The 72,089-nt window shown below is 39.5% G+C and overlaps 1 protein-coding gene across 3 annotated transcripts; it reads left to right on the top strand.

Annotated features, from left to right (window-relative positions):
• Nucleotides 1–15,720: 15,720 nt before the first annotated feature.
• C1H21orf91 (chromosome 1 C21orf91 homolog) lies at nucleotides 15,721–49,359 on the top strand. 3 transcript variants are annotated; one of them, XM_019961604.2, is made up of 5 exons: nucleotides 15,721–15,835; nucleotides 17,078–17,211; nucleotides 41,309–41,845; nucleotides 43,052–43,114; nucleotides 44,540–49,359. In XM_019961604.2, the coding sequence occupies exons 2-5, from the start codon at nucleotides 17,085–17,087 to the stop codon at nucleotides 44,704–44,706; spliced, it is 894 nt and encodes a 297-aa protein (XP_019817163.2). In that variant the 5' UTR covers nucleotides 15,721–15,835; nucleotides 17,078–17,084; the 3' UTR covers nucleotides 44,707–49,359. The 3 variants fall into 3 exon arrangements, with proteins under 3 accessions (XP_019817163.2, XP_019817087.2, XP_070642398.1); XM_019961528.2 differs by lacking the exon at nucleotides 15,721–15,835 and adding an exon at nucleotides 15,991–16,139; XM_070786297.1 differs by lacking the exons at nucleotides 15,721–15,835; nucleotides 43,052–43,114 and adding an exon at nucleotides 16,657–16,675 and having other exon boundaries at nucleotides 44,540–44,677.
• The last annotated feature ends 22,730 nt before the right edge of the window (nucleotides 49,360–72,089 follow it).

Genomic DNA, 72,089 nt, shown 5'->3' on the forward strand with positions numbered 1-72,089 from the left:
GAATGGAATGAAAATCCCCAAACCATTCTAAAGCAGAAAGAAAAAAATAAGGATATTTAGACTTAAAAGTACTTGATACAAACTTTAATAAACTAAGACTAGCTCCTGAACAGTTTCCCATGACCATTTGAATTACTCTACCTATTAAGTCTATCAGAAATCAGTATACTACCATCAGTCACTAACTTTTCTTGAGCTTGCTATATAAACTTTTTTCCTATATAAACTTTTAATGAATCCAACATAAAAGGTAAGTCAGTGAACTTAAAAGTATGATCTACCATAGGGAGATTAAGACTCATTCTGAGTACACATGAATTTGTCATTTGAACTTTAATTATGAAAACAGCACCTTCTCTTACTGAGTTCTAGGTAGAAAGCCTACACCCTCATTTGGTAGCTAACATTACCATTTGCACATACTGAATGACTCTGTAAAAAAATTTTTTTTAAAGTTCAATATATCAATGACTAGATGATATAGCTGCAGGGCTTTTATTTTGCTTTGTTTTTAAAGACAAAAACACTATGGCTTTCCAGATGATTAAACTGAAATGTTCAATAATCTGCAATTCTAATTTATTTTCTAGGCATACATGCAAATTTTACCAATAGCCTATAGCAACATACCTAAGCTGCCACAAGTTGATCAACACATTCTAGCCTGGGTGTTTAAAAGGATCTCGGATAGAGATGGAGGAAAAACAAGCAAACTAACTCACCCAATTCCTTAACCCTATAATCTTCAACAGGGAGTTTATGTCTGAGTAGACAAACAATAAACAATATGACCAAATTGCCTACATTGGTGTCACTCCTTTATGGAAACAGAAAAAAGCCTCTCTCAAATCACGCCTGAGAGTAGACCCCATGTGGGCCCACTGCAGAAATGACAGGATTGACTACCTCTATCCAATTAAAGTGCCTAAAAGACTAACAGATTCCACTAGTTATAGTGAATTTGAAACCTAAGAAGCACCTGCTCTGTGGTAACAGTGTGCTAGATAGATGACTCAGTGATTATTTGTTTGCACCTTTACTGTCAATTCCTCAAGGATATGCATGAGCTGTCTCTTAATCTCTTTACTCTAAGTTTTGCCTGGTATATAATAAAACTTAATAAATGAGTAAACAGACAAATGGTTGAATGAGTAACAGAATGGTGGCCAATTAGTCTCAACAAACACTGAAGATACCGCTACTCTATCAGTTAGGATGTTTTCAGCTGCAATCAACAAATAACAGAATCAGTCAGTTCAGTTCAGTCGCTCAGCCGTGTCCGACTCTCTGCGACCCCATGAATTGCAGCACGCCAGGCCTCCCTGTCCATGACCAACTCCCAGAGTTCACTAAAACTCATGTCCATCCAGTCATCTCATCCTCTGTCATCCCCTTCTCCTCCTGCCCCCAATCCCTCCCAGCATCAGAGTCTTTTCCAATGAGTCAACTCTTCGCATGAGGTGGCCAAAGAACTGGAGTTTCAGCTTCAACATCAGTCCTTCCAATGACCACCCAGGACTGATCTCCTTTAGGATGGACTGGTTGGATCTCCTTGCAATCCAAGGGACTCTCAAGAGTCTTCTCCAACACCACAGTTCAAAAGCATCAATTCTTCAGCACTCAGCTTTCTTCACAGTCCAACTCTCACATCCACACATGACCACTGGACAACTTCCATACATGACCACTGAACAACTTCCAGATGTTCAAGCTGGTTTTAGAAAAGGCAGAGGAACCAGAGACCAAATTGCCAACATCCACTGGATCATCAAAAAAGCAAGAGAGTTCCAGAAAAACATCTATTTCTGCTTTACTGACTATGCCAAAGCCTTTGACTGCACGGATCACAATAAACTGTGGAAAATTCTGAAAGAGATGGGAATATCAGACCACCTGACCTGCCTCTTGAGAAACCTATATGCAGGTCAGGAAGCAACAGTTAGAACTGGACATGGAACAACAGACTGGTTCCAAATAGGAAAAGGAGTATGTCAAGGCTGTATATTGTCACCCTGTTTATTTAACTTATATGCAGAGTACATCATGAGAAACGCTGGGCTGGAAGAAGCACAAGCTGGAATCAAGATTGCCAGGAGAAATATCAATAACCTCAGATATGCAGATGACACCACCCTTATGGCAAAAAGTGAAGAGGAACTAAAAAGCTTCTTGATGAAAGTGAAAGAGGAGAGTGAAAAAGTTGGCTTAAAGCTCAACATTCAGAAAACGAAGATCATGGCATCTGGTCCCATCACTTCATGGCAAATAACAGAATAGCAGACCAAAAATAGATTAAATAAAGTAGACATTATCTCATTTAAAAAAGAAAGTGAATCCAAGGTTGGTGCAATGATTCAATTATGTCAGGTGGGTTCTTTCTATCCTTCCACCCTTCCCACCTCAATTTGTTAGTGAAGTTTGTCTTCGTGGTCACAAGATGGTGGCTAAAGCTTCAAGATCACACCAACACAAGGGTAAACAATAGCCAAAGCAGGAAGTGGGTAAGCACATTTTTGTTTATTTCCACAGGTTTTTTCCATTCTACTACATTTTTGCTTACCTCTCACTTGCCAAGATTGATATTGCTTGTTGTTGTTCAGTTGCTAAGTTGTGCCCCTCTTTTTGCGACCCCGTTGACTGCAGCATGCCAGGCCTCCCTGTCCTTCACCATCTCCTGGAGTTTGCTCAAACTCATGTCCACTGAGTCAGTGATGCCATCCAACCATCTCATCCTCTGTCATCCTCTTCTCCTCTTGCCCTCAATCTTTACCAGCATCAGGGTCTTTTATAATGAGTCAGCTCTTTTCATTAGGTTGCCAAAGGGTTGGAGCTTCAGGTTCAGCATCAGTCCTTCCGTGAATATTCAGGGTTAATTTCCTTTAGGATTGACTATAGTTTAATCTCCTTGCTGTCCAAGGGACTCTCAAGAGTTTTCCCCAGCACCACAGTTCAAAATCATCAATTCTTCAGCGTTCAGCCTTCTTTATGGCCCAGTTCTCACATTCATATGTGACTATTGGAAAAACCATAGCTTTGACTATACAGATCTTTCTTGGCAAAATGATGTCTCTGCTTTTTAATACACTGTTTAGATTTGTCATAAGACAATATGAAGAAGAATGGAATTTCCATAACTGGCATAGAAGAGTTCTCTATGGCTAAAGAGCAGAGAACAAAGATGTATCCTCCCTGCTCTCCTCTACCAAATGAACAAATTGAGAATTCTGTTTACGTGGAAGAAGAGAAAATAGCTATAATCCACAGTATTTGCACAGCTCATTAACAGCATAATATACCTAAAAGTCACCATACTTTCAAATCACTCATTCATTTATTCATTCAACAAATATTTGGCAGGCACTATTCTCTGTCCCAGGACTTCCCTGGTGGCTCAGTGGTAAAGAACCCACCTGTCAAAGCAAGAGATGCAGGTTAGATCCCTGGGTCAGGAAGATCCCCGGGAGAAGGGATTTCTTCTTGTATCTTTGCCTGGAAAATCCCATGGACAGAGGAGCCTGGTGGGCTACAGTCCATGGGGTCACAAAAGGGTCGGACACAACTGAGTGATTAAACAACAACATTCTCTGTCCCTAAGATACATGAGAGAACAAACTATGACTTCCAAATCTCATGAAATTTACATGCTAGAGGATGAAGACCGACAATACACAAGTATTATAAATAAGATAAATGCATCACATGTATACATATTTTGTAAATATACTAAAGTGATGCATTTTTGTTCTTTTTTTTCAAGATTGGGGTAAGGTGGGACTGAGATGGGGCTCTAAATAGGCTAATCATAGAAGACCTCCTGAGGGAGTGATAGTGATTAAATAGCGGGTCAGATTGTTGCCTTTCTGGCCCACCCAAACTTTTCAGATGGCCTTAAGACAGCTGCCACTAAAATAAAAGAACATGTCACAAGAAGAACAAGAAAGCAAAAACTGAAGTACTGTGTAGAATATATTCAGAAAAAAATTGGGGTTGTGCTTACAGACATATTGAAAGCAAGCAAACTGAAGGCTTACTAAGACTGAGGAAACTATGTTGGTAAAGAATCCATGAGCCTGAGAACCAAAGAGCTGTGTGTCTCTCTGAGTCTTTAACAACCTATAGGTCTACAAACAGCCACAAAATACATATAGCCCCTAAGCAGAACACATTCCCACAACCCACTTCAGATGTGGCCAAGAAGATTAATAGACAAGGAAGATTTTTCCAGAGAGTAGGGTAGGGGACCACAGAAAGCAATGAGTAAGAATTCCCTCCCAAAGAGCAAACAGGATCCAATCAAGGAACTTCCTCCACTGCCAGAGCAGAGGGCTTTGAGACCCCTGTCCAGCTGGTCTCCATCAGTGCTGTGGACCAATGACTGCTGTGTCTCTCATTCTTCTCCTATTTGAACAGGGGTTTTAATTTCCTGGCCCACTCTGATCTTATATACCTGAGTTATATTTGGACCTGAGTGGAAAGACTGAATGTCACTCAGAAATCTTTGGATTTAAGCTGGATACAGTAACTGGATGGAACTTAGAGTCATCTGCCTTGGGACAGAGGTGAGTGTGCTCTATGTTCCTTGCATGGAAAAGGGATGAATGTGAGAAGGATACATGCAAAAACTGGGCAGTCAGAGTTGCAGGCTATGAGAAAGAGAGCTGCCCACCAATATTCATCCACCCCTTATTCCTGCCACATAATTAGGTGACATTCTCAGTTTCCCTTGAAGACTGATGTAACCACGTGACTAAAATCTCAGCTATGATACATGTTATTGCTGTTGAGTCACTAAGTCATGTCCGACTCTTTTGTGACCCCATGGACTATAGCCCATTAGGCTCCTCTATCCATGGGATTTCCCAAGCAACAATACTGGAGTGGGTTGCCAATCCCTTCTCCAGCGAATCTTCCTGACCAGGATCAAATCCGAGTCTCCTGCATTGGCAAGTGGGTACCTCTGAGCCACCAGAGAAGCCCTACAATACATGAGCAGCTGTGGTATGTGCCTAACTCTTCAAAACTTCAGCCTTTAAGAGACGTGTGCCTTGTCCACGTGTTGCTCTCTCCATTGGTTGAAACCTGAACAAGCCTTGACCTGATGACAAGGTTCTAGAGGATAAAAGCATCACAGGATGACAAGATGGCAGAATCTGGATCCCTGAATTGCCATGTGGAACAGAGTTACTACCAACCAGGTGTGTGTTAGTCACTCAGTCATGTCCAACTCTTTTTCAACCCCATGGATTGCAGCTCTCCAGGCTCCTCTGTCCATGGTATTTTCCAGGCAAGAACACTGGAATGGGTTGCCATTTCCTTCTCCAAGGGATCTTCCTGAATAAGGGATCAAACCTGGGTCTCTAGCATTGCAGGCAGATTCTTTGGCATCTGAGCCACCAGGAAAGGCCAACCTGGTATACCCTGTTATTCTATTATGAAGAAATAACCTTCTTGTTCACGAGGTCACTGATTTTCTAAGTCTATTTTCACAGCAACTGAGTCTAAAACAGAAACATAACACCCTAGCTAGTGTAGCAATTATCTTATATAAATATATATATATATATGTATATATACATATATATATATATATTCTACATAGCCAAAAAGCACATAATACATTGTAGAAAACTTTTGTCTTAATCTGTTTCGCTGCTATTACAGAATGCCTTAGACTAAGGGGCTTATAAACAGCATAAATTTATTTCTCATAGTTATGGAGGCTGGAAGTCCAAGACTGAGGTAATGCTGGCAGATTCAGTGTCCAGGTGAGATGCTACTTCCTGGTTCATAGCCAGCCACCTTGTCACTGAGTTCTCATGACCAGGAGAGGAAGGGAGCTCAGGAAGGCCTCTTTTATTTATAAGAATACTAATCCTATTCATGAGGGTTCCACCCTCCAAATCCCATCACATTGGTGGTTAGGATTTCAACATAAGAATGTGGGGAGAACATTCAGTCTATTTCAACTTTCTTTCAAAACAGCTAAAAATTTTTAAAGCTTTAAAAACTATTATTTTCCAGTTATTAAAAAAAAAACTGTGGTGGAACCACTAATTTCCTACAGATTACAGATAAGTGAATCATTACTATACTTAGCATGTAAAATTTAGCAGAATAATGCAGGAAAAAAGCACAGAAAAATATAGGCCAATGTGGTACTTAGACATTTTTATAGTGCTACAGCAATTAAAATGAAAATATATTCCAATGCGTTAAAAACTCCATTCCAAAAGCAATTACTTAATGCCTTTCTTTTACATCAGGTGGGAAATTTCTCAAGAGTAGGGACTCTGTTGCTTCCTGCTATATAACTAATACCCAGAACAGTTTCAAAAAATATAATGAACATTTAATAATAAGAAATTGTTAAATGAATGAATGAATGAATGAATGAAAAAAAGTATTTTAAATATTAAATCAGTTTTAACTTTTGTGGAAAGGTACCGTGTTTAGTAGAAACTCAAAAACCAAAAATGTTGTATTCTTTTTCACCATTAATGCTATCATCTCCCATCAACAAATCTCTCTGAATTAAAGAAAATCCTAAAAATTTAAAATTCTGAAATTTAAAATACCCTGTCTAGCTTGACAGGCACACTAATAGTTAACTCAGAAATATGTCAGGATTTCAATTTCTAGCTTGAGTATTCCACACTCAGACATCTGATACTTATAAAATGAAACATAAAAATAAACCTTTGGTAAAATATTATGAAATAGACTTCTAACTTTGACATCAACTCTAAACTTTCCTTTTACCACTCTGAATTTAACAGCAGGAATTGTGCATATTACTAAAAACTGGATTTGACCCACAGTGGAAAAAAAAAAAAATCAATAGCTTAGTAGTTAACTCCCAATCTCCTCCCAGCAATGTCAACGTTGAATTTATCCACAGACAGGAAATAGGTTTGGTTTGTCTGCTTGCACAATAGGACAATGGATCAGCAGACAGCTTACCCATAATGTCAGCATTACTGAAACTATAGGTGGTAAATCCATTTAATCCAGGTATTTGTAGCCCAAACTTTCAAAGGGATGCTGGTCTAAGCTTAAGAGGACCCATAATTTTAAGAGAGACATTTTCTTCAGAGTTAAGAATTCCAATGGAGAAGCACTAAACTCTGTCGAGAATCCTATAAAAATTAGACTTTTAGAAAATGGATCAACAATACTGAAATAAGCCTACCACACTATTCAATCTGAGTGTAAAGCAAAAAGAATTCTAAAGCAAATAGTCATTTTTTTCTTTTTTTGCTTACTAAAAATGAGAAATAGTTTAAATAGGTATTTTATCTCAAATAGATTATTTAAGCCGGCATTGAATTTAAGACTGAAAACTTAGTTCACTAACCAAATTTAATTTTTAATACATGATTCATTCAATCAACATATTTATTCAAGAAATATGTATTGAGTACTAGGACAGAGATTGTTTATTGCCTAGTGTAATATCCATTGTACCTATTTGAAAAAAGATAAAGTGTTAGTCTTTCAGTTGTGTCCAACTATTTGCGACCCCATGGACCATAGCCCGCCAGGCTCCTCTGTCCATGGGATCTTCCAGGCCAAAATACTAGCCATTCCCTTCTCCAGGGGATCTTCCCAACCCAGGGACCAGACCTGGGTCTCCTGCATTAGCCGGCAGATTCTTTACCACCTGAGCCACCAGGGAAGTCCACTGTCCCTACCTAGAAGTCCTGATTTTTAGCTGGGTTCCTGGATGTTAGAATAAAGATCTGATCCCAAGTCTCCCTTTCATTCTGGCTCTTAGACTGGAAGGGTGAGAGGTAACCAGAAATGTTATGTAGCAGCTTCTGAGAAATATCCTTAAAAAGCAGCCAGTATATATTCTTTGCTCTGTCTTCTCATCTTTCTCCACCTTGCTGTTTAAAATGTGTCTCTAATGAAAGAGGCTCTCTCTTGCACAAAACAATGAGCACACATTCTAGGGATGACAGACTAGAAAGCCAGAACCCGCATTCATTCCTGAGGACTTTGTAGGTCAGAGCTACCACATCTGTCCTAGACTGTCCATCTTCAGACTTTAACGCAAGAGAAAAAAATAGTCCTATATTTTAAAGTCACTTGTATTGGGGGGTTTTATATTACTGCAGTGAACCTAATCCTAACTGACACAAGCACAAGCTGAAGGTAAGTACTAAAATACAATGACTGAAGCAGATTTCCTTGCACACAGCCAGAGTAAGTTCTAGCAATCAGTACTGAGGTATAAAGAACACCGAAGTGAATTATGACTGTTTTTGCCTGTTTGTTCTATTTTCAAACCAACTCCCTTCTTCTGGTAACAACAACCACTTTTCTTCAGAGAAGTTTCTCTCCCACATTATGATATCAGATTTTCATCCCTGTAGCCCCATTCTTCAGCCAATCTATTTTGGGGGGAGAGGTGAAGGGGAGAGGTGGGAATGTAATCCAAGACTGGCCAATTAAAGTACCAGTCAGTAAAACTGATTCAGAAATGAGCCAATTAAACTTGGCCATTTAGAATCCTGCTGTGTTAACCACCATCACTACAAGATGTCGCATAACAAAACAACTCAGGACTCGGTGCTTACAACAACAAGCATTCAAGCATTCATCACAAATCTGTAGGTCTTCTGGGCCTCCCTAGCTTTAGGCTGCTGACTGGACGAAGGTCTGCTCCATATCTCTCATCCTCCTTGGACTGGCAACAACCTGAGTGAAATTCTCTTAGTGATATATGGCTGAGGCACAAGTCAAGCTAAATCACACAAACAATTTAAGGTCTCTACTCATGTCATTCAGATTAATATTCCATTGGGGTGGGGAAACATATTCTGCCCACTATAGTGAACTATGAGGTCACATAGACGGAGGATATGAAGAAGTGGAATTAATAATGCACACAATCGATGTGTCAATTATGCACACATCTGGAGTTGCTGACACCTCTAGGGTCATGGTGGTCTTAAAAGGCTCTAAGCCTTGGGATGCATGTGCCAATCTTCCAGGCTAAAAGAATGAAGCATGTCCCCAATGGCAGAGAATGACTTAACACATGGAGAGAAACAAAGATAGCCAAAGTAAGAGATGGGTGGATAGATACACAAAGCATACTGAATCCTTTACTTTAAAAGAGGAACATGCCAGAAAAAATACCAAGAATAGCAATAACATGAACAAGTGTTATAAGGATTCAGAACAGTGAGAAGATCAGAGAAATTTTTGTAGCAGACATTCATTGGAATGACAAGTAAGGGTCATCTTCACCAGAGTAGACATAAAAATGATTTTCAGAAAAGCAAATTATGCATTCTCTAGCAATCATTGTTGGCTATACACCTAATTTCCTTGCCTTGCCTTCTGTTACAGAGGTTGATAAAACTACGTACTTCCCTAGAATCCATTGTTGCAACATAAGTTCTGCTGGGATCTCTCAGGAAAACTGTTTCTTCTTTACAAAAATGAAAAGGCAGCTTTCCCTCCCACTACTCCCTGCTACTGCTACTGCTAAGTCACTTCAGTGGTGTCCGACTCAGGCTCCCGCGTCCCTGGGACTCTCCAGGCAAGAACACTGGAGTGGGTTGCCATTTCCTTCTCCAATGCATGGGTTCTCCCTACATCTTCCATTTCTATCTTCTTGCCTGGAAGACAATATGTTGCTTAACTGCAGGGCAGTCATTCTGCTCTTAAGAGGGAAAGCCAGAATAGACTTCTGAGGGGCTGGTCCTGGGATAATGAGCGAGCAGTTGGTTCTTTTGATCTTGTTTGGCTAAACAGATAAAACCTTACCCTGATTCAGATACTGTTAATCAGGTTTTCTGTTACTTGCATCTGAAAGGATTCCTAAACTGATTTAAGCCTAAAATCAAGGTAATACGTTTTAGGTCAAGAACCAGTTATACAACTGATCTTTGTATTGATATGTCCCCTTACAGTTTATAACACATTTTTGTACTTTTTACTCAGTTACTAAATTATTAAGGATTGCAGTTAAAGATGAAATCCTTGACTATTCAAGTAAATAAGTTAGATCTTATTAAATGAGACAATAAACTGGAAAGCCTGATGTAACTGTCTAAACACTAAATAGATTTATGTATTACTGTTATAAGAAAGGCAAGAAGCCATAACAAGTTTTTGAGAATGGGAATTCATCTGTGTTTATTTAATAATGGACTGTGAAAGATGGGTTGGAAAAACTAGACTGGAAGCAAAGAGACCTGGGAAGAAGCTCTGATAAATGAAGGATCCACTGACAAAATAACAAGGGATTCTAGCCAGGATGGAGTAAGGAGTACCAGAATAGCTCTGCAAAGTTAGAAAACAGGACAAAATATATGAAATACCTATTTTCAGATGCTGAAACACAGGCAGAGCAAAATGTGATCTCAGGAAAAAAGGCCACAACTGAGGTAAGCCTTACAATTGCCCTGGTTTTATGCCTGGAGATACTTTCAGACCAAAGTGCACATAAGGATATCCTAGCAAAGCTGGTGTGAAGAGACAAAAATTGAGTTTGAGGAGTATGAGATGTCTGGAATTTGCAATTAGGAGTGCAGAAAGGAAGAACTACTTGGAAAAGAGTTTCAGAATATGCTTTAAGACTTCACTTGAATACACTGTGCATGTACAAAGTAGAAGCTCTGAAAGGCTGGGCAAAAGTTAATCACCAGGGAGAAAAGAACTACCGGGGAACTACAATCTGAACAAATAGATTGAAGAGAAACAGATTCAAGGGCTTAGATCTGACAGAGTGCCTGATGAACTATGGACAGAGGTTCCTGGCATTCTACAGGAGGCAGGGATCAAGACCATCCCCAATAAAAAGAAATGCAAAAAAGCACAATGGCTGTCTGAGAAGGCCTTATAAATAGCTGTGAAAAGAAGAGAAGTGAAAGCAAAGGAGAAAAGGAAAGATAGACCCATTTGAATGCAGAGTTCCAAAGAACAGCAAAAGAGATAAGAACGTCTTCCTCATGGATCAGTGCAAAGAAATAGAGGAAAACAATAGAATGGGACAGACTAGAGATCTCTTCAAGAAAACTAGAGCTACCGAGGGAATATTTCATACAAAGATGGGCTCAATAAAGGACAGAAATGGTATGGACCTAACAGAAGCAGAAGATATTAAGAAGAGGTGGAAAGAATACACAGAAGAACTATACAAAAAAGATCTTCATGACTCAGATCACTCACCTAGAGCCAAGACATCCTGGAATTCGAAGCCAAGTGGGCCTTAGGAAGCATCACCATGAACAAAGCTAGTGGATGGAGGTGATGGAATTCTAGTTGAGCTATTTCAAAATCCTAAAGGATGATGCTGTGAAAATGCTGCATTCAATATTCCAGTAACTTTGGAAAATTCAGCACTGACCACAGGACTGGAAAAGGTCAGTTTTCATTCCAATCCCAAAGAAAGGCAATGACAAAGAATGCTCAAACTACCGCACAATTGCTTATCTCATGCACTAGTAAAGTAATGCTCAAAATTCTCCAAGCCAGGCTTCAACAATACGTGAATTGAGAACTTCCAGATGTTCAAGCTGGTTTTAGGAAAGGCAGAGGAACCAGAGATCAAATTGCCAACATCCGCTGGATTATCGAAAAAGCAAGAGAGTTCCAGAAAAACATCTACTTCTGCTTTACTGACTATGCCAAAGCCTGCACTGTGTTCCGTTCAGTTCCGTTCAGTGGCTCAGTCTTGTCCGACTCCTTGCAAACCCATTGACTGCAGCACACCAGGCCTCCCTGTCCATCACCAACTGCCAGAGTTTATCCAAACTCATGTCCATTGAGTCAGTGATGCCATTCAACCATCTCACCCTCTGTAATCCCCTTCTCCTCCTGCCTTCAATCTTTCCCAGCATCAGGGTCTTTTCAAATGAGTCAGCTCTCCACATCAGGTGATCCACCAGTAGTTGTGTATGGATGTGAGAGTTGGATAATAAAGAAAGCTGAGTGCTGAAGAATTAACGATTTTGAACTGTGGTGCAGGAGAAGACTCTTGAGAATCCCTTGGACTGCAAGGAGATCCAACCAGTCCATCCTAAAGGAGATCAGTCCTGAGTGTTCATTGGAAGGACTGATGTTGAAGCTGGAACTCCAATACTTTGGCCACCTGATGTGAAGAGCTGACTCATTTGAAAAGATCCTGATGCTGGGAAAGATTGAGGTGACAATATACAGCCTTGATGTACTCCTTTTTCTATTTGGAACCAGTCTGTTGTTCCATGTCTAGTTCTAATTGTTGCTTCCTGACCTGCATACAAATTTCTCAAGAGGCAGATCAGGTGGTCTGGTATTCCTATCTCTTTAAGATCTCTGGTTCCTCTGCTTATTTAACTTATATGCAGAGTACATCATGAGAAATGCTAGGCTGGAGGAAGCACAAGCTGGAATCAAGATTGCTGGGAGAAATATCAATAATCTCAGATATGCAGAGGACACCACCCTTATGGCAGAAAGAGAACTAAAGAGCCTCTTGATGAAAGTGAAAGAGGAGAGTGAAAAAGTTGGCTTAAAACTCAACATTCAGAAAACTAAGATCATGGCATCTGGTCCCATCACTTCATGGGAAATAGATGGGGAAACAGTGGAAACAGTGACAGGCTTTATTTTGGGGGGCTCCAAAGTCACTGTAGATGGTGACTACAGCCATGAAATTAAAAGACGCTTACTCCTTGGAAGAAAAGTTATGACCAACCTAGACAGCATATGAAAAAGCAGAGACACTACTTTGCCAACAAAGATCCGTCTAGTCAAGGCTATGGTTTTTCCAGTAGTCATGTATGATGTGAGAGCTGCCTATACAGAAAGCTGAGTGCTGAAGAATTAATGCTTTTGAAATGTGGTGTTGGAGAAGACTCTTGAGAGTTCCTTGGACTGCAAGGAGACCCAACCAGTCCATCCCAATGGAGATCAGTCCTGAATGTTCATTGGAAGGACTGATGTTGAAGCTGAAACTCCAATACTTTGGCCACCTGATGTGAAGAGCTGATTCATTTGGAAAGACCCTGATGTTGGGAAAGATTGAAGGCAGGAGAAGAAGCAGACGACAGAGGATGAGATGGTTGGATGACATCACCAACTCAATGGACATGAGTTTGAGTAAATTCCAGGAGTTGGTAATGGATACAGAGGCCTGGCGTGCTACAGTCCATGGGGTCACAAAGAGTGTGACAGGACTGAGTGACTGAACTGAACCAAACTGAACTGACAATCTTTACAACTACTGGAACTAATAGGAACGTAATCATTTGAGTTTTATACAACTAGAGAATAGAAACTTTATTGGAAGACCTGTGACATACAATAGAAGACTTAAGCCACTCCTTAAGAAGAGAACTAGAAATTCTTATAACAAAAGGATAGTGTAGACACTCACAAAGTTTAATAAGCTAATAGAGTAACAGCCTCCCAAAACAAAGCCCAATACTCTTTTAAAACCTGGATATTCAAATGTATTCATTTTATAATGCTGTCATAACGATTTGACACAAATTTAATGGCTTAAAATAATACAGTTTACTATCTCTAAATCGCATAGGTAAGAAGTCCAGGTACAACGGAATTCTAACCCTCCATTTAGAACCTCAGAAAGCTAAAATCAATACATCAGACAGGTATTGAATTGAACATCCAAATCCATTCAGTTTTTTGGCTGAATTCAATTGAAGTCACATTTCGTAGCTGGCTGTCTGCTGGGGTCCAGTCTTTTTTTTTTTTTTTTTAATTGGAGGATAACTACTTTACAATGTCTTTAATCTCTGCCATTCAACAATGTGAATCAGCCATAAATATACATTTATTCCTCTCCTGCTTGAGCCTCCCTCCCATCCCCATCCCATCCTGCATCCCACCCCCCTAGAGCACAGGGCTGAATGGATGAACAAATTGTGGAATATTATTCAGCAACAAAAAGGAACTCCTATTACAAAACAGCACCATGGATCTCAAAAATATGCTGAATAAGGCAATCACAAAAGAATACACACCATTTATTTTCACGTATATAAAGTTCTAGAGCAGGCAAACCGTATCTTTAGAAATATAAATTAGATCAGATGGGGGAGGGGGTTTGACCGAGAAGGGGCATAGAGAATTTCAAGGTTGTGGAAATGTTCTATATCTTGATTGGGGTGGTGGACATGCTATTGTATACATTTGGCAAAACTCAGGGACTGCACTTTTAAAATGGGAAAGTTTTATTTCTGTAAGTTTAACCCCAAAGTGTAGACTTTTAAAAATAATTTTAAAATAAAAAACAAGGTAAAAGTTTTAAGGAGAGGTAGATAGGCAAAATGCTACAGAAAGAGAGAGAACACTGACTGAGAAATGAAAATAACTTTGATCCAAGGAAATCCTTACTGATTTTAGAAAACACTTTATTGAAAAAAAAATGAGTAGAACCCAAGATGTAAGACATTTCAGTCATATTTACATAAAATGTGAAATTCAAATAGGTAACACAAAGACTTTTCTATTTCAATCTGTTGTTGTTGTTCAGTCAGCTAAGTTATGGCTCACTCACTTGAGAATCCATGGACTTCAGCCCACTGGGCTCCTCTGTCCATGGGATATCCCAGGCAAGAATACCAGAGTGGGTTGCCAGGGATCCAACCCAGGGATTCAGCCCGCGGCTGCTGCATAGGCAGGCAGATTCTTTACCACTGAACCACCCGGGAGGCCCTTCTGTTTCTATTAGTGCTTCTCAAATTCTCATGTGTACAGTAATCACCTCGGGGTTTTGTGAAAAGCAGGTTCAGATTCAGGATGTCTTGGGTGAGACTTTATATTCTACGTTTCTAACAAGATCAGTCAGTTCAGTTGCTCAGTCGTGTCTAACTCTGCGACTCCATGGACTGCAGCATGCCTGTCCATCACCAACTCTCCGAGCTTGCTCAAACTCATGTCCATCCAGTCGGTGATGTCATCCAACCATCTCCTCTTCTGTAGTCCCCTTCTCCTTCTAACAAGATACCAGGCCAATATTGCTGACTCACCTCCTATACTTCAAGTAGCAAAAACACAGATCACTTTTCTGGGGCACTGATAGTTTACATTAAGTGCCAGTTTGGTCTAGAAGTTCCCAAGTTCTACGGAATCCATTCCTACCACCAGTCACCTGTAGACTGACAACCTAGTCCCGTCTATGTAAACAGTACAGGTGTTTATGATGTTCTGGAAAATAACAGCTAACCCCTGTGATCAAGTCCCCACCTCTGTTTCTAACCAAGAGATAATCTGGGTTAGTCATTTTTAGGAGGCAAAATAAGAACTCTTCTGGTTTCTCTTCTCTAAACTGTTGTGAGTCTTACAATAGAAAATGTAAGTCAAAGTGTTATATGAATCATAACCTTAAAAGAAAGAATGTCAACCAGAAAGCAAAGTGGGCAAAAGAGATCCTGAGTACCTCGGTTTTCTAAAGGGGCGGAACCTAAAATAAGAGGTGGGGCTCCGGGATTATCCTCGTGGGCGTGTTAGGAATGCGCCATATTACAGGGGAGGGGCGCCCCATTTCTACAACAATCTTAAAAAATAAAGCTTCTGGATTTTAAATTACCCCTAAATGACGAAAACTTGAAACACAAACTTTTCTCCCATTAAACTCGTCAACCGGCACCTAACTCAAAAGTTCAGCGATACTATTTTGCCTCGGTCTAGCGATTTCACCCAAAGTTCTCCCCGCGTATCTCTGGCCGTGTCCCCCAGCCTCGTCACTTGGCGGCCCACGCGGCCCCCGCCGGGAGGCAGTAGTTTCCTCTACGCTAAAGGGGGAGGTGACAACGGATTCCTCTATCTACTTGCCTCGAGGAGGGGCGTGTGAGGAGCCACCTTCCACCGAACGGTGAGAGATCCGGGCCAGGAGACGCGGGATCAGGAGGAAATCCGAGCCGAGGCCGCGGCGTCGGTGCAGCCGGGGAGCTGCGGGGGTTGGCGGCCGCCGGTCGAGCGCGCGGGCTTAGCCCTCCGCGCCTCCCCACCGTTCTCCCCTCAGAGCCTCGGAAGGATGGCACCGGCGGGAGGGGGCGGGGCCCCCCGGGAGGGGCGGGGCCCGCGCGGGCTGGCTGCTCGGCTGCGGCCGGAAACAATAGTGAGGAGCCCGAGCCGCGCGGATCGGCGGCGGCTGTGGTGGCGCGCGAACTCGGACGGTAAAGCTCCTGCTTCCCCTGCCCGCGCCCTGGTCCCCGACTCCGCGGTCCCGCCGCCTTTGCCCTCTCAGCCCCGCGGCCCCAGTCTCTGTTGCGCGCGGGGCGCCCCGACGGACGGTCGGGGAGAAGGACACGGCATCCTGAGGGGCGGGCGCGCGCCCCCAAACGCCGGAGGCCGGGCGGGAACCAGGCTCTCCGAAGCGCTGAGTCCGTACGAACCGGCTGCTGGAGCTCTCTAACGCCTTCTCCCCGGGTGGGAGGAAGCCGCGGGGCCGGGGGACGCGACGCTCCCGCCGGCCGGGCTCTGGGATTCCCCCCGCCGAAACCCCCGGCCGGGCTTGGCCATCCCGGCTCGTCCGGCGGTGCCCGAGCCGCTCCGCTGAGCCGCTGCCCGATCTTCCGTGCGGATGCCGGGGACGCGGCGGACCCCTCCCTAGTGTTCACTTTTTCCACGTGCATTTTGCCTGCCGCGGACCTGGAATAGCAGATCTCGCTACGCCGAGCTAGCGAGACGCATCTAAGGTTCGCACAATGAAGTAAGGAGAGCGGTGTCCCGAGCGCGTCGCTCGTCCTCCCTTCAACAGCGTTAAGTAGGTTGACAGACCCCGGTAGCTGGAGAGGCCGCGCTGCTAAGCTGTTTCTGCGCCTGGTCGGGGATGGAAGCGGTCTAGAATACCCGAAAATTGTTCTTCGTCAGCTCCCCTCAACTAAATACAACACAGGACCAAAAAAGGCGCTTGGGCATAGTGTCACTTGCGGCTGGACTTTCTAGCTTTGTGTCCTTGGACGGTAAAAGTATTAGTGTGGCGATGCTTGTTTCGTGAGGCTGTTGCCTTAGATAAACTGAAAAGCATCCTTCTCTTTCCTAGAAGTTCCTACTATTGCCGTGATGACAAGTTCTTGAAATTGTGTAACTTTGTTTTTCTGTTTCTTAATAGGGGCATTATGAACGAAGAGGAGCAGTTTGTAAGCATTGATTTGAATGATGACAACATCTGCAGTGTTTGTAAACTGGGAACAGACAAAGAAACACTCTCCTTCTGCCACGTTTGTTTTGAGCTAAATATTGACGGTAAGGACACTGGATAGGTTCATTTTATGCCGTGAACTTTACAGAACTACTTCATGCTGAACTCTGGTTATAAGGTAAAACTAGTTTCTTGAATGATTGCAAATTGTGTCAAGTGGAAATCTGTTAAAGATAAGGGTTTCTGGAAATGAAACTGAAGGTAGCACAGCTATGAATTTAAGAGAAACTTTTTTTTTTTACTCCCACAGTATTAACTCAGTTTTACTAATATAAAAATGAGTAGTGACTGCTAAACTTTTCTGTTTTGAGAGCTTATTGAGTTATCAGATTTTAACAGATCTGTGTGTTTGTTTTAATATTAAGAACTAACATAACCAAACATTTACGTTGATAGGCAAATATAACTATATTGTTTTGGCCATACCATGCTCGTACATAATTGAGGTGAGCTTTAATTTTTTCTCCAGTGCACATTATCTGAAGCACATTTTTAAATTTTTAGAGAACTTTTCAATGATCACACACGCCTTTAATAATTTTTAAACTAAAAGGGCTTTTAAAATTTCTCAGTAGTATCTCTAACAGTACACAAATGAGTTCTCCAAATACCTTTTTTTAAAATCTCTATTATTAAAGTGTTTAGGTTGATGCACAGCTAATGTGTCTGTGGGTATCAGTAGTTTGCCTCCAAGAAACATATAAGGTATGTTTCCTTAATCTTGATGTTACCTTGATAAATGCTGATTTTTTTAAATATTTATGTCACACAAAAAAGGATCTTAATATTCTGATAACATACCAGTAGAGAGATTTTGTTAGACCTTTAGATTAATTTTTATTCTTTACTGGTTCTGTTTATTAAGTAGGAGATAACAAATGTTCTTTCCATTTGAAAAAAAATAGGATTATCTACCTTGAGATTTCTCTTAAGACTTGTTTTTCAGAAATTGTTATAGGCACCAAATTAATATATTTAGATACTTTGTAGTAAAAGTCAAAATTATAACTATAAATAGACTATTAAAAACATGTAGAGTTAATTATATGACATTCATTTTCCATTTAAGATACTGGTTGTGATAGTTTTGCCATTGTACTCAGAAGTGTAGTTGCTAAACATGCTAATCTGTGGAAGAACATGGATTTCCTGTGGATTGCATAAAATGCATAAAACAATATTGGCCCTGTATATTCTTTTCCATTGTAAATTTTGGTTCTAGATGGACAGACATTGGAAATGACTCAGCCCAAAGTTGTTTACATTGAGGAAAACACAACCAGGTAGCAGGACTGTTGAGGGTTGCTCTGGTGGTGATGGCAGGCTGTTGTTTCGTGACAGGCCCTGCACTAAGCACCTTATGTGGATTATGTTATTCAACTCAAAATATCTCTGTGATGGCTACTATTATCCATTTTAAAGTTGATGGAGCCTAATCTTCAAGACCTAGAAACTGCACTTTGAAGTTGCTCAGCAATGTATGACAGTGCTCGACTGCGGAAGCCTGGCAATCTAGTTCTAGCATATGTCCTTTTAATTCCATTGATCTACTGTCGATAGTTACTTTAGTTGATGGGGTAATAGAAACCTATTTTCCTGAATCCTAATCGCTGTCCTTGATATTCAGCCAGCCAACTTTTCCTAGCCAGTGTTTCCTGCTACATTATCATTAGTGGTGTTCATGCTGTGGTAAGATTTTTCTGAAGAAACCTAAACTTTCATATTTGCTTTTCTAGTTGTTGTTGTTTTTTAATGTCTTTTAACTGATTCTTCATCACTGTATAGAGAATATACAGATATTTCTCAGGTACCATCCTTATAAATATTTCATCTCTGATAAACCTCTCTCAATGTATAAGCTTGTCATAAGCCCTACAATGTTGAAATATAGTTATCTTTAACTTAAAAGACAAAAATAAGTCTCAATTTGAATTAGAACTATTTCTCCTTATGTTCTACATACACTCAAGATTTTATATTTGTAATGCCAATTAAACTTTCCTAGGGAAAATTACTTTAGACTTAAATTTTTTCTCAACTTATCTGAAGTCAATTCCTAAGTCTCACAAATATAATACATTTCATATTTAACACAATGATGAGCTTCTGCATTATAACCATTTTAATATGAGATTTTTTTTTTAATCTTAGAAATCTTAGGGGAAAAGAACGGAAATGAGAGCCCTGAATCCCACAAAATTTCAAGTTTTATATCAGTATACAAGTTTTTTAAAAGTCAATGAAAAAAAAGGTGAAACAAGTTATATTCTTTGTTTATGTCAATAAACCTTTTAAAATGTTTTTGAACATTTTTGTCCCCTACCAAATTCTAAGCACAGTACCAATCAATAAATGTTCGATAAGTAAGTGGGACTTTAAAAAGTGTGACATTTAACTCTCCTACCTTTGATATAACCTTTCTGTAGTGTGGTAATGTTGCTCTCACTTGGTTTCTTAGCTTTCTAATTGCCAAGTTTGCTCTAAAGCCTTCTATTCATCTTTCACCTAAGAGGCTAGTTAAAAATTTTCTTGGAATTTTTTGAGTCCACAGATTCATAGTAAACACAAATATTAATATCTTACACCTTCTGGATTGTAGTTTATGTCAGATCAAAACTAGCCTAATCAAATGTTGCTTGCATAAAATCAAAATTAAACTAATCAGATTTTTAAAACTGTGCATACATATATTTATAAAATGAAAATGAAAGAAGAAAGAAATAAACTAATCTTGTAGGAAAGATTTCATATTCTGAGCATGGCTCTAAGTTGCCTTTTTTCTGTGTCTTTGCAGTACTTACAAAGAAATGAGTACCTACATTTCATATACTTTCAAACCAGAGGTGATATACTTCAAGAACCTAAGAAATACACTTTAAGGAAATTGATTTGGGCAAGGAGTGGGGAGGGACATATAATTCACCATTGGAATTACTTGTCTACTTCTAGGAGTAGGAGAAAGATGCATAAACTTCTTAATACTATGACCTGTCCTTGGCGCCAAGACACTATAAACATTTTATGTATGTATAATCAAATACATTAATGTGCATCGTAGTGCATGGTACGCAAATCTTTCTAAAGTTCTTTACTGATGACCAATCCCTAGGCTATTAAGGCTGGGAAGAAGGTAGCCCAGGGTAGTCAGGAGCCAGTCATGAAACTCAGCTGTTAATATAGCACAGTCAGAAATGAAACTAAAGATAGGGGGTGGGGGAGATCCAGGGCTACAGTCTGTTACTTCATAGTATCAGTTTTCATTTTGTGCCAAAATACTGTGTGAATAATTAGTATTTTTGTTTATGTATGTGTTAGTCATTCAGTCATGTCTGACGCTATACAACCCCGTGGACTAACCTATCAGGCTTCTCTGTCTATGGGATTCTTCAAGGCTCAAACACAGGTCTCCTGCACTGCAGGCAGATTTTTTTTACTGTCCAAGTGTTCAGGGAAACCCTTAGTATTTTTACCTTCCTCCTCTAATAATTGACTTCCTTTTTATTCAGTAGAGAGGAGCTTTTTATAAGACAGAGATCAGTTCCTCTTATGCCAGAGTTTTCAGTGTGAGTTGATCTTGCTAGTTAATTAAGTAAGCATTTCAAACCAGTCCATCCTAGACTGTAAAATCCATCTCAGAGTTCATTCTCCCCTAATTGGTTGAACCTTCTGGGAAGTTTTTTAGAAACAGACCCGAATTCAGATCCTTAGTAATCTTTCCAGCAAGAAGTCTGTAGATGTTTTCTCTTAGTTAAGGCACTGGTGGACCCAGTGCTCACTTTTAATCTCATTTTTCCTTGATTCTCTGAGTCTTTGACCAAAACATTGTTCCCAGGGCCAGTAGTCATGGAGCAGCTTGAATCTCATATTGTGATTTAGCTTGGAAGTCAGGACTGATTATTAACTACCCAAAGCATGTCAACAGCTCTTCCCTTTGTCTTGCTTCTAACACATCAGCATGCTTCTAACACGTCAGCATCTTTCCACTTGAGTAAAGGCTCACCACTTTACTTGTGATAGGGAGGCTGTATGTTGCTAACTCCATCTGGCATTAACCTCTTTCTCTCGCTTTGCATAATGACAAGCATCATGCCTTGTTATTAGCTAAAAGAGTACTTTTAAATATAAAGCCTGATGTGACTTTTGAATTTAGCTTAGCTGTCTTTATACTTAGAAGTACAGATGAAGAATTAATTTTTTAACTGCCTTTTAATGTCACTTTAAATAAATTTGAACACTTTTAAAATGTCTCTAACAGTAAAACCTCTTTATTTGGACAGGAGTTAGGAGGGGTGGAAGTGAAATTATAGGTTTAATTGGTGATTACTTTATAGACTGTTTCTTTAAAAAGATAAAGCTAGGCTAAGCCACATCTAGTAAGCTAACAAGCCATATCTGAGGAGCCAGGTTCCAGATTCTTTTCCCTGTCCTAATTTTATGATGGCCTCGTTTTAGTTACTCCCAATTTTTTCTCTTTTTAACTTCAAACTTTCTAAAGTTTAGGATGAATTTAAAATTGAGATCATACATAAATTTTGGTTGGAAAGATACCCATTAGAAATTAGATCTGGCTATATGTAATAGAAAATCCAAATAATAATGATGAAATGATATGGAATGAATATTTACATATCTCATAGTAAAAGAAGTTGAATCTGGAGTCTGTGTGGTAGCTCCATGATCAGAAAGACTCAAGCTGCTTCTGTTTTACTAATCCACTTTCTTTAACACATATTTGCCATCAACAGTCATCTCATGAGCCAGGATGGCTCCTGGAACTCCAGCCATTGCTTCCTTATTCTCAGACAGAATAGAAGGGGCATCTGACAAAAGGTACATAGTAGCCTTCTCTCGTGAATCTATAAAGGAGCTTTTCCTAAAGTCCTCCTTAACAATTTGTTATACATTCCACTGCCCTTTCAGGAGAAGCTGCTCCAAATAAAATCAGTATTTTACAAAGAAAGGGGTGAAAGACATTTGAGTGTCCACCTACCAAGATCAGCGATAGAGAGGCCTTTCTAGTAATTGAAGGTTACTATGTTGAAAGCAAACTATTTGAGCTACAACTAAGACCAACAAGTAAAGCTCCGGTGATTCTTCTAACACAGGAGTTTAAAATGGAATGGATTTTTACAAAAGAAGCATTGTATTCTGAGGATAGGCATACAGCCAGATCTCATATGAACTTGTTGCAAAAAAGCTATGAGAATTTTCAAGTTTCTGACCCATCTCAGGACATAAAATATAATGGTTAATGCTACTGCTCATTATACATATGTTCAGTTCAGTCGCTCAGTCGTGTCCAACTCTTTGCGACCCCATGAATTGCAGTACGCCAGGCCTCCCTGTCCATCACCAAGTCCTGGAGTTCACGCAAACTCATGTCCATCGAGTCGGTGATGCCAGCCAGCCATCTCCTCCTCTGTCATCCCCTTTTCCTCCTGCCCCCAATCCCTCCCAGCATCAGAGTCTTTTTCCAATGAGTCAACTCTTTGCATGAGGTGGCCAAAGTATTGGAGTTTCAGCCTCAGCATCAGTCCTTCCAATGAACACCCAGGACTGATCTCATTTAGAATGGACTGGTTGGATCTCCTTGTAGACCAAGGGACTCTGGAGAGTCTTCTCCAACACCACAGTTCAAAAGCATCAATTCTTTGGCACTCAGCTTTCTTTATAGTCCAACTCTCACATCCATACATGACTACTGGAAAAACCAGTCTTGACTAGATGAACCTTTGTTGGCAAAGTAATGTCTTGGCTTTTTAATACGCAGTCTAGATTGGTCATAACTTTTCTCCCAAGGAATAAGTGTCTTTTAATTTCATGGCTTCAGTCACCATCTGCAGTGATTTTGGAGACCAAAAAAATAATATCAGTCACTGTTTCCATTGTTTCCCCATCTATTTGCCATGAAGTAATGGGACCAGATGTCATGATCTTAGTTTTCTGAGTGTTGAGTTTTAAGCCACTTTTTCACTCTCCTCTTTCACATTCATCAAGAGGCTCTTTAGTTCTTCTTTGCTTTCTGTCATAAGAGTGGTGTCATCTGCATATCTGAGGTTATTGATATTTCTCCCAGCAATCTTGATTCCAGCTTGTGCTTCTTCCACCCCAGCGTTTCTCATGATGTACTCTGCATATAAGTTAAATAAGCAGGGTGATCGTATACAGCCTTGGCATACTCCTTTTCCTATTTGGAACCAGTCTGTTGTTCCATGTCCGGTTCTAACTGTTGCTTACTGACCTGCATACAGATTTCTCAAGAGGCAAGTTAGCTGGTCTGGTATTCCCATCTCTTTCAGAATTTTTCAGAGTTTGCTGTGGTTCACACAGTCAAAGGCTTTGGCGTAGTCAGTAAAGGAGAAATAGATGTTTTTCTGAAACTCTCTTGCTTTTTGATAATCCAGCAGATGTTGGCAATTTGATCTCTGGTTCCTCTGCCTTTTCTAAATCCAGCTTGACCATCTGGAAGTTCACGGTTCACGTACTGTTGAAGCCTGGCTTGGAGAATTTTGAGCATTACTTTACTAGTGTATGAGATGAGTGCAATTGTGCAGTAGTTTGAGTATTCTTTGGCACTGCCTTTCTTTGGGATTGGAATGAAAACTGACCTTTTCCAGTCTTGTGGCCACTTCTGAATTTTCCAAATTTGCTAGTATATTGAGTGCAGCACTTTCACAGCATCATCATTTAGCATTTGAAATAGCTCAACTGGAATTCCATCACCTCCACTAGCTTTGTTCATAATGATGCTTGCTAAGGCCCATTTGACTTTGCGTTCCAGGATGTCTGGCTCTAGGTGAGTGATCACATCATTGTGATTATCTGTGTCGTGAAGATCTTTTTTGTAGAGTTTCTGTGTATTCTTGCCATGTCTTCTTAATATCTCTGTTTCTGTTAGGTCCCTACCACTTCTGTCCTTTATTGAGCCCATCTTTGTATGAAATGTTCCCTTGGTGTCTCTAATTTTCTTTCACCTTTCCAGGGAAGATTGCTTTTCTACAGCTGGGTACATCTGCCACTGCTCCCCTTCTGCTCCATGTGGGCCCTGGACTCAGACCTGGCCTTGAATCTTGACTCTGCCACTTACTAGTTGGGTTTTCTTGGCAAGATACCTAAGTTCATTGGGTCATACTGGTTCTCAAATGTTACCAGTAAGAGCAGTTTTGTGTTTTCATTTCTTAATCTTGAAATTATTGTGCCAGAATCTAATTCAGAAGGCTGAACTCCAGTTGTTGCCATTTGTTCCAAGAATACTTGGCAACATAAGCAATGGTGCTCAGATTTATTTGTTTGCTCTTAATACTCAGAATGAAGCTGCAGAATGTTTCTCCCCACCCCTAAACTACACATCTGTATATGCACCTAATCTGTAGACATCCTCACTTGTATAGCCCATAACTACTTCACACTGCATGTCTAAAGGTAAAGTATTATCCTATACTACGTATATTTCTTTTCAAAATGAATGAGTGAATAAATAAGCTAATTCCCCCTCCATCCCTGCAATAAAAAATGTTGGGGTTGGAAGTGAACTATGGAAAAGGTGAAGACATACATGCCTGGCTAAAATACTTGAGAGGTGGTGCCACAGCAAGAACATGCCTGCCCTAACTTTTAAAAAGTTATTAATACTTCTCAAAGCAGCCTTCCCTGCCACCCAGCACCACTGTCAACCCCCGTGTTCTTTTCCTGTTAGCACCCTTTTCTTTATGGCACTTGGTATAATTTGTTGCTGTAACTATTGGTTTATTTCTTTGTTTCTTTGTGCTCCCCCTCCTCCATTTCTGGCTCTCTAAGGAATTGAGTTTGAGCCTCCTTTATTTACTAGTATATACTTAGCAGTAGCGCGAGGATTGGCCAGAAGTTATGAATGAGTACTTGAAATCTTTGATTGATGAGTGAATTAGCCTAAAGGAGACTGTAGAGGACTGTCTTTTTTTTCTGTTTTTCCCTTAATCTTGCCCACAGTGAAACTCTTCTGCTATTTTTCTGTCCTTGCACAGAATTGTCTGAGAACTTTCTAGAGTCTCCTAAAAGCTTTGTGACTCTTACTAATAGAACTTTGTATTATATTCAAAAGAAAAATGTAGCAAATAATATTAGCAGTAATATCTGGTTATTTTTTTGCAATCAGGAGGATAGAAAACAGTATTTTTTCTCCACAGAGCAAGAAGTCTTAAACAGGACTGTGCTTAGAGTGGGAGTTTCTACATTCATTTACATGCTGCAAATCTTATTATTCTGAACACCTCAGCAGAGTGGTGTTTGCTCATGATGATGACCCCTTCAAGGTGTTTGATGATCTGGAGTGCCTGTTAAGTCTGTGATAAAAGTATGCTCTTTAAATCAGTGATTTAAAGTTGAAAACAAACAGTATATTACCAGCGTATCTTATTAATAGAAGCATCACGATTATAAATAAAGTATTTGTTACAATAGATAAAAATGACATTCTGATTCAAATTCATAATTCATTTCCACCCAGTGTGTTGGCAGAGATGAAAAGAAATGTTTTATGAGTTATCCAGAAACAAATTAAATCTAGATTAGAAATCTTTTAAATTGTTAGGTCAAAATTATCTATTCTCAGTAAAGGGATACACTTTTCAGGATTGAAATAATTTTATAATAGCTGTTACTAGAAAGCTGATAAAGAGAAATCAGCTGCCCAGAAATAATTTTCCTGTTGCATACGAAATAATACTGCCTGTGAAGAAAGAAGACAAAGGTAAATTTCTCTACTCAGGAAGAAATGAAATAATGACTCTCTAGTTAGGAGAAGCTAGTCCAATTGTCAAATACTTAAGAGATTTACACTTTTAGGTAAGTGACTTATCTAAATAATAGGTATTTATCAGCTATTCTGTGTTCCACATGCATTATTTCATTCTTAATACAGCTATATGAGATAGGTGCTAGGTTATCCCAATTTGATAAATGAGGGCGATAAGGAGAGAGTCTGGGAAGCTAATCTAGAATCACACCGCTTGGAAGTCCAAACCTGATCCCAAAAGTCCAAGTGCCTAAATCATTTCTGCTTCCAACGAAAATTACATGAACTCTTAAGAAATCTCAGAGATACTAAATAACTTCTAGGCAAAGTTACAGATGAATTACACCAATGTGAATGTTCAAGCAAGGAAGAAAATTTGGGTCCCAAGAAGTGCTTGCTTTTTAAAAGCTATTTCTACTTGTGATGCTGTTTAATTAATACACATTTGGTGGAATATCCAAAAGGAGACATTTTTCATGACCGAAGACAGTAGGATGATACAGTCTCCATATAGTTTGTAACTTAAATAGTCTGTCAAGAAAATATAGTCTTCACAGCACATAGATTAGATCATCAGAGAAGAGGGAAGGGCTGGGAAGAAGAGACACACACATGACAGTCTTGCTGCCCAGAAGACATGAGGAAGCTGAACTGTAGACTGACATTTGCTACAGAATCGTACAGGTGTCAGCTCGTCATGAGGCAGTGTTCTGACACTGCTCTCCTTCCTTCCAGCCATTCAAGTAACAGTGCTTAGCCTGATTAGCCTCCCTCAAGGGGGAATAGGTTCTGAGTAAGTGGAGGCAGACAGTACAAACTAAAGTGAAATTATCAGCACCAATCCTGGAATTACACACTATCTCCTTTGGTAGGTGAGCCTGGAATACTTCCTAGAAAGAGAAGAAGTAGGTGGTAAGACAGCATAACTTTATATAGCACTTTAGATGTTCAAAGGTACTTTTCCAGCACCTTAATTTCTACCTTGTAAAGAATAGTAACACTAATTGTGAATTTCAAATAAGGTGTTAACATGGAAAATGTAACAAGTAATTGAAATCCAAGTGGCCAAGTAACATTGCAGAATTATCAAAATGCTGTCACTTATAGTTCTAGTTAGAATGAATTTAAATCATTCTAATCCAGTTTGGCACACCATCTATTAGGATTTTGATAAAGGGAATAAGCCCATTAAACACTGAGCCTTGGATTTATAGTTTGTAATAAGGGAAAACAGTGACTGCTTACAAATAATTTTAAACTAGTGTATCTATTTCAGTTAGCGTTTTGGCATTACTGTCTCAGCTGTATAACAGCAAGGCAAAATAATGGTTTGTGGCACCCATGAAAATCTGAATCTCAAAGCTATGTTCATAGAGATTTTTATACACATTCATTCAGTAAATATTAATTAAGCAACTGCTGTGTGCCAGCAATTGCTTGGTAGCTAAGGATAATACAGTTAACAAGAATAAGTTATATGATATATTAGAAGGCAATATAGAGACATTTGCCTTTTATGAAGAATAAATTCAGTCGCCGTTATATTTTTCCATGTATTACCTTATTTAAAATTCACACTTAGTGTTCATTTCCTACATGAAATGGAGATTAAATTTAATAGTAAAAGCGCCTTCCAACCACCAGAGTGCTATTCAAATACACTTGAATGACATCTTCAATATCTAAAACTCACAATAACTGATGAAATAATATCTGCCATTAATTTAGCAAATGATAATTGCTAGTCTGTTGTGAAAACAGAGTTCACACATAGAGGAAGTCTGGTGGTATTAAAGTATCCTTCATAACCTTGACCATGTTACTTTGACTCATTGGAATAATTTCAGTATGTCAACAATCAAGTTCAGTTCAATGTCAGTCAACATTTTGGCTGTATTTATACTACAAAGTAGAACAAATACAGTATAATAATTCCTATGTAATGTATAAGACAGTTCTTAAGAAAACTTAGTTTTTGATTACCAGTGTATTTGCTAACCAAATGAAATAGCAGTCATAAGTATCTGAGGAAAGAAATTAAAATATCACAATTCTCAGTCGAGACTAATTAAAGCATAATTTAATTTCATGTTTCTTACACCCTGTCTCTCTTTTCTACCACCCACTCTTCATTTATTCTTGCGTTCATTTGTTTTATCGTATAATGACACATCATCTTGCATACTTACAGTTATCTTCTCCGTAACCTGGCAGATTGACCGAAAAGATGATTAGAATGGCGGAAATGCTCCTGTCTCCTGTATTTATAAGAAAAAAAACCAAGGGGGAAAGCTTTCCTCTCTGTCCCTTAAGCTAGTTCTCGCAAGAGCAGTGTCCATTCAGTGTCTCCTCTGTCCTTCCTCCCTACCTCCTCTTCAATGCCCCTGTAATTGGCCTCCTCTTTTGCTTTCACCAGTGACTTCCTAGCTGTCAATACAATAAAGAGTTTCATGTCCTTGCCATTTTCAAAATCTGACATTTAACATTTCCCTCTTCTTTGAAACACTCAGCTCCTTGGGTTCTCTGTTAAAATAGCTCTGGCCTCTTATTTCTGCCCTCTTTTCTTCTTCTTTAGTTCATTAGCTATTGCAGATCCCTGAAATACTCTTTTGTTGAATTCTGTCCTTGTTTTTCTTTTCTTCTCATATTTCACTATCTGTTTCTTTCATTGCATGAGCTTCAGCTATACCTTTATGAGCTAATGGAACTCCATAAACATATCATAGGCCAATTTTCTTTTAAATGCCAGACCTATTTATCCAGCCACCTTCTGGGCTTCTCCATTTAGATATTCTACAGGTGTTTTAGATGCTGAAAGACACTTGCTCCTTGGCAGAAAAGCAGTGACAGACCTAGACAGCATATTAAAAAGCAGAGATGTTACTTTGCCTACAAAGGTCCATATAGTCAAAGCTGTGGTTTTTCCAGTAGTCATGTATGGATGTGAGCTGCTGCTGCTGCTGCTAAGTTGCTTCAGTCGTGTCCGACTCTGTGCGACCCCATAGATGGTAGCCCACCAGGCTCCCCCGTCCCTGGGATTCTCCAGGCAAGAGTACTGGAGTGGGTTGCCATTGCCTTCTCCAATGCATGAAAGTGAAAAGTGAAAGTGAAGTTGCTCAGTCGTGTCCGACTCTTAGCGAGCCCATGGACTGCAGCCTACCAGGCTCCTCTGCCCATGGGATTCTCCAGGTAAGAGTACTGGAGTGGGTTGCCATTGCCTTCTCCAATGGATGTGAGAGTTGGACCATAAAGAAAGCTGAGTCCTGAAGAACTGATGCTTTTGAACTGTAGTGTTGGAGAAGATTCTTGAGAGTCCCTTGTTTAGCAAGGAGATCAAACCAGTCAATCCTAAAAGAAGTCAACCCTAAATATTCATTGGAAGGACTGATGAATCTAAAGCTCCAATGCTTTGGCCTCCTGATGCAAAGAGCCAACTCATTGGTAAAGACCCTGATGCTGGAAAAGACTGAAGGCAGGTAGAGAAGGGGGCAACAGAGGATGAGATGGTTGGATGGCATCACCGACTCAGTGGACATAAGTTTGAGCAAACTCCAGGAGATGGTGAAGGACAGGGAAGCCTAGCATGTTACAGTCCATGGGATAGCAAAGGGTCAGACATGACTGAGTGAACGACAGCACAGGTATCTTGAATTTAAGTTTCTCAGACTAAATTTATCTCCTTATTTCCATATACACATGTGTGTTTATTTCCTTCATCTTTGGTTCACATGGAATTCCAGGCCCAATACCCCAGAGATTGTGTTTCAATAGATCTACAGTTGAGTACCAGAATTTGCATTTTACCAGGAATCCCAGCTGACTCTTAAGCAGGTGGTCTCGGGACCAAACTTTGAAAAACTGCCCTGCGAATGAATGGTTCCAGTTTCTTCAGGACTTTCCATGTAAAGTTGTGCAGTTGAGGTGATGGGTTGTGGCTGAAATCTTACGTAAGCTCTGCTTTTCGAGCTGTATGCCTTTTATTCCTTCTTACAGTACCACCTCAAGACCCGCTTAGTCAGGTTTATAGACTTGATCCCCCATCCCCGTCACTACCCCACACCCCTAGTTCTCTCAGTATCACCAGAAGGGTCTTTAAAGTGCTAATCTGATATGCCATTAATTTTCTTAGAACTCCTCACTGATTCCTTACCATTTTCTTCTGGTTAGACTGTTAACTGCCTAACATGACACATGAAACATTTCATGACCAGGTATCTACTTAACTGGCTACCTTTATTACCTCTTCAAAGGCACTCTACAAGCCAATCATCCATGCCCACTGTCTCTCCCTTCCTCTAGTTTCCTCCATTTCTTTCTCACTTCCATACTTTGTTTATTTAGTTCCCTGTGTCTTAAACACAATTGACTTCACCTTCCTCCTAGTATGCACCTGCCTCCATGGGGTCTCGAAGAGCTGGACATGACTGGGCGACTTCACTTTCACTTTTCACTTCATGCATTGGAGAAGGAAATGGCAACCCACTCCAGTGTTCTTGCCTGGAGAATCCCAGGGACGGGGGAGCCTGGTGGGCTGCTGTCTATGAGGTCGCACAGAGTCAGACACAACTGAAGTGACTTAGCAGCAGCAACCTGTATTGATATTAAATAGAAGTGATAAATTACACTGTTGCCAGTGTTCACAGGGCCACTTCAAAGATCACAAAAAGATACTAAGTGTAGGAGCTCTTTGGTAAATACATCAGCAGCATGTGGTGCAACTGTTCATGTTTATTTAAATTAAAATATAGAAGTGTTTTGTTTTCATCTCATCTGAAAAGATGAAGTCTTCTGAAAAGATTATTCTGACTCATTTGTGTATTGAACAACTCTTCCATTGCCAAAATAATTCAGTGTTTTACATACATTGAAGTCTGACTTTATCCTCAGTTTTGGCTGCACTGGGTCTTAGTTGCTTCATCCAAACTCTTAGCTGCAACATGTGGGATCTAGTTTCCTGACCGGGGGTAGAACCTGGGCTCCCTGCATTGGGAGTGCAGAGTCTTAGCCCCTGGACCACTGGGGAAGTCCCCTGAGTTTACCTTTTTATGATTTGGTTTTCAGTAGATTTTTCTGCTCTAGCCCCTGTAATTTCCCTCATGTAGCAGCTGCCCTGCTCAGTGGCTCAGTGGTAAAAGAATCTGCCTGCCAAGCAGAAGATGTGGGTGCAGTCCCTGGGAAGAACTCCTGGAGAAGGAAATGGCAGCCCACTCCAGTATTCTTGCCTGGGAAATGCCCTGGACAGAGGAGCCTGGCCGCGTACTGTCCATAGGGTCACAAAGACTAGGACAAGACTGAGCAATTAAACAGCAACAATCAAAGCTAATCCTTTCCCCAGTTTCTTTCAACAATACGAATTGTGTTCACACGTCAGTGTCTTTTTCCCTCAGTGCCTTTCAAGTCTTTGGGTCTCCAACAAGGATTTCCAGATAAAACTATGCAGTGGTTATAATCTGACTTCGGAGGAGGGGAATCTTTGATTTGAAAGTTATCCTTTGCTAGATACATTGTTAGCCTAAGGAAATTTTCAACCTTAAAAATATTCAGAATGTTGGGATATTTTAGGACTGTGTATCTTTTATCATTCCAGTATAATTTTTTTGTTTTACTTAGTACATTGGAACATACAGTATATAACTTAAAACCTGATTTGTCTTGCACTAAGACACACTGTTTTCTTTCCCAAACCAAAATATTTCTTTATAGGCTTTTTAAAAAATGTTTTAAATTTTCAGTATTTAAATGATGAAAGATTTTCTCTCATTGAAATGAAATTTCTCTCTTTCCATCTCTTTTTATTTTCATTGAAAAAACAAACTATTACAGAAAAATCAAAATACAGGAAACAAAAAGAATTTTAAGATTTACAATCCCACATATCTACCAATAATCTCTTAATATTTTTGGTGTTTTATAAATTATTTTCTGCAGTAGAGTATGCATGTATACATGGTAAATTGTGTTTAAAAATGAAATCAGGCTATATATACCATTTATAACTGGTCTTTTAATTTAATATATCAGAAACATCTTTTTCATATTAATGGATAAAAAAGGTTGCACTGCATTGGTCTGTAATTTTTATAATTGTTTCATCATGGAACGATTTTATTGGACACTAGCTCTCCAAACCCTTTCTGTAAATCAAAGTTCCTTTTATTCTAGAAATGCTGTGATTCAATTATAGTACATAGTCACAATCTTTTTTAGCATTTTTTAGTATGATTCATCAATTATTGCCTTTTTGAAAAATCTTTAGTTTGTTTAATCAAATGGCTTTCCCATCAGTTTTAATTTTTACCATTTACTACCTATAGTAGTAATTGAATTATAAATGACTTCAAATTCACTTGCTAGTAAATCTCTATTAGATGCTGCTGTAAAGCATTATATAAGGAATAGTCAACTAAAATTTCAGGAACAATGATTCAGATATATGCAAAGAAGTTGAGATATAAAACATGTTTTATAAATAGCTGCAGGACAGCTTTTATTTTGTTTTTCTTATTTGTAAGAAAATAAATCAGGCAAAACCTTAACTAGGCAGACAGCAGTTCAGGAGATAAAGGGCAGAGTTCACATAGCTATCACATTTCTTACTTTTGAACTCATAAATTTCCTTTTTCATAATGGTTTATCCTCGTTCATCCATGTATTATGAATGCCTTTTTTCTAGACTTACCTTTTGTTTAAGTAATGTGTATCTTTTTGACTTTGCCTATTTGGGGGAAAGTTTTACTTAGAAAAATGGAATAAGTAGAAGGTTACTTAGGTCAACTGGGTTATTTACAAGTTTTTATAACTTTTAATTCTTTGTGCCACTTAACAATTATAGTCTAAACATAGTATTTTTAATGTGCTAGAAAAGCAGTTTTAGCTTTTTATATTCTGTGCTACTGTGAGCTTAGTATCCTAAAGATGGATAACTTCCATTCGTATTCTTTTTCCAAATACCCTTGTACTTCATCAGTTATCTATGGACAAGCTACCCTGTCCAATTTGGTAACCTAGCCACAAGGTAGTGATTTAAATTTAAGTTAATTAAAGTTAAAAGTAAAACATGGTTCCTTGGTCATACTTGCTACATTTCACATGCCTGGTAGCCACATAAGGCTAGTGGCTATCGTACTGTATATAGCACAGAGCGAGAGCACGTCCACTATCACAGAGAGTTCTAGTGGACCTTTCTCGTTAAAATAGGTAACTAAACTTGAGAGCAGGATTGAGTGTAGCTTGTTATTTTTTGTACCCAGTTAGTAATAAACAGTTGTTGTGTAGGTGTGTTTCTCCAGTTTCCCAACTGTTATGATGAAAAAGTAAAATTCACTGAGAAAGGTTTTCTTTTTGATAAATTATTTGCAGGTTATACATCCATCATTACAAGAATTCAGTTCTACTGTGGCTTCCTTGGTTATTTGAGGTTGAGGTTTGCCTTTTAACATCAACCTTCTGAACTCTTTGCTGATTGAAATTTGCCCTTATAATTCATTTATTGGATTATAAGCTGCTTTGACTAACTGCTCAATCCTTCTCTTCGCACACCCAAAAACCTTTGTCATAAACATCTCCTAAACTGAAATATGCTGTCCACAGACCTCCTGTTGGTATATCTTTCTTTAAGGCAATGATTCTCAAAATTTGGAAAAGCAAGTTGCTGAGCCCATCGGTGTATTGGCTTAGTACAGTTTCCAATAATTCCATCTGTTTCCAAGGCAGAGATAAGCAATTCCCTGTTCCTTTAAACTGTATGTTGGGTATTTGAACACGACAGACTCTTAAGTGATGTGAGGGGGAGGGGAATGGAGCACTGTTAACCACAGAACCCACTGGGCACAGAGCACAACTGATAAAATTTTCCAAGAGGTAGAAGCTTGTCCTGTTGCAGATTTAAGGAAGTAGGTGCCCCAGCTATTCATCCTCGCTTCCCACCTTCAGGCTAATCTGCCTTTCGTTAGTAAGAGCCTAGATAATCTGAGCGTCCTCCCACTGCTTTCCTGTGACTGGCAGTAGATCTAAAGGTGATCACTCTTCTTGAATCATGGCTTGGCTGCTGCTTGATCATCAAATGCAGAGGAGCCTGGTCACTTGGGGTGTCCAGCCATTACCTATGCAGAAGCAATCCAGACCTACATCATTACAGAGTCTTGGTGCAGTGTGAGAATCACTAACCAGCATGGCTGTGCTTGCCACTGGATAAGTCACAAGTACCTGCACACTCCCAAAGGGAAAGATAAGGACTGTTGAAGAGCAGTTGCCCAATTTTCAGGCAGTAGCTGCTTCTCATTACTAGCCATTTGCTGTCAGATCTTCTGATTTTGTTTTTAAGGGAAACCAAGAAATCGAAAACTGTAAGTGAATCTAAATTTTTAAAAAACATTTATAGGCTAAACAGAACTTGCTACAGTATGGATCCAGACTTCAAGCTGTGGGCATGCCACCTCTACTTCCAGAAAAGTGAAAAGTGTTAGTCACTCAGTCATATCTGACTCTTTACGACCCCATGGACTATAGCCCACCAGGTTCCTCTGTCCATGGAATTCTTCAAACAAGAATACTGGAGTGGGTAGCCATTCCCTTTTCCAGGGAGTCTTCCTGACCCAGGGATCAAACCTGGGTCTCCTGCATTGTAGGCAGATTCTTTAGCATCTGAGCCATCAGGGAAGGCCCAACTTTTCCTCTATTCCTTTTTTCAGAAATGGAAACCTGGTCCTCAGAAACAAAGGCATAACAGCTCCTTCCTTTCCTTCTTTCTTCAATAGAGTTTAGCTGTTTGCTCCCATCTTTACAATTAACACTTACTGAAAAAGTGGAAACAGTGACAGACTTTATTTTCTTGGGCTCCACAATCACTGCGGACCGTGACTGCCACCGTGAATTAAAGACACTTGCTCCTTGGAAGAAAAGCTATGACAAACCTAGACAGCATATTAAAAAATAAAAACCAGAGACATCACTCTGCTGACAAAGGTCTATATAGTTAAAGCTATGATTTTTCCAGTAGTCATGTATGGATGTGAGAGTTGAACCATAAAGAAAGCTGAGCACCAAAGAATTGATGCTTTTGAATTGCGATGCTGGAGAACACTTTCGAGAGTCCCTTGGACTGCAAAGATATCAAAGCAGTCAGTCCTAAAGGGAAAGCAGTCCTGAATATTTATTGGAAGAGTGAAGCTCCAATACTTTGGCCACCTGATGCAACGAGCTGACTCATTGGAAAAGACCTTGATGCTGGAAAAGATTTGAGGGCAAGAGGAGAGATGGTTGGATGGCATCATTGACTTAATGGACATGAGTTTGAGCAAGGAGATAGTGAAGGACAAGGAAGCCTGGCATGCTGCAGTTCATGGGGTCACAAATAGTCGGACATGATGGAACAACAAAGATGTACATAAACATCGCTTAATATGGGCAACACATAATCATGTAGATGCTTGTTCTCCCATTCCTAGCAACCAGGATAAGATCATCACAAGAAGAAACACCTTAACTCTTGGAAAACTCTTTATGCTGGGCAAATGTGAGCCTCCATAAAAAAAGATTTTGAAGCAGTACTGTGAATTGTTGCACAAATGTTGGTTATGTCTGGAGGCAGTGTGCTTAAAATTTCTTCACAGCCTGTTAACCTGAAACTTGAATCATAACTAAATTATCTTGCTTTACTTTAAAATTAAGAAAGAATACACAAACCCACCATTTGGAAAACCAATACTGCCAGTTCTCTAATTTTTTATTTTTTTATTTTGAAGCTGTAGTAAAAGTTAAAATGCTTACTCCCTTAGAGCTTTCCAGTCTCCTGCTGATATGATAACAGGTATTACAGCTTTACATCCAACAGTTGGTTGTATTATATTTGCTCAACCTATGGAATACCAAATTATATGAAGCCAGTCCTTTGACTGAGAAATGAAATATAGCAGTCACATTCAGAAGGAAGACTAATTGCAGAGTAAATATGCATATGGCAGTCAGATGATAGGAGTCGAGAACCTGTGAAAATAAGGCATGTAACATCAGTGTAGTCGGCTGAGAGATGGTACTGTTTGATAGGACCAGCTGGGGAACCAGCAGGAAAAGATTGCTTTGCTTCTCTAATTACCACCAACCCATAAATAAGATCTTCAAGAGGCTAAAAGGGAAAAGCAGAAGGTGATGGGACATGTCGTAAAACTTAAGTGTTTGGGGTTCTGTGGCTGTTTTTTAGTGCCATTTGGAGTATCATCTTGTGAGAGGACAAACTGTTACTACAATAAACATATTAAATATATGCATGGAAACATCTTCATTTTAAAAGGGTGACAATGATAAGCAAACGAGAAGGTCTACATTTGAGTGGCTTTTGCCCTTTATGGCTTTAACCAAGTTTTCTTAAAGCAAATTGATCCTAGAAAGGAACTTAAAGAATAGAAATGGAGATAGCATGGCAGATGGGTTAGTGGGAGGGTTTTCAAAGTATGTGAGAATGGTATAACAGAATCAGAAATGGAAGTGGGGAAAGATGTTATAAAGAAAACTATTGAATAGAAACAGCTTAATTTTTTAAAATACCTCTGTTCATACAGAAATGTCCACCTAAATAAATTTCCAAAATATTGTCAATTATGGTTGCCAAGTAAGGTCTTGGTTCTCTACTAATCAGGAACTCAAGACCCAAAGTTACGTAGCTATCTGTGTGATAAGTTTTAAAGTTTTCCTAATACTTAGGATGTCAGTTTGCCTGGAAAATCCCATGGACAGAGGAGCCTGGTAGGCTGCAGTCCATGGGGTTGCTAAGAGTCGGACACATCTAAGCGACTTCATTTTCACTTTTCACTTTCATGCATTGGAGAAGGAAATGGCAACCCACTCCAGTGTTCTTGCCTGGAGGATCCCAGGGACGGGGGAGCCTGGTGAGCTGCCGTCTGTGGGGTCGCACAGAGTCAGACACGACTGAAACGACTTAGCAGCAGCAGCACGTTGTCAATTATATTGGTCCTCAGTTTTATTAGGAAGTTGTAGTACAGTTTTTGTGAAACTGGTTTGGAAATTACTTGTAACTCAGTTTCTGAAAAGTACCAACTCATTTAATTGCATTTAGATTCATTTCCTTTGAAAAGCTTCTGAAGAAACGAATTAGTGCTCAGAGCTGTTAACACTTGTAAATGCAATTAAAATTTATAAAGTCAATTGGAAAACTCACTGGGATCTCTGATAATAACAGTGGTTGTTTCTCTTATATTAATTCAAACTGATGAGGTGAAAAAAACAAAATCACTTCAGGAATTTATAAAATGACACATATATTGTTGATACAAATTGAGAGGGCTAAATTTTTAGTGAGCTAAAGAAGATATAGATACAGATCTGGATGAATGAGCTACAGTTTACATAAAACAGCCTTGTATATTCACAGTATGTATATTTATAATAAAAATAAGTAATTGAGTACAAGTTCCTGATTTTATTTGGCAGATTGAATGATGCCACTGGAATGCATCTCTATATATCAGTGCCACTCATCAGTTCTTGGGATTAATGTCATATTAAACCAAATGTAGGAGTAACTTCACTGGAAGATGTCTTTAATTAACTTCTGTGTGTGTGTGTGTTCGCTCAGTCATATCCAACTCTTTGTAACCCCATGGACTATAACACACAAGGCTTCTCTGTCCATGGGATTTCCCAGGCAAGAATACTGGAGCGGGTTGCCATTTCCTCCTCCTGGGGATCTTCCCAACCCAGGAATTGAACTTGGGTCTCCCACATTGGCAGGCGAATTCTTTACCACTGTGCCACCTGGGAAGCCCAGTTAACTTCTGAGAGCCTGCAAAACTGCACAGCCTAGTTACCTTGCAGATGGGCAAAACTTCATTGCAGTAGACCTCAAATAATAATTGGTGATAAGTTTTAGGTTTGCTTTTTAAATACAATTTTAATTTTCCTTTATTCATGTAATGACTTTTTCTTGAGTACTTGCTATGTGCTAGGCACTATGATAATAAGGATGTACATAATACAGATGGTGCTCTTTCTCACAGAATTTACATCTAGCAGGAGATAAAGGCCAGTGAACAAGCAATTTTAAAATCTGGTGCCATTAGCTAAGATGTAACTGGTTAGAAAAGGCTTCTTAGAGGAAGGAAGAACTAGAGAGGGGATGGTGATGAAGACCCAAATAACGTAGTGGGAGTGGTAATGGAGTGAAGGAATATTAAATATGCTAGATTTTAGGGTGAAGAAGTCTAGCAAGGTGGACAGTAAAACATCTGGGATGGGGAGCAAGGAGGAACTGTCAAAGAGGACACCCAGATTTCTTCCTTGAGCAGTTGGGTGTGCCAGACTCAGGAGGGGGATTGGGTGTGGGTGCAAGAATGGAGGAAGAGGCAGGGTGAATGTAAGGAGCAGTTGGGACCTCTAGGGGCATGGCAGCCTGCCCCAGTGTCCTTGCCTGGAGCATTCCATGGACAGAGGAGCCTGGCAGGCTCCAGTCCAGGAGATCACAGAGTTGGACATGACTGAGCGAATAAGCACATGAGACATCTAAGTAGAAATACTCCCACGTTCAGAACTCTTCCTGTCATGACATTTTTTTGTCTTTTATAGGGGATTTTTCACTTGAGTGTCTGAATCTGAAATTCACATTTACATATTTTCATAGTAAATTGAATATTGTTGTTCTCTGACTTGCTTTTCATCTCAGCTGATTACCAGTACGCATATAATTATGTGTTTACTGGGCTCCAAACATTCATTTGGGTGGGGATTTAAGTAAAACTTAAAATATTATTTCTGGAGAACAAAAAGTTCTATTACATAAATTACTAAGAAGAAAGATTGGATTAAAAAAATCATTAACTTTAAAAGCCCACATTATTCTTCAAATAAACATTTATTATATTGACTTATTAAAGCTCTGGGGCACATTGGGAAATTTGTTGTTTCATTTTTTTGTCTTTTTTTTTAATACAACTTCTGAACATTCCAAATAAATTTTTAAAACCAAAAAAAAAACTAGCAGCAAAGAATAATGACTTTCTTTTGGCTTCCCAGGTGGCACCAGTGGTAAAGAACCCACCTGCCAATGCAAGAGACATAAGAGACATGGGTTCAATCTCTGGGTTGGGAAGATCCCCAGGAAGAGAGCATGGCAACCCACTCTTGTATTCTTGCCCGAAGAATCCCATGGACAGAGTAGCCTGACAGGCTATGGTCCTTGGGGTCACAAAGAGGCAGACACAACTGAAGCAACTTAGCGTGAACGCACATAGCCTAGTTTAGAATCCTTTTTATACACAGAAGGATTTCCTTTCATATATAGTAAGGGAGGGAGAAGGCAATGGCACCCGACTCCAGTACTCTTGCCTGGAAAATCCCATGGACGGAGGAGGAGAAATAGAACTTACAAGGTTTGGATTCAGCTAACCCATGGCTACATAGATTAGTGCTGTGGCAGTGGACTGAGAATGAGCCCATTTATGGTTTCAGGGATTGGCCAGCTATCTGTTGGCAGTGAGCCCTAAGAGAGTAAGAAAGCTCTTTAAAGAATTTCCCAAAGCTAGTAAAATAAGCGAGCTTCAGGTTCTCTCTGCCTAGCAATCAGTATTAGAATCAAACAGCAGAATGGAAGTATTTATTTTATCTGTAATTGATACTAACTACCTTTTTGTCTTACTTATATTAAAACATACATAATATTATAAAATACTTTTAATGGTTTCTTTCTAATCAAGATTTGTGCACTTCCTTTTTATGTTAAGGTTTCGAAGGCATACACAGTGTTGTCAAATAGAGCTTTGAAGTTTTGTGCTTGAATATTTTAATTTTGCAGGAAATTTGACCTAACTAGACAATAACTGGTAAAAAGTATATACACACACAATTGCAGCACAGGCACCAAAGGGGTAAATAAAATGTGTATGCAGTTGTTTTAAGTTTGGTTTTTACACTCGGTGGAAGAAACAAGACTGAGATAGTTGAGTTTACCTGGTGAGGCACGTCTACTTAATTAGACTGTTAGTATTTAAGAGGGGTACCCCCATAGCTTACTTGTGAGGGAACTGACAGCCCAGTTAGTACTGGTTTTGGCAGGACCCACCATTGGCTGTGATGTTTTAGATGTGATGTTTTAGAACAAGTTAGAATTTGTGAGTATTTTGCACCTGATTTAATACTGTTAAAATACAAATACATCACTATCTTAGTATTAGCCAGGGTTTGCAAGTCAGTGAATAAAATTATTACAACTTCAGCTTTTAAAACAAGGGATGAATACGGAATGTAATGTTTTCTGATGAGTCAGTTAAAACTTCTTTTTTAAACTAACACCTGAGTGGCTCTCAGCTTCCTGTTTTCAAAGCTAAGCAGTTTAGACTGGTTAATTCTTGCAGGCGTTAATTTTCCATTCCACATCCCATGTTCACCTTCAATATGAAAGCACTGCTGTTTTATTTTAAATGGTTTGAACTTACAAAAATGTATCAATGTATTCTATATTTCAAAGTATGTTGTATATTTGAAAATGTATTCTCTCTTTTAAAAAACAATAGAGATAGCATACTTGAGCTCTACTAAAAAGCTGGAAATGTAAATGTGTAAGATTTTCCATGATTTGTGGTACGTAATGAACATTTGTGAGTTGAAGAATTATATTGGCTATTGTATCTTGGTAGATTAAATTTGTTGCTCTGAGAATAAGAATTGTGTGTAGTGCATTTCTTCTAGAGATAAAATTATCTTGATAAAGTTTTAGTAAGTATTAAACATGTAAAAACATTTTAGATGTTTTTATTTTCTTACTTGAAAAAGTCGAGACAGTTCATTGACTTTTTGAGGCTTTTATTAATGTATATTTTTCTGATTCTGGTTTATCTTTCCCCAGTAAAAATATAAGTTAATTTTAAATCATGATTTACTATGTTTTTTTGTTAGGGAAAAAACTGTGAAGCATTTCTCTTATTAAACCTATAACAAAAATTTTTACAAATGTGTAACTTCAGGAGAGCTAGTGAAGAAAGCTTTATAATGTACAGGTCAAGATTCTGTAAGTATAGATTGCTGGTTCAGTGGTATTTTTTAATATTATGCAATAACATGCCTCTGGACTGAGGTTGAAATTGAATCATTAAGTCCTTAAGAAAGGCTTTGCTATTCATAAGAATTTAATATTTCTGCTATTCAGAATTTATTGAATATATAGTTAAACTGAAGCATAAATTATTAGGCTATATCATTATTGTAATATATACATGTATATTATTAATATTAATATTCTTTAGCATTTTTCCACTAATTTGCAAATTAATCAGTGACTCGGTATTTTACTAAGATTTGTATTTTTTAATGCAGCTTATAAAAAACAAAATTGTATCAAGTCTTACTTCTTTTTTTTTCTTTAGGAATACCAAAATCTGATCTCCTGCACACCAAATCGTTAAGGGGCCATAAAGACTGCTTTGAAAAATATCATTTGATTGCAAACCAGGATTGTCCTCGATCTAAGCTTTCAAAAAGTACTTATGAAGAAGTTAAAACTATTTTGAGTAAGAAGATAAATTGGATTGTACAATATGCACAAAATAAGGATCTGGATTCAGACTCCGAATGTTCTAAAAACCCCCAGCATCACCTGTTTAACTTCAGGCATAAGCCAGATAAAAAGTTACTCCCACAGTTTGACTCTCAAGTACCAAAGTATTCTGCAAAGTGGATAGAAGGAAATGCAGGTGGCCTCTCAAACTGTACACAACGAATGTTGGAACAGAAGGAGAACACAAACTTTGGGCTTGCTGTGTTACAAGATTCGGGTACCACTTTATGCCATAATAGTGTACTGTGGCCTCATAGTCACAACCGGGAACAGAAAAAGGAAAAGACAATCTCTGGTCCAGAGGCTCATGTCCAGACCCAGCATCCACATTACAGCAGAGAGGAATGTAAGTATAGGGAAAAGGGGTAAAGATTGGAGTTCTGTTGGTTCTTTTTTATTTTTTTAATGTTTTATATATGTGATGTGTCAAGAATTTTGCTGTGGAAGTACAGGTTTGGTTAATTTAGCATTTAAATGACAGGTTCACCCTAGCAAAAATGCCATCATGTCTTTGGAATATTCCTTAGTATGTCCTAAAACCACTGGAATTCTACAGTCCCATCATTTGTTTTGCCATTTCAAATGATTAACAGAACGGAATCAACAGATTGGGAATTAGAAAGTTCAGGGTTCATATAGTTTAGAAGCAGAGCCTCCACCATTGACAAACACACACTGTTATGTTGCTAATCCCTACAAGACTAATTGGGGCTGGTATTTCAAAAGCAGAAATCTGACATTTTACCAAAGGCTAAAGGTAACGTGGGCACCTGGAAAAAGTGACTCATTCAGTCTGCATCTATTTCTTCAAAAACACACAGGAGCGGAGTTAATTTTAATTACCTTAGAATCAAGTGATCTTAGGGCTAGAAGGGCCCTTGGGTATATTTTTATATAACTCCTTGATTCTACATCTGAGTTATCTCCAGTTGACGGTGCTCCCCTGGTGGCTCAGTGGTGAAGAGTCGCCTGCCAATTCAGGAGACGAAGTCAGTTCCTGGGATGGGAAGATCCCCTAGAGTAGGAAATGGCAACCTACTCCAGTATTCTTGGCTGGAGAATTCCATGGACAGAAGAACCTGGTGGGTTGCAGTCTATCGGGTCACAAAAGAGTCAGACACAACTTAGTGACTTAACAACATATAGCTAGATAAATTGGTTTTCATAGTACGTTAGTCTTTTTCAAGCTACACATCATGAAGCGTGTGGCGCTTTAGCAAAGTCAACTCAATGGGTAGTAACTAGCCCTTTTTAAAAACTGAAACAGCATGAGAAATATCAGAACCCACTGGACCTAATGCTAAGAATTTTCAGTGAACCTTTTATTTCAGGTGGAAATAGACCAGTTGTAAAATAGACTGGTTGTGAATTGTGGGCAGAATTTGAAAACCCAGCACTTTAGGAGTTAATGAATGAATCCTAGGGTCCTGTTAAATGTCATGTTCAGAAATAAGTGCAGATACTTTTTTTAAATAGGATGTTGTGTTGATGGTGTAGATAACTTATTTTCCCAGGTTGTCATGGTAGTAATGAATGTATTTTCATGTTTCAGTGAATTCGATGACTCTTGGTGAGGTAAAGCAACTGAATGCAGAGCTCCAACAGCAAATACAGGGTAAAGACTCATGTCAGTACTTTTTACATGTGCCAGTTTTGATACAGAAAATCCCTTATTAGCATTATTTGCATTTAAATTTAGAAATGATCCTCTTAGAGTTTCCAGAGCAAAAAGAATTTTTCTTAGTCTTCTCTGTGACCTGCTGGTGAAGTAGATTCTTCTTTTTCTGGTGAAAACAGAGACTACAACTTAAATCTCTTACTAACATGTTTTTACTACCTACTGTTGTACAAGGCACTGCACAGGTGTGCTCCTTAGCAGATTTTTAAGGCAGGTGGTATTGGCCCCCCTTTTTTTTTTGTTATTATTAACTCTTCCAAACACAAACGTAGTCAGAATAATGTAGTGAAACCCTCTTTCCCAATTTCAGCTAGCTAATTTTCCTTCTTCTCTACTTGTACCCATTTTCCTTCCCCTACCCCCACCTCCAGCATGGATTATTTTGGAACAAATTCCAGACAATATTTTATTTTGTTGTCCATAAATGTAATAGTTTAGAATTTTCTCTAAAAGATAACATTCTTTTTTAGGCAATCACAACCTCATCTTTTTAAAAAAAGAACAGTAGTTTGTTAACATCATTCAAGTATGATGCTAATACAGTTAACAGTGTTCAAATTCCCCATTGTCTTTTTTTCTTTTTCCCCTACAATTAATTCCCATTTAGGTGAGGAAACTGCACTTCAGAAACCTTAAGTTGCTTACAGTTGCTTCAGTTGCTTACAGAGATCTTGCATTCAGTAAGCAACAGATTAAGGATTCTAATTCCTGTCCTTTTAACTCCAAAGGTAGTGGTCTTTCTTGACCACACAGCCTCTCAGGATAATAACATAATAATAGCAACTTACATTTATCAAGTACTTATCCTGTGACAAGTACTTTACAAGTATGATCTTATTTAATCCTCACAGTAACCCTATGAGGTGCTTACTTTCATTACTGAGGTTATTCCATAAGAGGAAATTAAAACATAGTTTAAGTTACTTGCCTGAGACACGTAAGAGTCAGAACAAAAATTCAAAAATTCAGGTAGTCTGATTCCAGAGCCTCTTAGAGGAGGTTCCAGACCTGGGTACTAACAGGCACTTTACTGTCCATAAATCATATTAGAAATTCATTGAACCTGTATATTCCATGTGAGGAAAGGATCTCAGAGATGATTGTAACTGTCATCTCTGCTGTGCATCCGGGTCACTGCTTAGGACTCGCAAGTTTCATTTGATGGAGAACACCATATTCCAGTTGGCTATGCAACGTGTACAACTTCCTAGGATGATCAAAACTCAGCTGTTTCCTTGGTTTCAAACTACTTTCATTACAAACACTTGCCCAATGTGTTCATTTCAGCTTAAGTACTTGAAATATAAATCATAGATTAGCTTTCTGTGTATTAAAAATAGAATTACTTTTAAATTTTTACAGAAGTTTTTGAAGAGTTAGCCCACCAAGTGCAAGAGAAAGATTCTTTAGCCTCAGAGCTCCATGTCCGCCACGTTGCCATCGAACAGCTTCTCAAGAACTATTCCAAGTTACCATGTCTGCAGATGGGCCGAACGGGATTGAAGTCACACCTGCCCATAAGCAACTGAACTCAACTTACACTTACTTCCTATGCTCTGCCATTTTTTGGTCTGCTGGGCATGTTCACTTTGAAGAAGTTGAAGAAAGTTATGGTCAATTATTTTATGGTCATTAAATTTGCAAAGATTAAGGCAATATTCAACATCTTTGCCAAATAAAGCAGACCATTACACTCTAGTCTGCTAGGGTTAATCATTTTGATTCATTTGGGGAATCTGTTTTCCCGTAATTACTAAACAGCCCTCCCTAATTTATACCACATGTGACTACTTAAATATACTGTTAAAGTGATTTTATTAAACATGTTTTAATGTAATTCACCTGTCAAAACAACAGAAGGTTAACAGTTCTTATATTAGTCTAAATTACTGAAGATAACATATAAGAGGGAAATGGAATTCATAATATCACCTCTTATTTATTGAGCAATATTTTAATATGAAAATTTTATATATAAAAATGCTATTTTAGGTACCTTTTCATTCTCTTTATAAATGTGTATTTGAATGGCTCTATATATTATAGTTACACTTCGTGTGTGAATATGTTACCCATATTTCACATCACTGCATTTTATTCTCTTAATAATGTTTTTACAGCTGTTATCTTGTTTTCCAAAGATAAATGTATTTTGGAATAGAAATCTATCTAGTTGAACTGTTTTGACTTCTAGAGGAGTTAATAACTTTTTAAAGCAAGTATACAGGAAAATAAAAGACATTATTTTTTTCTAATAAAAGCAATTATGAGTTCAGGAAGAAAATACTAATCTAGTTTTTGTATGTCAGCTCATCTCTATAGAAGTAAAAGCCTATTCTAGTCAGTATTACTTTCAATAATGACTTTGATGTGTTAGAATTTAGACAAGAATTTTAAGTCAAGCCTCACTTCCAAGTCAAATGTAGTATCTATCTTCGAATTTAATATGCCATGAAACTGTTGTCCTGTCTTTGAAAAAAATTAAAATCATTTTGTGTGCTCGATAAAAGTTCAAGAATTCAACTGTCCAAATTCTGTTAACATCATTGATAGTCGTGCCCAAAGAAAGCATTTTCTAAATTTTAGAATATAAAGGAAAAGAGAAGATTGCTTGTGACAGAAAAGTAAAACTCTTAATTCAAAAAAATAAGCTCCTTTTTAAGAAGATATTCTTGTTAGTTGTTTCTCATGTTTCCAAGAGTTTTGAACAAACAGGTTGTCTCAAACAGAGAAGTTTTCAAACCATATAGTATAGTAAATGCTATAACCAACGCAGATTTATAATGGGCTCTAAATTCTGTTTTCTGCTGGTACTTAGAATGTATTTATGAGACAGGATCCTTTGCATGAAAGCATCAAGAGAAAAGCCCATTAGCTTGGCAGTTTCATACACAAAGATATGAATAACTTCTGCCTTAAATTTGGCAGCCTGCCCTGGCTTGGGTCAGTCAGATTTTAGTCTTGAACACAAAGAGTATTTGACCAAGCAAAGAAACGCCTCCATCTAGTAGAAAACAAGTTTTTGTCATGCTAAAATGTAAAATGTGTTAAATTTGCCTGAGGATACTAAATGATATGTTACTGATTTTTGTCTTGTTTTCTTTGAAGTATGACATAACTGCTTTTTGGAGGGAGCTTTTGAAAGACACTTTGCATTTTTCTCGATTCTTTGAGTCATCCAAAATGAATTTAAAATCCAAGGAGTGGGGAATGAATTCATTGCCTTAGTTTTGATAAGCTTTAAATTGAATGTGTGCAATATCAAAAATCCCTATAAATTGTAAGTTGAATAGAGATCTTTCCTGATGCCAGTAAGTATCTCAGTGCTTCCTTGTTATGGACAGATGTTCAAATTTGACTTCACTCTCCTTTTTTGGCATAATTCACTAAGGATGTTACCAGCCAGTGTGCTGCTTGCACACATTTGTGCTTCTATTTAGATCACTTAGGGACAGTCGTAAAAACTGGGGATGCGTTGCCTTTGATAGAAGCAATAGCTTGTTTCCAGAACAGCAGGCACATGGTACAGTCCTGAATACAACAGTGTTATCCAAACAAAGTGTTTGCTTATTTCTGGCAAATATGTAGCTTTACTACTGAGTTTGGCACAATTAGATGGGATCATACAGGTACCAAGGTCTTATTTGGAGACTCTGATTTACTCCAGTTAGATATTTATACATAAGCTCTTCAAAGGCACGGTGCTCTTAAAAAATACCTGTGGTGCTGGTACTCACACTAGTACTTGATTTGGATGGATATTCTAGTTTAAAAAATTTTTAGACTAAAGTATTTTGCAGAGCAGTTTATCCAAATATTTGGTAAACTTATTTTATATTCCTATGTTAGTTTTCTCAAATATGCAGTTATTCTATATGCTGAAGTAAGGATAAGGGATAGAGTTGAGTTCTACCTTCAGAGAATATGAAATACTGCAAATATTGGTTACCACACTTGACCATTTTTCGGCAGAGTTGTTAGTACTTTTTGAGGATGTTGAGAAGAAAATCTCACCTATACTTTTAGTTTCAAAAATGGCAAAAAAGAGATTGTCAGCCAGCCATTACTGACATTTTAATGGCTTATATGATTAAGGAGAGTGAAATAAGACTAATATTTTTTCACTTTAGAGTTCATAATTAGGCAAGTTGAATTAAGTTTAAAAAATTAGTTTGAAGTTGAAAGTGATTTTTGACAACACAAGATTGTTCTCTTTAAAGATTTTAAATGCTGTCAGCCTTTTAATTAAGCTAAAAATGTGTTTACTTTGCGATTATTACCCTTTGATCCTAGTATTTAGTGTCCAAATTAGTCTTTTGAAAGGCATGCTCTTTTCAAACCAGACCAGTGATAGATGATGCATGCCGGCAGCCAGATGTGTTCCAGTCCATTATGTAGCTTCTTACAGTGTTGGGAGCAAAGAAATGTTTTTAGTTTTTCAAATTATATCTTCATTTCACCACAGAGTGCCCACTTTTATATACATTTGAGGATTACTTTTAAATAAATTTCATGTTGGGAAGTGATTTCAGAAATATAGTCAAAATATATTGTTGGCATCTTGAGATTTCTCGGGTTTTTTATTTTACCATTTACCACTGAAAAGGGTTTAGAGCTCATTCTTCTTTGTTTATATATTTTTTTACCTTGGTGTTTATGCTGTTGCTTTCAGTCAGTTTTTGCTGTGTGTGTGTTTTTTTAATGAATTTTTGGGGATAGATGTGTATGTGTTAATGTTTACAAATCTTGGCTTTATTTTGTTTTAGAAGAAATCTGCTAGTGTTATTAATGTTGTAAAATGTAATACAAAATGTATATGCTCAAAATTTCAGTAGGAACTCTTAAAGAATAAATTATTTGTGTAGCTCAGTAAGCAGTTCAGGCTAGTGACCATAAAATTAGGTTATGTGACATAAAAACTTTCGAATGGTACAGTGTAAAGGTCTTGTAGTGTTATTTTTATGCCGAAGTAAGATGTTTGAGTACTTTTAAAGTACTTAATAAAAAAAAGTTTAGTGCTCAAGTATCTTTTGTTCAGATGTGGCTGTAAAACAAAGATAATTGATTTCAGTGTTCAGTTGCGTTTTTAAGTTTAGGTTGGTGGAAATAATTATTTGAGGAAATTTGTGGTGGAATGGGTTAGACTTCATTGGCCAAATAATAAGGTAATGAAGCCCTGGCACAAGTAAATGTATCTTGGAGAAGAGCTGTAATACTGTGCTTGGAATAACAAAGTTCTGTCCAGCGTCTCGGTATTTTTATCCACTTCATCCTTTCATAACTGACCTTATTAATAATGTAGCCTACCCTATTAAGCAACTTCATCACCTTGCTATGAACCATATCATAGCAAGTCTCTAAAACTGAGATCTTTAACACCTAGTTTGTAACATACACTTCTCATACTCTTTTTCAGTTTAAAAGAATTCAGATTACTAATGCATTTTAGTGATGTTGAATTAGTCCACAATTTTAACCTTACCAAATTAAAACATTGAAAAATCATGTGAGTATTGCCCTCCACCCTCCCTTCACAAAGTGTTGCTTGGAGCTTCTTTCAACTGCACCCAAAAAAAGAATTTTAGTAAATGTGTTTCTTTTTTCAAACATATAGAATGTTTATTTCCATCCTACTGCCTCTAAAGAGGCATTTTAGATGTTGAATTAGTCCACAATTTTAACCTTAGCAAATTAAAACATTGAAAAATCATGTGAGTATTGCCCTCCACCCTCCCTTCACAAAGTGTTACTTGGAGCTTCCTTCAACTGCACCCAAAAAAAGAATTTTAGTAAATGTGTTTCTTTTTTCAAACATATAGAATGTTTATTTCCATCCTACTGCCTCCAAAAGAGGCATTTTAGAAAGTGTTCAGTAGTGACTTCTGTTAAATGCTATTTTATACTTTTATAATTTGTGTGTGTGTGTTAACCTTGCTTTAAATTTGAGCAGAAATTCATACAAAATTGCCTAAGACGTCTGAGAAAAGAAAATGAAGCTGCCGTGATGAAAACCAAGTTGGTTTCAAAAAAGTTTATTTAGACATTACTTGGCTGTTATACTTTCCTTTTAAAACTGCAATAATTTATATATTTCTATTGCTCTGCTTTGGAACTGTAATTACATATGCTTGTCTACTATTTTTAATTTTACAAAAATAAAATAAATATTTTATTATCTGTTAGCTTTAGTGGCTATTTTTAAGTGTCCGTATATTTTCTCTAAATTATTGACCAAGTGAGAAGTTTCATTTTCAGGTTTAGGAAGTCTACACTTAAGAATGGTTATCTAACAGTTTCTTAATTCTTTGTGAGAATCTTTCTTTGATAATATTCCCGCTGCCCCAAGAGTTCAGAAGCAGAAAATAAGATTCTTGTGGCTGTCTAGATGCCTGTGCAACTTTTTAAGGTTTTAAGTGTGTTAAGTTTTAATAAGCGCATACAACTGTATAACCATCCCCTCTTACGATGCCTTTCATATCTCTTCCTTCTCCATTTCCTTTCCAGGGTTCTGATCTCTGTCACCATACTTTGCCTTAGAACTTTACATAAATGTTATTCTACAGGATGTACTTGTTTGCCTCTGGCTTTTTTTTCCCACTCAACTGGCTGCTTTAAAACTCATCTGTATTAGTGCAAGGATCAGTAGTTCATTCCCTCTTTTTTTAGCAGACTAGTCTTCTATTGTATGTATTAGTTTGTTTATCCATTCATCCTGTTGAAGGACATTGAGTTGTTCCAATTTAGGGTTCTATAAATAAAGCTGTTGTGAGTAGTTTTAAATTGGCTTTTAAAAGGATACTGAAGTAGAAATTATTCAAGATTACTTGTGGTTAGCACTATGAATCTGAATATTTTTCAAATTACCACTTTTCCCACAAACGATTTTTAAAGTAATTTATATACCTGTGGTATTAATTTAAAATTAGGAAACAGTTGTTCAAGAGATCAGAGGTAGATTATAAAATAATGAGTGTTTGAGAACTTAAACATGAAGTTCTCTTCAAAGTCTAAGACCACTTTGTTTTCCAGAAAAGGCAATGAAGACCAAAAGAGTCTGGTTTGGAGAAAGTACTAGAAAAAGCACCAAACCACAAGCGAAGCTGTTCTCCTATTTAGCTTTGAACTGTTCTGTGACATTAAGGGAAATTCATCACATAAACTTTTCTGAGTTCACTGAGCTAGAGCAAACAGTTGGTAAAATGTAAGCCTAATGCTGCTTAATCATTTTTGTTCCTGCCCAGGTTCTGAGCCTTCTTAAGAATTTTCAAATTACTTATAAAATGGTTTGTTCACCCTTGTTATTAAATGTCATTATAGAACCCCAAATTTTTTACAGGTGTTTTAGAGACTGACCGGTAGCAGTGAGTATGTTGATAGCACTTCTCTCCTCCACGAATAAAGGGGAGCTGCCAGCAGAACAACGCCTTTTACATCGTTTACATATAGGTGTTCTAAATTATTTGTTAAAAGGCTTTTAAAAGTTTTATCTTTGGAATCTGATCTAGATGATGTCTTAGATCCCCTTCTGTCTTAGGTTCCACACGACTTGCAAATAAACATCAGCGGATTTTACTTTTTCAGGGGAAGCGGGGAGGGGCATGTGCTCTGCATCTGAATCTTATTCTGGTGCTCAGATAGCACAGACCACCTTTACCTGTGGAAGCAAAAATTTCTCCCTACCTCCCTTGCATCTGGGACACTCCACCTAGTTGGTGAAGCAAAGAAATGGTATTCGAGGATGAGAACAGCAGCGTCTAACCAGCAACAGAGAAAACATCTGGTGTCATACCCAGTGCAGGCAACACGTAAGCTCCTGGCATCTGGGCTTGAGTAGCCATTGTTCAGAGGATTTGGCCTTGAACCTAGTAGCAGAGTAATCACCTTTGTTGCTGCCTAGTTTCCAAGCTTCCTGGGCAATCTCTGCCCGTTGAATCAATTCCTTTTCAGCCTAAATCAACCAGTCGCCTTCTCTAGCTTGCAACTGAGAACGCTGTTACGCTTCACTTCAATGCTTGCCCACTCAGATCTTTCAAAATTGGTTTCTAAAAGTGAACCGCTGAGAACCACCCCTTATCTAAGCTGCCCCTCAGGACCACATGGTCTGCCTTTTGGGTCAGCTGCAACTGATGGGACGGTTCTGAAGAGAAACCTTTTGGTAACATGCTGCTGCTAAGTCACTTCAGTCGTGTCCGACTCGGTGTGACCCCATAGATGGCAGCCCACCAGGCTCCCCCATCCCTGGGATTCTCCAGGCAAGAACACGAGTGGGTTGCCATTTCCTTCTCCAATGCAGGAAAGTGAAAAGTGAAAGTGAAGTCGATCAGTCACATCCGACTCTAGCGACCCCATGGACTGCAGCAGCCCACCAGGCTCCTCCGTCCATGGGATTCTCCAGGCAAAAGTCCTGGAGTGGGGTGCCATTGCCTTCTCCATTTGGTAACATAGATGTCTGTTTTCCTGTTAAAAGTGTTGATTGTTCACAGGCGGGATGACTTTGGAGCTCTTCTCTCTCTCTCTCTCTCTCTCTCTCTCTCTCTCTCTCTCTCTCTCTCTCAGTAATTCTCCAGTATGAATTACTGAAAGTACTCATGTTTGTATCTACCAGGATCTTGGAGGAAGTGATATGAGACAATGCTAATCATAACTTTAGCTCTGGGCTTGACCTGTGTTCTCTCAGGTCATAGTGAATGACCCCAGCTCAGTAAGCATATGTTGAATGAAGGACTGAATGATGAGACTCCAGAGGCACACCAAGCCTGCATATTCTCCATATCAATTGTCATTGTTGCACAGGCATGTCCAACTCTTTGCATGGACTGCAGCACCCCGGGCTTCCCTGTCCTTCACAGTCTCCCAGAGTTTGCTCAAACTCACTTCCATTGAGTCTGCAATGCCCTCCAACCGTCTCATCTTCTGTTGCCCCCTTCTCCTCCTGCCCTCAATCTTTCCCAGCATCAGGGCCTTTTCCAATGACAGTAGCTACAGGAAAAATAAATAAATGCCTAAGGCTGTCATCCAGTGACTGAATACTGCACATTCCACATACCCCACTCTCCACAGCATCTCTGTGACTCAAGCCTTTGATGACTGACACTTGTTCTGTCTCTATTTCCCTTCCAAACCAGTAAGTTCTCTAACTTAGAGCTTCATGAAACAGATGTCAAGCGGCTGCACCTCCAGGGTTTCTCAATGACTAGGTCAGGGGTGGAACCCAAAAATTTCATCTAATGAATTCCCAGGTGATGCTGATCCTGCTGATCTACACGGCATTCTGCAAAACACTGCTCCAAAATCATCCACTGCCCAAGTTTACTTCACAAAAGATACATTACTACTTTGCTCCTCAGACGTTTCTAGATTACTACTGCCTAGAGATTAAAAATCAGTCCTCACAGCTCAGCATTAGAAGGCTTCATCACCTGGCTCCCACCTGTTTTCCATTTTAATTATTTCATCAAATTGAGATCGTGTTCCAGGAACTCAACAAACCCTATAGGCTTAGGGTCTGAGAGATATAAAAGCCAACAAGGCTTTATCGGCCAACTGAAAGAGAGTCTGCCTTGAGGCTAAGGACTGAAAAAGGTTCACTGGATTTAGCCACCAGGATTTCAATGAGAACAGTTTTGCTGCACCTATGGGAGCAAAAGTAGATCCTAATGAAGTGTGGGTGGGAGGTAGGATAGTGGATTTGGGGTATGAGCTCTTTAGAGTCTAACCGTAAAGTTGAAGTCATGACGGTGGGTCCAAGGTTTTGTTTCATGTTGGGAAGTGGTGGGGTTGGCCAAAAATTTTGTTAGGAATGTTACAGGAAAAACCTGAAAGAACTTTTTGGACAACCCAATACTTAAGCATAAATACTGAGAAGACATCTTCTGGAAGAGCTAAAGATGAAGAGGCAGCAATAATCAAAGGAGTAGAGTAGGACTGAAGAGCTGAAACAGTGCGGCACACCTAGAATGAATTGTCTTCGAGGAGGTCTAGGATCATCTCAGGCTTTGACATTGGACAGAAGCTAAAACCACAAATGAACGTATCTGAGGGTGATTTATTGGAGAGTAAGTTGAAAAAGTCCCTATCTGGCTGTTTCCATTTTCTGTGAGAGAAAAGGAAAAGATGATGGGGTCAGAAGCTCGAGGGAAGTGGTGATGTGCTAAACAGCTGCTTCTGAAGGAATGAGAAATGTCTCGCTACAACAGGAAGGGTTGCCACACTTTAGATGAAGTGGAGACTGGCACCCATGACTCACCATTGATTGAATTTCTCTAAATTTGCGTTCTGATTTTGTTACTGTAAATACAGAGGAGTATTTTTGCAATTGGAGTAAACTGAGAGCGCTACTGAAAATAGAATCTAAAACTCAAATTCGTGGCTCAAAAATTCACAAACCACCACCCAATAGATAAAGTTTCAAGTGAAAAATTCACAAACCACCACCCAATAGATAAAGTTTCAAGTGTGGGGAGAATGAAAAATTTGAAAAGCTCCTATAAATAGTATGTAGGAAACAATGAATTATTGGAGAAGGAAATGGCAACCCACTCCAGTGTTCTTGCCTGGAGAATCCCAGGGACGGGGGAGCCTGGTGGGCTGTTTCTGGGGTCGCACAGAGTCGGACACGACTGAAGCGACTTATCAGCGGCAAGCAATAATTTTCACTTGTCCTCTCAGTATTGGTCCTACAGGCAAGGTCCTAAGTCTGTTTTGAAGGACAAGCCCTTACAGGTCAGTTGGTATCAAGCTTCAGCAGAGGGAAGTGGGGAAATTTGAACCTAGATAAAAGGAGTTTGTTGAGAGGCCATCAACCTCCTCACAGAACGTGGAAGAAAGCCAAGGCATAGCTAAACACAGAGTTTCAGATCTGTAACTTCAAAGTAAAGGAAAGGAGATGTAAAAGGAGAAAGGCTCTTCTGGGGGAAAGAGCCAAGTGAAACGAAAGTGATGAAGGCAAAAGAGGAAGCTGAAATGAGCAAGGCCATTGCTGAACTGAAATTCGGGAACTTGGGGCCTAACCCACCACTGCCGCTCCTGGGCTCCACTTCACCTCTCTTGGCCTCTGTTATCTTGCCTGTCAAAAGTGGACTTGAACTTGATGATCTTCAGGGGAACTTCCAGCTCTCACCTTCTATAAGGATAATGAGTTTTAAGAAGCCTGTGATGGACAGTTTCCTCAGCCTCTGCATGAACAGTAGAGCTGAGCTGAAAGGACATAGGAAATGTGCTTTCATTTAGAAGAAACCGTGAGGTGCTTTTACAGCAAGATATTTCTGTGATCATCTGTAACAAAAGAGATAGGACACAAGAGTGAGCATGGCTCACAAACAACCCTACACTTCCCTACGTGCTGTTTATAGAAAGAAAAAAGGGACTGTGAGTCTTGACACCTCATTACTTTCCTACTTTCTTTTATCAGGGGAAAATATTTGGGGAGACTCTTCTCTCACACGATCAAAAGCTGGGTCACCCACAGTAGAGCTCCTAAAGACTGGCTCAGGCACTTCCACCTGTGTTTGGAAAATGAAAAACTATAAATGAAGAGAAGCTGTGCATGAAGCTGTTTGCTAGGACATGATCTTTTCAATCAATAAAACTGTCCTTTATTTTGAGATTACAGCTTTTCTATTATGGGAGTAGAAAAGTTTCTTCATGAAGTGATAACAGTAGATGGTAGGTTTTCATTTTTATTTGTTTGGATTTGAGTCCTTACTTGGTAAATATTAAAACCACAGTCTTATGTTGGTTCATGATTCAGGGTTCTCCAAATAAACAAAACCAATAAGGATAGGTAGACAGGTAGGTGGGTAGACAGATAGGTAGGTGAAAGTGTTAGTCGTGTCTGACTCTGTGATCCCATGGACTATAGCTTCCCAGCCTCCTCTGTCCATAGAATTTCCCAGGTAAGAATACTGGAGTGGGTGGCCATTCCCTTCTCTGAGGGATCTTCCCGACCCAGGGATTGAACCCAGATAGATACATAGATAGACAAGACAGATGGCCTGGGGAAGGGGTTGAATGATTTAAGGAAACTGGCTTACACAATTGTAGGGGCTACAGGCTGGAAATTCATGTTGCAGTCTTGGGCCTGAAAGCAGTCTGGAGGCAGAATCCCTTCCCTCTCAGGGAAACTTAGTCTTTTCTCTTAAGGCCTTCAACTTGTTAGATGAGGCCCACCCACACTATGGAGATTATCAAGCATAATTTGCTTTATACAGTCTACTGATTTAAATATTAGTCACATCGAAAAAATATTTTCACAGCAATATCTCAACTGGCACTGACCAACTAGGCACCAAAGCCTAGGCCAGTTGACACATAAAATTAATCATCACAGTTGGTTACTATTTTTATTTTAATATTCCACGAATCTAATAAGTCTGGAAATCACAGATCTGGCATAGTGTAGTTGGGGTCTGCTGTCATAGGAGACCACAAAATATGTGGCAGTAAAGGGGTCTCATAGCTTTTCTTTGACTTTCCCTTGTTTTTTTTTTTTTTTTTGTGTGTGTGTGTGTGTGAGAATGTTTTCTTCAAAAAAAAAAAAAAATCCTTTAAGAACAACTAAGCTGCAACATATATGAAAATTGAGCTGCTTCTACTCTGTGTGAAAGACCGTGGAGATTATCCAACACAGCCTGCTTCACATCCTTCTCCATATCCTTAGTTACTATTTCCCCAGTCCGCCACAACCACCACCACGAGCCCCCAGAAGCAGTTCTGAGTGACCTACAGGCCTGGGGATCTAAAAAGTACTCATTAGAAACTCATCTGGTCTCACCCACATAAAATGGCCTAAATTGCTTAAGAAACTTCCAAACCGTCTACAGTCCTTATTAGCCACAGATGCAAAGACTGGACCCCAAACCTCCTGATTCCATTTCCAGAGTTCCTGTGACATGATATCACCTCTGCCTGGGCTCCTAGCTTTTATTTCTATTACACAAGATCTTCTGTTTGAGGGAATTACAGGATATTTCTCCACACTCTGAGGGACCAAAGAAACAGCCAGGAAAGGAAAACAGAGGGTAAAGAAAAGGTGGGGCAAGTTTTCCCCGCTAAGCAAAACAGGGTTTAGTCTGAACCATGACAACTGCTAGTGAATCCTGAGGGGACCTTATCTGCCCCTATTCTGGAACGCAACCAGGATAGGCTACAAAGACAGTTCCCATCAGAACCTAAGACAGCAAGTACCTTTCTTATATCAAAAAGCCAGTTTTAGCAGCAGTCAGTCCTAGGAAATGTCAAAGCTTATAAATGTTCATTGCTTTTCTTAGAAAATAAAGGGAAACACTCCACTGCTCCTGACTGACTCTTCAAAGCAGAGGCAATAAAGTCATATATTATTATAGTCATACATACAAGGGACTGTGCATAGTGTTGGGGGGATTTCCTCTGTCAACAGAAGGAAATGGTAATAGTGTGTAAAAGCCCCAAATATACTATATTACATTATATTATATTATACCTCTTCTGCAGAAATTACATACGTCTGTACCATGGGGTCGCTAAGAGTCGGACACGACTGAGCGACTTCACTCTCACTTTTCACTTTCATGCATTGGAGAAGGAAATGGCAACCCACTCCAATGTTCTTGCTTGGAGAGTCCCAGGGATGGGGGAGCCTGGTGGGCTGCCGTCTATGGGGTCGCACAGAGTCGGACACGACTGAAGCAACAGCAGCAGCAGCAGCAGCACCATACCCTAGAACCGAAGAAGGCTAACATAGGGGGTCCCAGCAAAAAGGGTCATTATGAAACCTAATTCCAATCTCATATGGAGGTGAATTTGAAATGGAAACCTAGTTAGCTACAAAGAAACTTTGAACAAGATCTAAAACTGTTAGTTAAATAGCCCTCTTCTTAGTCATTACCAGTAACTTAATGCTCATTAGAAGTAAAAGGAGGACCTGTTCAATTACCCACTGCTTGAGACTGCTGGAAAGCAAGAATTTGTGTCTGCTGTAGCCTGCTGTTTGGCCACATGTCTCGGTGTGCTGAGTTCTGATCAGTCAACTTAGGTAAAATCTCATTACTAGAGATGCTAGAAATACACCAGCAAAATGACCTAAGAAAGAGCAGTAAGTTTGTGTTGTCCCTTTTCCTTTCCTTCTGGAACAATTCAGTCCAAGAGCTATTAGGTGGGACAAACGAGGGTGGTATCTATGCGGGGAGCCGGCGGGGGGTGGGGCGGGGGCAGGGCTGGGGCACTGCTGATGGGGGGTGTTAGACTTGAAGTAGGTTCTTATGTAGGTTGTCAGACTGACAGAAGGATAAGGAGGGCAATCATGGGGGTGTTAGGAGAGATAAGGGCCTGCATATGGGGCTCAGAGCCTCAGTGGGCTAAAAAGGCCACCTGCAGAGGAAAGAGTGGCAATGAAAAATCGTAACACACACAGAGATTGATCAGATAAGTAAATATATTAAGGATAATGGGGGCCTAGTTTCTCATTCCTGAAGGAGTTAGAAAGGGAGTTCGAAATGGAAAAAACTAGAATGAACCCTGTGGATCTAAGTGAAATTGAAGATAATGAGGTAAACTCATCATTTTCAAATAGATACCTAAATACACAGATGCATACCCATGGACACACCTGTGTTTGTTCACTAAGAAGGTCTGAGAGAGTGACCTCAGACAAAAGCAATGGGTACATCTAGAATTCAAGTGTTACTCTCTAAAATCATTCTCCATTAAATCAGCACCCCTTTGGGGAAATGACTGATTTTGGAGCTGAGACAGGATATAGGGAAAGAGCAAATTAGCCAAGATGGAATATTCAGGCTCTCTCGCCCCAAGTTTTGTAGCTGCTGCGATCACTTACAGCACCGCGGATGTGCGTCACGAGGGACTCGCTTGGTCACGGGTTTTTGTGTGCTGTAAGCATATGTGACCTCCACCCATAAAGCTTCGGGAATTACCGCTGTGTATTATCATGGCTGTGTCTGTTGGGTCAGCCACGAGAGGAGAGAATATAGCCTGAAGACTGCTCTGGCTGCTGCAGTCAGCCGGGAGAGAAGACTTGTTACGGCTGCTGTGCCAGCCCGGAGCGAGGGTGTGTGCAGTTATGTTGTGTTATGTTATGGCTACTGCTATGGCTGCTGTGCCAGCCCGAAGAGAATAAACATGTCTGCAGTTCCCATGGCGTCTCGCGTCTTCTTCCGGCCTTCTGGCCTCAGCTCATGCCTTGCCTACCCTGAGTTCAGCGAACAGTGCCAGCAGTGTGAACAGCAAGACAACTGGCACTGTGAACAGGATGAAGAGCAAAACACAGGGAAAGAAGAAGATGGACCTTTTTGCCCCCAAAAAGGGCTCAAAAAATGATATGGACATGTCAAAAAACACAGAAGCTATGTTGAAGAGGATGCACTGACCAAATAAGAGACGATTTAAGTATCAAAATAATTAGTGAATCAGTTGAGTAAAATTTAAAAATATGTGTCCATACTGTTTCTTAAAAAATGAGTGAATGGAGAGTTCGTCGTGAGAGATGGGAGAGTTACCGATGCCAAAAATTTGACCTCTGTGCACCAGTGGCAAATCAAATCTTGGAGACAGAGTTTCGAGTGACATGGACAGAATAGCTTTATTGCTTTACCCAGCGGAGAGGGACACTGAGGGCTCATGCCTCAGAAACCATGTGTCCCAACCTGGGAGGATGTGAGGAGGCGTTTTATAGCAGTGAGTCAAGGGCAGGGTTGCTGATAACATTAGAGAGTGTGCAGGGCCTGCACTCATTTAATCTGGTCTCCGGTAATCTCTTAATGAGCTTCTCTGGTTCCTTCTGGCCTCTTCAGAATGAACAATGCTGAGTCCATGTGCTAGGGGTTTTAGTTCTATAAACAGCTCAAATATATTATTATGTGTATCCCTTGAAGTAGAAGCAGGACCCCAAGCTTGCCCCTCCCTTGTCTGCCCTCCCTTCCCTGATTAGCAACTGTTTGAATATGCCCTTCAGGACTCAAGGAAGGTCATAGTGGCTGGTTCTCTTGAAAAAAGGAATGGGGGAAGACAGAAAGGCTACCATGCCCATGAGCCCCACAGAGTCCTGCTAGTTTCACGACTTCATCTCAAATTTATCTCCCCCCGAATAATTATTATTTACAAAGAAGAAAAACGGTTTAAGTGTCTACCTTAATCAAGTGATAAAGCCATATCAGGAATGAGGGTAAAGATAGGAATGAGCATGAGACTGCTATTTTTCATAAGAAAGTATAATTGATTTTTTAAATGATATAAATGTGTAACTGTGATAAAAAAAAATATTACGTTGGAAAAATTTTAACAAAAATGCTTATCTGTTATTCTTAGGTCTTATTCATTAGAATAAGACCTAAGAAAGCCAGAAAATAAACAACAAATATTATAAATGAAGACCATTCAATGATAAAATAGTATGTGAAACCAAAAAACAAAAACAAAACAAAACAAAAAAAAACCCATGAAACAATTTTTACAAAGCAAAAAAAAAAAAATGGCTCTTAAGAAAACTCTGGATCCTTAGAGTTTAAGATGTTATCAATTTGAATGAAGCAATTCAAAAAATTTAGTGAAAAATATTATGAGTTATTGTTGGTAATAAAATACTATCTAGTTAACATTTGTAGGGTCTTAACATGCGTTCATGCTAAGTCACTTTAGTTGTGTCTGACTCTTTGTGACCCCATGGACTGTAGCACACCAGGCCTCCCTGTCCATCACCAACTCCCGGGGTTTACCCAAACCCATGTCCATTGAGTCGGTGATGCCATCCAACTATCTCATCCTCTGTTGTCCCCTTCACCTGCCCTCAATCTTTCCCAGCATCAGGGTCTTTTCAAATAAGTCAGCTCTTCGCATCAGGTGGCCAGAGTGTTGGAGTTTCAGCTTCAACATCAGTCCTTCCAATGAACACTCAGGACTGATCTCCTTTAGGATGGACTGGTTGGATCTCCTTGCAGTTCAAGGGACTCTCAAGAGTCTTCTCCAACACCACAGTTCAAAAGCATCAATTCTTCCATGTTCAGCTTTCTTTATAGTCCAACTCTCATATCCATACATGACTACTGGAAAAACCATAGCCTTGACTAGACAGACCTTTGTTAACAAAGTAATGTCTCTGCTTTTAAATACGCTGCCTAGGTTGGTCGTAATTTTCCTTCCAAGGAGTAAGCGTCTTTTAATTTCATGGCTGCAATCTTACTGAAGGGGAAAAACTCTTCTTAGTGCTTTATACCCATTATCATGTTTAACTCACAATTTCGCTATGAGGAAAGTACAATTATTATCCCCACTGTACAAATGAGGAAACTGAGGTAGAGACTTTAAAAATCTAGCCCCATATCACACAGTCAGAGGGATGAACTCAGGGACTTTTCCTCTTGTGCCTATGCATTTAATCACACTGACAGTTTTAATCCTAAACTCTAACCTTTAGTGTTTTTCCTCCTCAGGTCATCTAAGATCTAGTAATGACATATGTAACAGCTATCTCTACCACCATGACTATCTCAACCTTAACTCTAACCCTGCTATTTAATGCCTTGGTTATTAAGGAGACCTCTAATTCTTCTCTGTTATGCACTGAATATTTGTGTCCCCGCAGATTTCACATGGTGAAGCTCTAACCCTCAGTGTGATAGTGTTAGGAGGTAGGGTCTTTGAGAGGTACTTAGGTTTATGTGAGGTCAAGAGGGTGGTCCCCATGATGGTATTAGTGTCCTTATAGGAAAGGAGACCAGAGCACTCTCCCGTCTCCCTCTCCCCCTCCATCTCTCTCTCTCTCTCTGCTTTGCAAGGACACAAGTGAGAAGGTAGTCATCTGCAAATCAGGAAGAGAGCTCTAACCAGGAACCAAATGGCCAGCAACTGATCTTGGCCCTTTCCAGGCCCCTGGAACTATGAGAAATAAATACCTGTTGTTTAAGTCACCAAGCCTATGGTATTTGCTACAACAGCCTGATTAATATACTATCCCTAGAGTTGGATAGTCACAATTTAGTGACTAAACAACAACAACAATATGTATATATATACACATATATATAAAATGATATACAGACTCTCTCCATACTGATACATACTCAAGGCTATCTCCCAAGTAAGTTTTCAAAGACAGATTTATCAATGTCATATTCCTACTTAAAAATATGTAAGGGTATGGTGTCTGAGGGCAGGATTCAAATCCTTCAGGAGGGTATTTGAAGCTTCATACCCTTGGACTCAATTACTTCTACAAACTTTATTTCTCACTATACTTTTCTCTAAATGTTCCCTCCAGCCAATTCCCCAAACACCCCCAAACAAATGTTTGGATATACATCCTCTATCTCTCTACTCCTATGCATTCTTTCTGGCCATTTCTGGAATTCCCTGCCCCTATTCTCTCTCCAGAAACTTCCTTTTACCTGTTCAGACTCACTCTAAGTATCCAATCTTTGGAAAAGATTTAGCCAAATCTCTGTGCTCCCATAAGACTTTGCTTATAGCTCTATTTTGACAAGCTTTATTTAGGGTCAGTCTCCACCAAAACCAGGCTTCCCTTGTGGCTCAGCTGGTAAAGAATCTTCCCAAAATGTGTGAGACCTGGGTTCGATTCCTGGGTTGGGAAGATCCCCTGGAGAAGGGAAAGGCTACCCACTCCAGCATTCTGGCCTGGAGAATTCCATGGACTGTATAGTCCATGGGGTCACAGAGAGTCAGACATGACTGAGCAATTTTCACTTTGTTGTACAACATAATTGTTCACTATTTGCATATACCATTAAAAGGATGACTACAGTATGTCTACTTAACATCTGTCCCCATACACAGTTACAAAAATGTTTTTCTTCAAATGAAGACTTTTAAGGTATTTTATTGAGTGCTACTGTGTACAGATGGTCAACACTGAAATCAGATTGAATATATTCTTTGCAGCCAAAGATGGAGAAGCTCTATACAGTCAGCAAAAACAAGACCAGGAGCTGACTGTGGCTCACATCGTGAACTCCTTATTGCAAAATTCAGACTTATATTGAAGAAAGTTGGGAAAACTACTAGACGGTTCAGCTATGACCTAAATCAAATCCCTTACAATTATACAGTGGACGTGACAAATAGATTCAAGGGATTAGATCTGATAGACAGACTGCCTGAAGAACTATAGACAGAGGTTTGTGATATTGTACAGGAGGCAATGATCAAGACCATCCCCAAGAAAAAGAAATGCAAAAAGGCAAAATGGTTGTCTGAGGAGAGCTTACAAATAGATGTGAAAAGAGATGTGAAAGGCAAAGGAGAAAAGGAAAGATATACCCATTTGAATGCAGAGTTGCAAAGAATAGCAAGAAAAGATTAGAAAGCCTTCTTCAGTGAACAATGCAAAGGAAAAGGGGGAAACAATAGAATGGGAAAGACTAGAGATCTCTTCAAGAAAATTAGAGCTACTAAGGGAATATTTCATGCAAAGATGGGCACAATAAAGGACAGAAATGGTATAGACCTAACAGAAGCACAAGATATTGAGAATAGGTGGCAAGAAGACACAGCAGAACTGTACAAAAAAGATCTTCATGACCCAGATAATCACGATGGTATGGTCACTCACATAGAGTCAGATATCCTAGAATGCGAAGTCAAGTGGGCCTTAGGAAGCATCACTATGAACAAAGCTAGTTGAGGTGATGGAATTACAGTTGACCTATTTCAAATCCTAAAAGATGATTCTGTGAAAGTGCTGCACTCAATATGTCAGCAAATTTGGAAAACTTGGCAGTGGCCACAGGACTGGAAAAGGTCAGTTTTCATTCCAATCCCAAAGAAAAGCAGTGCCAAAGAATACTCAAACGATTGCACAGTTGAGCTCATCTCACATGCTAGCAAAGTAATGCTCAAAATTCTCCAAGCCAGGCTTCAACAGTATATGAACGATGAACATCCAGATGTTCAAGCTGGATTTAGAAAAGGCAGAGGAACCAGAGATCAAATTGCCAACATGTGTTGGATCATTGAACAAGCAAGAGAGTTCCAGAAGAATATCTACTTCTGCTTCATTGACTGTGATAAAGCCTTTGACTGTGTGGATCACCACAAACTGTGGAAAATTCTTCAAGAGATGGGAATACCAGACCACCTGACCTGCCTCCTGAGAAACCTGAATGCAGGTCAGGAAGCAACAGTTAGAACTGGACATGGAACAACAGACTGGTTCCAAATCAGGAAAGGAGTATGTCAAGGCTGCATATTGTCACCCAACTTATTTAACTTCTATGCAGAGTACATCATGAGAAATGCTGGACTGGATGAAGCACAAGCTGGAATCAAGATTGCTGGGCGAAATACCAATAACCTCAGATAGGCAGATGACACCACCCTTATGGCAGAAAGTGAAGAGGAACTAAAGAGCCTTTTGATGAAAGTGAAGGAGGAGAGTGAAAAAGTTGGCTTAAAACTCAACATTCAGAAAACTAAGATCATGGCATCTTTGCCATCTATTTGCCATCCCATCATTGCATGGCAAATAGATGAGGAAACAATGGAAACAGTGACAGGCTTTACTTTTTGGGGCTCCAAAATCACTGCAGATGGTGACTGCAGCCATGAAATTAAAAGACACTTACTCCTTGGAAGAAATGTTATGACCAACCTAGACAACGTATTAAAAAGCAGAGACGTTACTTTGCCTACAAAGGTCCATCTAGTCAAAGCTATGGTTTTTCCAGTGGTAATGTATGGATGTGAGAGTTGGACTATAAAGAAAACTAAGCACTGAAGAATTGATGCTTTTGACCTGTGGTGTATGAGAAGACTCTTGAGAGTCCCTTGGACAGCAAGTATGTCCAACCTAAAAGAAATCAGTCTTGAATATTCATTGGAAGGACTGATGCTGAAGCTGAAACTCCAATACTTTGGCCACCTGATGCGAAGAGCTGACTCATTGAAAAAGACCCTCATGCTGGAAAAGATTGAAGGCAGGAGGAGAAGGGGACAACAGAGGATCAGATGTTTGGATTGCATCACCCACCCAATGGACATGAGTTTGAGTAAACTCCAGCAGTTGGTGATGGACAGGGAAGGCTGGCATGCTGCAGTCCATGGGATCACAAAGAATCAGACACGAATGAGCAACTGAACTGAACTGAACTACTGTGTACAAGTACTGCTGTAAACATTATATATATATATATATATATATATATATACAGTCATTAATCCTTATAACACTATGAGCTAAATATAAAGATTAGGAAATGGGGCCCGATGCAGGGAGCGAGCTCCGCCCATGGCAAAGGTCATGAGGAAGGAGGCTTGGCATACGCAAAGGCGGGATCAAGCCTCAGGAGTCTCCCTGGAAATTCTTGAGCATCTACCCCCAAAACCAGAGTCTGCCTACGTTATGCTTTGTGCTTTCACCTACACCTCTGACTTTACAGGGGACTGTCCCCCACTACCTCTCTCTGAAAAAAAGAGTTAGCTTACAGCTCCATTTAATAATTCCTGGGTGTGACAGTGTTTAACCTACAAACTCCTTTGGAAATCCTCTAGCCTGCCTGAATAGGTTTTTCCGGCCACATGTGATTTCTCAGAGCCTCCCAACTGTGAGAGGCATGAGATGTTCTAAACTGTCTAAACACAGATTCTTTTGAGTAGTTAAAAGATTGATTAGAAATTGTATTGGTGAAGGGTTTTTCACTTATTGGGCCAACGTTTGCTGCTAAGTCTCCATACTCCTTACCTACTGTGTCCTTGGCAGTGTATTGATTGATATAATGGGTGCATAGAAATGTAAGTAGTAGCCTCAATGTTTGTAACCTTGGACCCTTGAGTTAATTCTTTTCTTGATTGAGCCCACCTCACCTTTGCCCTATAGGAATGCAGCTTTGTCCAATGCTTCTTTGGAGGCTGGTGCCTGACTTTGGAATAATCACCTTTAGAGAAAGATAAGTTTCTTAAAATGTTAACAGGCCTCCTGGCCAGAAGATGATGTAATTCACCTGAACTTTTGCATATGATAAGTTTGAAAGCCTGGCTTCGATTAGGACCAGGAGCTGCTGTCCTTGCATGACTCCACCCCTTCCCCCATTATCCTCTATGCACAACTTAAGGTATAAAAACTACTTTGGAAAATAAAGTGCGGGCCTTGTTCACCGAAACTTGGTCTCCGCATGTCTCTCTCTCCCCCAAATTCTGGCTGAGTCTCCATCTGGAGCGCGGAACCCGCCATGCTTACTAATTATGCCTGGGCTTCTAAGATCCGACTGGGGAGGCCTCAGTGTCTCCTCTCCTTCGGGAGAACGGAAGGACGCCTGCGGCCTACGTAAGTGGTGCAAACTTCTTGTCTTGAAGTTTTATTGGTCTCCCGTGTAAACCAAGCTACTCAGCCTCTTTTCTCCACTAAATTTTCCTACTGAGCTATCCTCATCCTATTACTCTTTATATCTTTGATAAAATATTTAAATAAATAGGTCGCTGACGCCGTCCCTGCTTCGAATACCCTGGATCAGCCGGGGCTGGTCCCTGGCAGGGCCCCAAAGAAGTCAAACAATGTACCCCAATGTTACAGGACTAGTAGGTGGCAGAATTAAGATCTTAACCCAGTTGCCAATTTCAGCCACATAATCAGCAAAGTTTTCTGCTATTTTCTTACCTCCTTTTCCTCATAGGGATATTTGGTTGCCCAGAGGACTTGTATGATGAGCGGGATGAAATAAAATGGACAAGCCAGAAACACATAGGGATACTTGCTTTACAACAATATCACTGCAGAGCAGTAGGTACAGAAAACCTGCAATAAATATATATCTACATGGAAACAAATGAAACTTCACTCTCCACCTATTCCCCCACCGCCCCGCACCCTGAGAATTTATCTAGAGGCAAAAGGCAAAACAGTAGGACTTCCAGAAGGTAAAACAGACAAATATTCACAAACTCAAGGTAGGAAAGACTTCAAGCATCTGCCTGCAATGCAGGAGTTCTGGGTTCAATCCCTGGGTTGGGAAGATCCAGGAAATGGCAACCTACTCCAGTACTGTTGCCTGGAAAATTCCACAAACAGAGGTGCCTGGTAGGCTACAGTCAATGGGATCGCAAAGAGTTGATCAGGACTGAGCAACTTCACTTCAAAACCTGAAAATGCCCTATGGGCAAGGACTATATCTCCTTGTCTTTGTATCCTCATCCTTTACACAGATAAGATGGTTAGATAGCATCAATAACTCAGTGGAGAGATAGTGGAGGACAGGGAAGCCTACTACACAGGGTCTCAAAGAGTCAGACAGGATTTAGTGACTGAACAACAACAACCCTTGCGCAGGGACCTTTAGTAGACATTCATTAAATTAATTTTGAGGGAGTGAGTTGAAGTTAAGAATATACTCTTTCCAAATTTTGATGGCCATTAACTCTGGCCAGAGTAGTAGATAATTTTAATGAGCAGAGTTTTATTTTAGCGATAATCTTGCTTATCTAATTTCCTAACCCTGCAAATTTCCTGCAGTTGCACATCCAGTTCACTGATCAACTATCAAACTGAAGGATAGCTTGTCATTACATCCGCAGTGAGTCAGTTGCCCGGGGAAAAGTACATGTCACACATTTACATTTTGGCCTCAAGGTAAAAGCGCTTTTTTATTTTCTGAACAGAGCAACAGTCTTGAAGACTAAAACAGTAAATTTGATGCTGACTGTGGTCAGTGATGAAAACCTAGTATCACTTACAAAACTGTACAGTTTTTTTGGGAGGCATGTTCCCGGTCTTGGGCTGGTATATCTGACTATCATTAGTGCTGATGAACTGCCAGATTCCCACACAGACGACTTGTACAAACAGAGCCTGTAACAAGCTATTCAGCCAAACGTTTCTTTGAGAATTTTAAGTGCTAACTGTATCACTGGTGACCTTAAAACTTCTACTTGAAGAAAAAGCCTAATGTTTATATGAAAGCTTGTTCTGGGGCATTGGGGCAAGAGAGATGGCTAAGGAGAGGTCACTTAGGAGTCATTTATAATAGTCTAGATGAAGGAGACAAAGCCACTTCTTTGAAGTTGTTCTATTATATGAAGTCCAGCCTGCCATACCCAGAGACACATGGACACACACACACACACACACACACACACACACTCACTCTTTCAGTCTCTGTGTTTACCAGCACATTTGAACTTACAGTTTGTGTTCTTTTCTGGGTAGCAGTAGAATAAAAGAAAGAACACTAGACTAAAAATCAGGATATCTGAGCAGAGAAACTTGGAATAAATGATCATGACAAATAATAATCACAAAAACTAATACAATAATCACTAAATATTTACATATCTTAAATGAATTATTCCTCTTAATCAACCCAAGAGGAGGGGACTTTTGCTTTACAGGTGGGAAGCAGGCACAGCAAGGCCGAGTTGACCACCCCACACAGTTGTGCATGGTAGAGCTGGGAACTGAGATCATACATTCTGGCTGTGTCTGGGCTTGTAGCCACCAGCTCCGACAGTACCCAATTCTAGTATCTATTTAGAAAACGTACCGCCTCATCACTTACGATTTATCCCATTTGTCTGGGTTTCTAAGCATCAGGAGATTTGTCTCCAAGCAGCCCTCATCTTAAAGAGTATCTACATGAGAGGAGAAATTATAGAAATAGTTATGTAATATTAATTAAATAGACTACAACAGAGATGATCTTTTCATTTAAAAAGTAGGAGACAACTAATAAAAGATGCTGTTTCTTCAACTATCTTTCTCATGCCTATTCATAAACTTATCTTTGGGTCATAAAAACTCCCCATTTTATAACAGGCACATAAACAAAGACCTCCTGTAATTCAGTGATTTTATATCCCATCACCCCGTGCATTGGCTTTAATCCCACAAAGTGAAAGTAAGAAACATTGAAATCACTGTGGATTTAACCCTTCTGTTACCCAAAAGTGCTTTCACTGGAAAGCCTCTAGACGCACTGTTCAACTCATTCATAACTCTGGTACAATAGCATCACCTGAAATGAACAGCACCAGCAAGTGCTGTTCGTAATTAAATTAAACCACATGAGAGCATTTGAGTGTGCTGGGCGAGAGAGGTCCCTAGCAGGTCTGTAAGTGCTGAAATGTCTAGCAACCTTATCTCAGCCAAAATGTCTGATCAACTCTCTTTGCCTCATAATTTCCCAACTCCATTTTCACCAAGATTAAACATTAGGATTTTATTTCTTGACCCAGAGTGGGAACGTATCTGACTGCAGCTGCTTCTCAGTCTGCCAGTTTTATGGGACAGGGACTAGAGTGCCTTGTGTCATAAAACCACAACCAGGCAGTAAGTTACAAGGAGGAAAACAAAAACAAATTTTGCTGAGCACGGTCGGGTTTTTTGTTTGTTTGTTGGCTTGTTTTTAAAGAGGACAAATCTATTTTAACTCAGTCTGAACGAGCAAATAATAAAACATTTCTTAGAAATGTGTTACCACAGTTCATCTTCATTTTGTCTTTAGTTCAGCAACAGAAGCAATCTTTGAAACAAACAGTTTCCACATGGGTGAAGGTAAGCTGAGAAGATGCCAGTGTGTTAGCAGTTTTGACAGTTGCCAAGTAACCCTGTCTCAGGAACTCTTAGAATTTTGCTTTTGAAACTGTGGACAAACACACAGGGGAGAGAATCAGACTTAAATATTCCAGCCTTCTCAGCTGTCTTTGAACTGCGGAAGGTTAGCAGCAGCATCTCTTACTCATGGAGATCAAAAGTTTTAGGAAGAGTCAATGGGGAAAGAAGGAGACAGTGCAATGTCATAAAACAGACAAAAACCAGTCTCTGCGCCAAAGAGTGTAAAGACTACGGGGGCTTGGGCAGGGGTGTGATGAATGGTAGTTCCTGGGGAGGCTGAGAGCATTGGCCTCCCATCAAAACTCTTTCTAATTTTTCAAACCACTTCCACCCCAAGAGCTGGAGCAAAATTGGACAAATGAAGGCCACAGCAACTTTCTACCAAAGAGTAAAGCACAAAACTTGGTAGTTTCTCTGCTTGTTTCAATATCTCTGCTTCCTTTAGTAATGACACAAGCAGTCACCAAAGGGTCCTTATTAAATACTCTGTGTGTTACACTATAAAAGCAAAAAAAAAAAAAAAAAAAACCCAAAACCTCATATATGAATGCTCTCCACCTATTCACAGCTGCTGCTGCTGCTGCTGCTGCTAAGTCGCTTCAGTCGTGTCCGACTCTGTGAGACCCCATGAATTGCAGCGTGCCAGGCCTCCCTGTCCATCATAAGGGAACAAAATTGAAGTGACATTGTCATGCATCATAGGATGGAAATCAATGGTTTTATTCGCTGGAAAATCCAGGGTTCTAAGAATTTGCTGTTCTTCCCAAGCCCACAAACTTTCAAAAGTTCTGTTGTAGCGATTTTGAGAACAGAGAGAGGTTCAAGGTCAAAACTGCCCCTAGCAGTTTGCACAGAGGAGCTCTGAATATTTGGGAACTTCCGTTTTTAACAAGGTCTCAGGTGGTAAAGAATTGGGAGGGCTAAACTTTATACCTTATTTTGTTAAGTTAAAATGTTTCCTTAATATAGTCATACAATTCTTAAATCTTACATAGTTTCTTTAGAAATAGATTCCCTTCCACCTTCTGGAGAGTTAGCAAAGTTGTTTGCATAACAAATGACCATCAACAAAAATCTTCATCAGAAGACAACAGACTCTTTCTAGAAGTTCAAGAGGTCTGTGAGTTTTGAAGATGATTCACCTGCAATTTGGAGAAGGCAATGGCAACCCACTCCAGTGTTCTTGCCTGGAGAATCCCAGGGACAGTGGAGCCTGGTGGGCTGCCGTTTATGGGGTCTCAGGGTCGGACACGACTGAAGTGACTTAGCAGCAGCAGCAGCACTAGCAATTATGCTGAGAAAACTACTTAGCTCTTGCTTGAGAGGGTTCTGTAAAACAAGGCTTTTTCAAGGATCTTAAAAAAAAAGTGGAGAAAAAAAAGAAACCAATATATGGGGGTGGTGAGGACAGAAATTATGCTCCTTAATAAAAATGTTAAAGAGTAATATGTTCACTACAACAAATAGAACCATGTAGTCAAAACAGTTACGTTTTGGAATGGGAGAAAGACAGTGGCTGATAGAAAAAATAAGAGCATATAGAAACAATCACTGCTCTCAAACATTTTTTAGGCCACCTCTTAAATCCTAACACAGTAGTCCCCCCTTACACATGGTTTTGCTTTGCATGGTCTCAGTTACCCTTGGTCAACTGCAGTCCAAAAATATTAAATGGAAAATTCCAGAAATAAGTAATGTATAAGTTTTAAGTAATAGGTCCCTTCTGAGTGGCATGATGAGCTGTCATGTGGTCTTGCTCCCTTCCACCAGGGATGTGAATCACTGGGTTATCAGATTGACTGTCACAGTATCACAGTGCTTGTATTCAAGTAACCCTTGTTTACTTAATAATGGTCCCAAAATGAAAGAGTAATGATGCTAGGAATTTTGATATGCCAAAGGGAAGCCATGAAGGCTTCCTTTAATTGAAAAGGTGAAAGCTCTCAACTTAAAGAAAGGAAAAAATTGTATGCTGAGGTTGCCTATGGAAGGAAAGAATGTATGCCTAAGGCCTATAGAAAGAAAGAATCTTCTATTCGTGAAATTATGAAAAAGGAAAAAGAAATCTGTGCTGTTGTTCTGCTGTCGTATTTCCAAGTGCAGAAGTTCGGGCCACAGTGCATGAGAAATGGTTAGTTAAGGTGGAAAAGGCATTGAATTTGTACAATAATATATTTGGAGAGAGAAGGGCCACATTCACATAACTTTTATTAAAGTATATTATTATATGTTTTCTATTTTTTATTAGTTATTATTGTTACTCCCTTACTGTGCCTAATTTATAAATTAAACTTTATCATAGATATGTATTGTTATGTAGGAAAAAACAGGTTTCCCAGGTGGCGTTAGTGATAAAGAATCTGCCTGCTAATGCAGGAGATGCAAGAGATGAGAATTTGATCCCTGGATTGGGAAGATCCCTGGAGTAGGAAATGGCAACCCACTGCACTATTCTTGCCTGGAAAATTCCATCAGCAGAAAAGCCTGGTGGGCTACAATCCATGGGGCCGCAGAGAGTCGGATGTGACTGAGTGACTGAGCACATGCACACATACGTAATAAAAAACATAGTACATGTAGGGTTGTGTACCATCTGTAATTTCAGGCATCCACCGGGGGTCTTGGAATGTATCTCCCACAGATAAGGTAGGACTACTGTATCTTAACATGGTAGCCCTGGAAAGACCTATAGAGACTCTTCCATTCTGCTTGACAAACTTAGAAGGAAAAAATTGAGGCCATTCTGGGAAGCTTATCTACCACTTCTAGAGACAGTCCTCAGGTTCACCTCCCTGTGTGAAATCTGTCTTAACTCCCCAGGTAGAGAGAGGGACTCTTTTTCTATGTTCTCAGAGCCCTTCTTTCTGTTGCTACCATTTAGCACATGTCACAACCACATCATTATTTCTTTACATGTCTATGAGCACCAGTTGATAAGAAGGGATGAACTAGTACTCATGTCTGTCTGTGTGTTAATATCCTCTGTGCTTGCATGAAAAGATGATCAACATCACTAATTATTAGGGAAACACAAGTCAAAACCACAGTGCAACATCATCTCATGCATGTTAGAATAGCCATCATCAAAGTCGCAAGAAACAACGAGTGTCGCGCACTGTTGGTATGTTTGTTGTGCAAACTGGTCCTGTCATTATGGAACACAGTACGGAAGTTCCTCAAAAAATTAAAAATAGAATATGATCCATCTATTTCACTTCCGGGTATTCATCCAAAGACAACAAAAACACTAATTTGAAAAAAATATATGCACCCCTACGTTCATCAAAGCATTATTTACAATAGCCAAGATATGGAAACAACATAAGTGCCCATTAATGGATGAATGCATAAAGATGTGGTATATAAATA

This window comes from Bos indicus, chromosome 1 (genome assembly GCF_029378745.1).
Source record: "Bos indicus isolate NIAB-ARS_2022 breed Sahiwal x Tharparkar chromosome 1, NIAB-ARS_B.indTharparkar_mat_pri_1.0, whole genome shotgun sequence".
Lineage (NCBI taxonomy): Eukaryota > Metazoa > Chordata > Mammalia > Artiodactyla > Bovidae > Bos > Bos indicus.

Excerpts from the sequence above, each read along its gene's own strand:
- C1H21orf91 (XM_019961604.2), top strand. The coding sequence starts at position 17,085 with ATGAACGAAGAGGAGCAGTTTGTAAGCATTGATTTGAATGATGACAAC. Across the intron at positions 17,212-41,308 it reads TTTTGAGCTAAATATTGACG|GAATACCAAAATCTGATCTC; the intron begins GTAAGGACACTG and ends TTTTTTCTTTAG. Across the intron at positions 43,115-44,539 it reads GCTCCAACAGCAAATACAGG|AAGTTTTTGAAGAGTTAGCC; the intron begins GTAAAGACTCAT and ends AAATTTTTACAG.